The sequence below is a fragment of the Engystomops pustulosus genome, chromosome 2 (assembly GCF_040894005.1).
Source record: "Engystomops pustulosus chromosome 2, aEngPut4.maternal, whole genome shotgun sequence".
In the NCBI taxonomy this organism is placed as follows: domain Eukaryota; kingdom Metazoa; phylum Chordata; class Amphibia; order Anura; family Leptodactylidae; genus Engystomops; species Engystomops pustulosus.
The window spans coordinates 251,993,183-252,043,716 of NC_092412.1; the positions used below are offsets into that span (position 1 = coordinate 251,993,183).

Sequence of the window (50,534 nt, forward strand, 5' to 3'; positions counted from 1 at the left end):
CTGTAGCCCCCTCCTTATAGTGTCTCCTCTCTGTAGCCCCCTCCTTCTAGTGTCCCCTTTCTGTAGCCCCCTCCTTATAGTGTCCCCTCTCTGTAGCCCCCTCCTTATAGTGTCCCCTCTCTGTATCCCCCTCCTTATAGTCTCCTTTCTGTATTCCCCTCCGTATAGTGTCCCCTTTCTGTAGCCCCCTCCTTATAGTGTCCCCTCTCTGTAGCCCCCTCCTTATAGTGTTTCCTTTCTGTATCCCCCTCCTTATAGTGTCCCCTTTCTGTATCCCCCTCCTTATAGTGTCCCCTTTCTGTATCCTCCTCCTTATAGTGTCCCCTCTCTGTAGCCCCCTCCTTAAAGTCTCCCTTCTCTGTAGCCCCCTCCTTATAGTGTCCCCTCTCTGTATCCCCCTCCTTATAGTGTCCCTTCTCTGTAGCCCCCTCCTTATAGTGTCCCTTCTCTGTAGCCCCCTCCTTATAGTGTCCCCTCCCTGTAGCCCCCTCCTTATAGTGTCCCCTCTCTGTAACCCCCTCCTTATAGTGTCCCCTTTCTGTATTCCCCTCCTTATAGTGTCCCCTTTCTGTAGCCCCCTCCTTATAGTGTCCCCTTTCTGTAGCCCCCTCCTTATAGTGTCCCCTTTCTGTATTCCCTTCCTTATAGTGTCCTCTCTCTGTATCCCCCTCCTTATAGTGTCCCCTCTCTGCAGCCCCCTCCTTATAGTGTCCCCTTTCTGTAGCCCCCTCCTTATAGTGTCCCCTTTCTGTAGTCCCCTCCTTATAGTGTCCCCTTTCTGTATTCCCCTCCTTATAGTGTCCCCTCTCTGTATCCCCCTCCTTATAGTGTCCCCTCTCTGTAGCCCCCTCCTTATAGTCTCCCTTCTCTGTAGCCCACTCCTTATAGTGTCCCCTCTCTGTACCCCATTCCTTATAGTGTCCCTTCTCTGTAGCCCCCTCCTTATAGTGTCCCCTTTCTGTAGCCCCCTCCTTATAGTGTGCTCTTTCTGTATTCCCCTCCTTATAGTGTCCCCTCTCTGTAGCCCCCTCCTTATAGTGTCCCCTTTCTGTAGCCCCCTCCTTATAGTGTCCCCTCTCTGTAGCCCCCTCCTTATAGTGTCCCCTTTCTGTAGCCCCCTCCTTATAGTGTCCCCTTCCTGTAGCCCCCTCCTTATAGTGTCCCCTTTCTGTAGCCCCCTCCTTAGTGTCCCCTTTCTGTAGCCCCCTCCTTAGTGTGCCCTTTCTGTAGCCCCCTCCTTATAGTGTCCCTTCTCTGTAGCCCCCTCCTTATAGTGTCCCCTCTCTGTAGCCCCCTCCTTATAGTGTCCCCTCTCTGTAGCCCCCTCCTTATAGTGTCCCCTCTCTGTATCCCCCTCCTTATAGTCTCCTTTCTGTATTCCCCTCCGTATAGTGTCCCCTTTCTGTAGCCCCCTCCTTATAGTGTCCCCTCTCTGTAGCCCCCTCCTTATAGTGTTTCCTTTCTGTATCCCCCTCCTTATAGTGTCCCCTTTCTGTATCCCCCTCCTTATAGTGTCCCCTTTCTGTATCCTCCTCCTTATAGTGTCCCCTCTCTGTAGCCCCCTCCTTAAAGTCTCCCTTCTCTGTAGCCCCCGCCTTATAGTGTCCCCTCCCTGTAGCCCCCTACTTATAGTGTCCCCTCTCTGTAGCCCCCTCCTTATAGTGTCCCCTTTCTGTATTCCCCTCCTTATAGTGTCCCCTTTCTGTAGCCCCCTCCTTATAGTGTCCCCTTTCTGTAGCCCCCTCCTTATAGTGTCCCCTTTCTGTATTCCCCTCCTTATAGTGTCCCCTCTCTGTATCCCCCTCCTTATAGTGTCCCCTTTCTGTATCCCCCTCCTTATAGTGTCCCCTTTCTGTAGCCCCCTCCTTATAGTGTCCCCTCTCTGTATCCTCCTCCTTATAGTGTCCCCTCTCTGTAGCCCCCTCCTTATAGTGTCCCCTCTCTGTAGCCCCCTCCTTATAGTGTCCCCTTTCTGTATCCCCCTCCTTATAGTGTCCCCTTTCTGTATCCCCCTCCTTATAGTGTCCCCTTTCTGTAGCCCCCTCCTTATAGTGTCCCCTTTCTGTATTCCCTTCCTTATAGTGTCCTCTCTCTGTATCCCCCTCCTTATAGTGTCCCCTCTCTGCAGCCCCCTCCTTATAGTGTCCCCTTTCTGTAGCCCCCTCCTTATAGTGTCCCCTTTCTGTAGTCCCCTCCTTATAGTGTCCCCTTTCTGTATTCCCCTCCTTATAGTGTCCCCTCTCTGTATCCCCCTCCTTATAGTGTCCCCTCTCTGTAGCCCCCTCCTTATAGTCTCCCTTCTCTGTAGCCCCCTCCTTATAGTGTCCCCTCTCTGTACCCCATTCCTTATAGTGTCCCTTCTCTGTAGCCCCCTCCTTATAGTGTCCCCTTTCTGTAGCCCCCTGCTTATAGTGTGCTCTTTCTGTATTCCCCTCCTTATAGTGTCCCCTCTCTGTAGCCCCCTCCTTATAGTGTCCCCTTTCTGTAGCCCCCTCCTTATAGTGTCCCCTCTCTGTAGCCCCCTCCTTATAGTGTCCCCTTTCTGTATTCCCCTCCTTATAGTGTCCCCTCTCTGTAGCCCCCTCCTTATAGTGTCCCCTTTCTGTATTCCCCTCCTTATAGTGTCCCCTCTCTGTAGCCCCCTCCTTATAGTGTCCCCTTTCTGTATTCCCCTCCTTATAGTGTCCCCTCTCTGTAGCTCCCTCCTTATAGTCTCCTTTCTGTATTCCCCTCCTTATAGTGCCCCCTCTCTGTAGCCCCCTCCTTATAGTGTCCCCTCTCTGTATCCCCCTCCTTATAGTGTCCCCTCTCTGTATCCCCCTCCTTAGAGTGTTCCCTTTCTGTAGCCCCCTCCTTATAGTGTCCCCTCTCTGTAGCCCCCTCCTTATAGTGCCCCCTCTCTGTAGCCCCCTCCTTATAGTGCCCCCTCTCTGTAGCCCCCTCCTTATAGTGTCCCCTCTCTGTAGCCCCCTCCTTATAGTGTCCCCTCTCTGTATCCCCCTCCTTATAGTGTCCCCTCTCTGTATCCCCCTCCTCATAGTCTCCCTTCTCTGTAGCCCCCTCCTTATAGTGTCCCCTCTCTTTAGCCCCTACTTATAGTGTCCCCTTTCTGTATCCCCCTCCTTATAGTGTCCCCTTTCTGTATTCCCCTCCTTATATTGTCCCCTCTCTGTAGCCCCCTCTTTATAGTGTCCCCTTTCTGTATTCCCCTCCTTATATTGTCCCCTCTCTGTAGCCCCCTCTTTATAGTGTCCCCTTTCTCTAGCCCCCTCCTTATAGTCTCCTTTCTGTAGCCCCCTCCTTATAGTGTCCCCTTTCTGTAGCCCCCTCCTTATAGTCTCCTTTCTGTAGCCCCCTCCTTATAGTGTCCCCTTTCTGTAGCCCCCTCCTTATAGTCTCCTTTCTGTAGCCCCCTCCTTATAGTGTCCCCTTTCTGTAGTCCCCTCCTTATAGTGTCCCCTTTCTGTAGCCCCCTCCTTATAGTGTCCCCTTCCTGTAGCCCCCTCCTTATAGTGTCCCCTTTCTGTAGCCCCCTCCTTATAGTGTCCCCTCTCTGTAGCCCCCTCTTTATAGTGTCCCCTTTCTGTATTCCCCTCCTTATATTGTCCCCTCTCTGTAGCCCCCTCTTTATAGTGTCCCCTTTCTCTAGCCCCCTCCTTATAGTCTCCTTTCTGTAGCCCCCTCCTTATAGTGTCCCCTTTCTGTAGCCCCCTCCTTATAGTCTCCTTTCTGTAGCCCCCTCCTTATAGTGTCCCCTTTCTGTAGCCCCCTCCTTATAGTCTCCTTTCTGTAGCCCCCTCCTTATAGTGTCCCCTTTCTGTAGTCCCCTCCTTATAGTGTCCCCTTTCTGTAGCCCCCTCCTTATAGTGTCCCCTTCCTGTAGCCCCCTCCTTATAGTGTCCCCTTTCTGTAGCCCCCTCCTTATAGTGTCCCCTCTCTGTAGCCCCCTCCTTATAGTGTCCCCTTTCTGTAGCCCCCTCCTTATAGTGTCCCCTTCCTGTAGCCCCCTCCTTATAGTGTCCCCTTTCTGTAGCCCCCTCCTTAGTGTCCCCTTTCTGTAGCCCCCTCCTTAGTGTGCCCTTTCTGTAGCCCCCTCCTTATAGTGTGCCCTTTCTGTAGCCCCCTCCTTATAGTGTCCCCTCTCTGTAGCCCCCTCCTTATAGTGTCTCCTCTTTGTAGCCCCCTCCTTATAGTGTCCCCTCTCTGTATCCCCCTCCTTATAGTCTCCTTTCTGTATTCCCCTCCGTATAGTGTCCCCTTTCTGTAGCCCCCTCCTTATAGTGTCCCCTCTCTGTAGCCCCCTCCTTATAGTGTTTCCTTTCTGTATCCCCTTCCTTATAGTGTCCCCTTTCTGTATCCCCCTCCTTATAGTGTCCCCTTTCTGTATCCTCCTCCTTATAGTGTCCCCTCTCTGTAGCCCCCTCCTTAAAGTCTCCCTTCTCTGTAGCCCCCTCCTTATAGTGTCCCCTCTCTGTATCCCCCTCCTTATAGTGTCCCTTCTCTGTAGCCCCCTCCTTATAGTGTCCCTTCTCTGTAGCCCCCTCCTTATAGTGTCCCCTCTCTGTAGCCCCCTCCTTATAGTGTCCCCTCTCTGTAGCCCCCTCCTTATAGTGTCCCCTTTCTGTATTCCCCTCCTTATAGTGTCCCCTTTCTGTAGCCCCCTCCTTATAGTGTCCCCTTTCTGTAGCCCCCTCCTTATAGTGTCCCCTTTCTGTATTCCCCTCCTTATAGTGTCCCCTCTCTGTAGCCCCCTCCTTATAGTGTCCCCTCTGTATTCCCCTCCTTATAGTGTCCCCTTTCTGTAGCCCCCTCCTTATAGTGTCCCCTCTCTGTATCCTCCTCCTTATAGTGTCCCCTCTCTGTAGCCCCCTCCTTATAGTGTCCCCTCTCTGTAGCCCCCTCCTTATAGTGTCCCCTCTCTGTATTCCCCTCCTTACAGTGTTCCCTTTCTGTATTCCCCTCCTTATAGTGTGCCCTTTCTGTAGCCCCCTCCTTATATTGTCCCCTCTCTGTATCCCCCTCCTTATAGTGTCCCCTTTCTGTAGCCCCCTCCTTATAGTGTCCCCTCTCTGTAGCCCCCTCCTTATAGTGTCCCCTTTCTGTATCCCCCTCCTTATAGTGTCCCCTTTCTGTAGTCCCCTCATTATAGTGTCCCCTTTCTGTAGCCCCCTCCTTAGTGTCCCCTTTCTGTATTCCCCTCCTTATAGTGTTCCCTTTCTGTATCCCCCTCCTTATAGTGTCCCCTCTCTGTAGCCACCTCCTTATAGTGTCCCCTTTCTGTATTCCCCTCCTTACAGTGTTCCCTTCCTGTAGCCCCCTCCTTATAGTGTCCCCTCTCTGTAGCCCCCTCCTTATAGTGTCCCCTTTCTGTAGCCCCCTCCTTATAGTGTCCCCTTCCTGTAGCCCCCTCCTTATAGTGTCCCCTTTCTGTAGCCCCCTCCTTATAGTGTCCCCTCTCTGTAGCCCCCTCCTTATAGTGTCCCCTTTCTGTAGCCCCCTCCTTATAGTGTCCCCTTCCTGTAGCCCCCTCCTTATAGTGTCCCCTTTCTGTAGCCCCCTCCTTAGTGTCCCCTTTCTGTAGCCCCCTCCTTAGTGTGCCCTTTCTGTAGCCCCCTCCTTATAGTGTGCCCTTTCTGTAGCCCCCTCCTTCTAGTGTCCCCTCTCTGTAGCCCCCTCCTTATAGTGTCCCCTCTCTGTAGCCCCCTCCTTATAGTGTCCCCTCTCTGTATCCCCCTCCTTATAGTCTCCTTTCTGTATTCCCCTCCGTATAGTGTCCCCTTTCTGTAGCCCCCTCCTTATAGTGTCCCCTCTCTGTAGCCCCCTCCTTATAGTGTTTCCTTTCTGTATCCCCCTCCTTATAGTGTCCCCTTTCTGTATCCCCCTCCTTATAGTGTCCCCTTTCTGTATCCTCCTCCTTATAGTGTCCCCTCTCTGTAGCCCCCTCCTTAAAGTCTCCCTTCTCTGTAGCCCCCTCCTTATAGTGTCCCCTCTCTGTATCCCCCTCCTTATAGTGTCCCTTCTCTGTAGCCCCCTCCTTATAGTGTCCCTTCTCTGTAGCCCCCTCCTTATAGTGTCCCCTCCCTGTAGCCCCCTCCTTATAGTGTCCCCTCTCTGTAGCCCCCTCCTTATAGTGTCCCCTTTCTGTATTCCCCTCCTTATAGTGTCCCCTTTCTGTAGCCCCCTCCTTATAGTGTCCCCTTTCTGTAGCCCCCTCCTTATAGTGTCCCCTTTCTGTATTCCCCTCCTTATAGTGTCCCCTCTCTGTATCCCCCTCCTTATAGTGTCCCCTTTCTGTATCCCCCTCCTTATAGTGTCCCCTTTCTGTAGCCCCCTCCTTATAGTGTCCCCTCTCTGTATCCTCCTCCTTATAGTGTCCCCTCTCTGTAGCCCCCTCCTTATAGTGTCCCCTCTCTGTAGCCCCCTCCTTATAGTGTCCCCTTTCTGTATCCCCCTCCTTATAGTGTCCCCTTTCTGTATCCCCCTCCTTATAGTGTCCCCTTTCTGTTGCCCCCTCCTTATAGTGTCCCCTTTCTGTATTCCCTTCCTTATAGTGTCCTCTCTCTGTATCCTCCTCCTTATAGTGTCCCCTTTCTGTAGCCCCCTCCTTATAGTGTCCCCTTTCTGTAGTCCCCTCCTTATAGTGTCCCCTTTCTGTATTCCCCTCCTTATAGTGTCCCCTCTCTGTATCCCCCTCCTTATAGTGTCCCCTCTCTGTAGCCCCCTCCTTATAGTCTCCCTTCTCTGTAGCCCCCTCCTTATAGTGTCCCCTCTCTGTACCCCATTCCTTATAGTGTCCCTTCTCTGTAGCCCCCTCCTTATAGTGTCCCCTTTCTGTAGCCCCCTCCTTATAGTGTGCTCTTTCTGTATTCCCCTCCTTATAGTGTCCCCTCTCTGTAGCCCCCTCCTTATAGTGTCCCCTCTCTGTATCCCCCTCCTTATAGTGTCCCCTCTCTGTAGCCCCCTCCTTATAGTGTCCCCTCTCTGTAGCCCCCTCCTTATAGTGTCCCCTCTCTGTAGCCCCCTCTTTATAGTCGCATTTCTGTATTCCCCTCCTTATGGTGTCCCCTTTCTGTAGCCCCCTCCTTATAGTGTCCCCTTTCTGTAGCCCCCTCCTTATAGTGTCCCCTCTCTGTAGCCCCCTCCTTATAGTGTCCCCTTTCTGTATTCCCCTCCTTATAGTGTCCCCTCTCTGTAGCCCCCTCCTTATAGTGTCCCCTTTCTGTATTCCCCTCCTTATAGTGTCCCCTCTCTGTAGCCCCCTCCTTATAGTGTCCCCTTTCTGTATTCCCCTCCTTATAGTGTCCCCTCTCTGTAGCTCCCTCCTTATAGTCTCCTTTCTGTATTCCCCTCCTTATAGTGCCCCCTCTCTGTAGCCCCCTCCTTATAGTGTCCCCTCTCTGTATCCCCCTCCTTATAGTGTCCCCTCTCTGTATCCCCCTCCTTAGAGTGTTCCCTTTCTGTAGCCCCCTCCTTATAGTGTCCCCTCTCTTAGCCCCCTCCTTATAGTGCCCCCTCTCTGTAGCCCCCTCCTTATAGTGCCCCCTCTCTGTAGCCCCCTCCTTATAGTGTCCCCTCTCTGTAGCCCCCTCCTTATAGTGTCCCCTCTCTGTATCCCCCTCCTTATAGTGTCCCCTCTCTGTATCCCCCTCCTCATAGTCTCCCTTCTCTGTAGCCCCCTCCTTATAGTGTCCCCTCTCTTTAGCCCCTACTTATAGTGTCCCCTTTCTGTATCCCCCTCCTTATAGTGTCCCCTTTCTGTATTCCCCTCCTTATATTGTCCCCTCTCTGTAGCCCCCTCTTTATAGTGTCCCCTTTCTGTATTCCCCTCCTTATATTGTCCCCTCTCTGTAGCCCCCTCTTTATAGTGTCCCCTTTCTCTAGCCCCCTCCTTATAGTCTCCTTTCTGTAGCCCCCTCCTTATAGTGTCCCCTTTCTGTAGCCCCCTCCTTATAGTCTCCTTTCTGTAGCCCCCACCTTATAGTGTCCCCTTTCTGTAGCCCCCTCCTTATAGTCTCCTTTCTGTAGCCCCCTCCTTATAGTGTCCCCTTTCTGTAGCCCCCTCCTTATAGTCTCCTTTCTGTAGCCCCCTCCTTATAGTGTCCCCTTTCTGTAGCCCCCTCCTTATAGTCTCCTTTCTCTAGCCCCCTCCTTATAGTCTCCTTTCTGTAGCCCCCTCCTTATAGTGTCCCCTTTCTGTAGCCCCCTCCTTATAGTCTCCTTTCTGTAGCCCCCTCCTTATAGTGTCCCCTTTCTGTAGCCCCCTCCTTATAGTCTCCTTTCTGTAGTCCCCTCCTTATAGTCTCCTTTCTGTAGTCCCCTCCTTATAGTGTCCCCTTTCTGTAGTCCCCTCCTTATAGTCTCCTTTCTGTAGCCCCCTCCTTATAGTGTCCCCTTTCTGTAGTCCCCTCCTTATAGTCTCCTTTCTGTAGCCCCCTCCTTATAGTGTCCCCTTTCTGTAGCCCCCTCCTTATAGTGTCCCTTTTCTGTAGCCCCCTCCTTATAGTGTCCCTTTTCTGTAGCCCCCTCCTTATAGTGTCCCCTTTCTGTAGCCCCCTCCTTATAGTGTCCCCTTTCTGTAGCCCCCTCCTTATAGTGTCCCCTTTCTCTAGCCCCCTCCTTATAGTGTCCCCTCTCTTTATTCCCCTCCTTATAGTGTCCCCTTTCTATGTTTCTCACTGTAGTTAGGAGGACGGGGGATATGTGTGTTGTACCTCAGCAGCCGCAGGATATGGGGTGAGCCAAATGTTAAATGCCAATGATCAGGCTGAGAGATGGAAGGTCCCGGGGACTGATTTATGGACGCCCGGTAGCAATTCATGTGTTATTACTACAGGAGATTAACGGCCAATAACATTGTCAGGAGAAGGAAATGGAGCGAGGTCTGGCTGCGGGTATCGGGAAGTCTGGGCCCTGCTCAGGATGTCCTGTGTGGGGGCGGCTACAAAGCCATAAGGCAGATAACGACCCAACCACAACACAAGCCGCCACCGAGGACCCCACAAACCCCACAGGAAATGCTTTACTTTCTCTGCAGCTCAGAGTCTACGGGAATCAGCCGGGGATAACATGTATACAGAGGTCTGGGATATAGTCCATGGTCATCTGATACCTCTGCTCATGTGATGTCACACAGGTGCACGGCTCGTTATATCCCTGGTCATGTGATGTCACACAGGTGCATGGCTTGTTGTATCCCTGGTCATGTGCTGTCACATAGGTGCACATGGGTTGTAATAAGCCATGCACCTGTGTGACATCATATGACCAGGGATATAACGAGCTGTGTATCTGTGTGACATCACATGACCAGGGATATCATGAGCCATGCACCTGTGTGACATCACATATCCATTGATATAACGAGCCATGCACCTGTGTGACATCACATGACCGGGGATATAACGAGCTGTGCACCTGTGTGACATCACATGACCAGGGATATAATGAGCCATGCACCTGTGTGACATCACATGACCAGGGATATAACGAGCTGTGTATCTGTGTGACATCACATATCCATTGATATAAGGAGCCATGCACCTGTGTGACATCACATGACCAGGGATATAACGAGCTGTGCACCTGTGTAACATCACATGACCAGGGATATAATGAGCCATGCACCTGTGTGACATCACATGACCAGGGATATAACGAGCCGTGCACCTGTGTGACATCACATGACCAGGGATATAACGAGCCGTGCACCTGTGTGACATCACATGACCAGGGATATAATGAGCCGTGCACCTGTGTGACATCACATGACCAGGGATATAACGAGCCGTGCACCTGTGTGACATCACATGACCAGGGATATAATGAGCCATGCAATTGTTTTACATCACATGACCAGGGATATTACGATATTTAGAGAGTGTAGTGTTATTTTAGGGGGTATAGTGATATTTTAGGGGGTATAATGATATTTTAGGGGGTATAGCAGTGGTGGCGAACCTATGGCACTGGTGCCGGAGATGGCACTCGGAGACCTCTCTGTGGGCACACGGGCTGTCTCCCAGGCACAGAGTTTGCCTGACATGACACCTTCCTGCAGGCTCAGGCAGTCCAAGTAGTGACCCATCCTGTGCTGCTTGGTCCTGTCTGAAGAGTGAAGAGGTGTGGACAGGGTCGGATTGGAGCTCAAAGATTCTGGTAGCAATAAGTTTGTTACTGCCTAAATTGCCGTGTTGGCACTTTGGGAAAAGCTTGTGTGTTTTAGGTCTCATTTTGGGCACTCGCTCTCTAAAAGGTTCGCCATCACTGGGGTATAGTGTTATTTTAGGGGTTGTAGTGATATTTTAGAGGGTGTAGTGTTATTTTAGGGGTTGTAGTGTTATTTTAGGTGGTATAGTGTTATTTTATGTGGTATAGTGCTATTTTAGGGGGTATAGTGTTATTTTAGGGGGTGTAGTGTTATTTTAGGGAGTGTAGTGTTATTTTAGGGGGCATAGTGTTATTTTATGTGGTATAGTGCTATTTTAGGGGGTATAGTGATATTTTAGGGGGTATAGTGTTATTTTAGGGGGTGTAGTGTTATTTTAGGGGTTGTAGTGTAATTTTATGGGGTATAGAGTTATTTTAGGGGGTATAGTGTTAGTCCTGTGTGACTGTAGGAGGACTGCTCAGAGTCGGGTGTATATACATGTCCCTTATATAAATACTAATTTATTTTATTACATCCGGAAACAGGGAAATGTAAGATTGAATTATCTGGGATCGTCCCTTTCACTTCTCCAGTATCTCCGCGAATTATCTAGGTCTCTGTTTATGAGCAGTGTAAGTACATGGGGGGAGGAGATGCTCGTTAAGATGATGTATAATTAATTAGTAACATTTCCCAGTCTCTTCCTGTCTTCCAGATACAAGTGGAAAGTTATAACTGATCTGGAGAGGACGTCCCTCCCTTCCCACAGAAGATAACTCTGTAACTTTCACTGACGTAATCTACAGATTTTATTAACCCTTTCATTTGTAACAATTTTTTTTTTTAAGATTTATTTACTTCTCTTTACTCCTGCGGAAAAAAAAAAAAAGAATGGACAAGTTTATGGTCTAATTTTATTGTAAATTTACAAAATGACTTACAAATCAGTAAAAGTATAAAATACCACAGTGAAAGGGGGGGGGAGGGGGGACTGGAGATCGTGGCACCCACCACCCGACAACCGAACTTTATCTCCTTCCCGGACAAAGCATAAAACGTTTCAATACGTCTAATGGATTAACATGTTTAATAGTTAATCCATAATTGATAATGTTGTCAGTTATGTGCATCCTCTGATGGCTCTGGGGGGTATTAAAGGGATTTGCCCATGAAAGAAAATTCTCAAATTTGAATCCCCTAGTGATGTTTACACAATTAAGATAATTTTTAACCCCTTACTTTACAATGTTACTCAGCTGTTTTAGTCCCTATCACTCAGTGATGGTCAGTGTAAGATTCCAGAGTGTGAGCGGGGACTCTCTGAGCAGACACTTTATGATCTCTCTGTGCTGTGAGATGCTGCGTTCTGACAATTTGCTTTGGTTATCAGGGGACAAGGTTTATATACACTTTTATTTACCTTCTGAACATTTTACTAGTATCTGACACATAGAAAGAGAGAGATGAGGCAGATCAGAGATGATGAGATCCATGAGATGTATATTACACACAATGACACATTTAGCTCTATTGCATCTCTGCTGGTGCTGCTGATGTTGTTTGCCAGCAGGAAGTCAGTGTGTATCAGTGTGAGCTAGTCCTGGAATGCAGGGGGAGGGGCTGCTGCAGGGAGAGAGAAGCTCAGCTACACAGCCTAAAGGTGGTGGCAGATGTTAGCATTTTGAACCCATTTCTAAGCAGTTCATTAAAAAATGCATGCATTTCAAAAACTAATGCTTTTTCGAAAACGCGTCCGTTTTTTTCCTTTTTTGTCCCTTTTATCAATTTTGGGATAAATTGGGAAAAATTGTCAAAAAACAGACTGCTTCAAAATGGCCTAAAAACGGGTTCAAAATGCCAAGTGTGCCACCACCCTCAGGCAAGATGTCTGCCGACCCTAAAGTCAGAAGATCCAGAGTTGGAAACTGGGGGCAACTGAAATTGTGTCCAGCAGGACTGATAGAGACAGGTTGGAATTATTTCTGTGAAATACTGTATATTTGTTAATAACAGTGAATTAGAGAATGTGATATTTTCTTATCCTGAGTACATATAAGAATCTTCGTGGGAGGAATACCCCTTTAAGTGCTGTGTCTTTAAAAAAAACCTTCCCCCTAGTAAACTTTTGTCTATTCTTTGCAAAGATGGAATTCAGCAGAGATTGCAGAGTGAAAGGGGGGAGGATGAGAGGAGCCAAGTAAGTGGAGAAAGAAGTAATTTCCTCTGAAAATAAATATTACACTTGTTACATTTGTTTTGGCCGCACAGAATGAGATTTTGTTTTCTAGGTGAAAGTCCTCATGATACAGGATGAAGTGGGAAGAAAGTTCTGTGTCTGGCTCTGTGTCAGAGGATGTGGAAGGGAAAATAATTACTGGGAATGAGGAACTGGATCCTGCCGATTCACCACAACGGTCTCTATCTCTGAAACATTACATTTGTAAATCCTGTTTCGGAATTTATTTATCAGTTTGTTCATTTATTTGGTTCATGTGGGAGACTTATCATACCCCGGTTCTTCAAGTCCCCGCCCCTCAGGTTCCGGTAGGAACATCTGGAGGCTCCAGTGGCTTTGCTGCGCTGTTGCAGGCCCCAAATTATCAGAAACCACTCAGGGTTGATCGGTCTCAAGCTATAGCGAGGGATCAGGCCCAGTCCACTACCGGTTGCACTCCCGTTACACTCACTTGCTGTGTAGGTGGCGTAAAGGGCAAAATAATCACCATGCCGGGCAGTTTTCTAGACATTTTGATTATTTCGGAGCTTAAGCCCTGTCAAGGTAATGGATATAGAGGCAATGCACACAACCAAGGAGGGGCCGATGATGGATGGGTAGCCCCCAACACAACTGCTTCACCTGTTTGCTATAACATTCTTTCTCCGGGAGATGTATCAAGTGTAATATTTATTTGTAGAGGAAATTACTTCCTTCTCCACTTACTTGGCTCCTCTTTCATTTCTTTCTGAAATCTCTTGTGACTTCCATCTTTGCAATAAAATAGATAGAAGTTTACTGGGGGGGCAGATTTTCTCAAGAATTATGGCGCATGCAAATGACCGTTTTTAGTCCTGGAAACATAGTCCACACATTACCGCATTACCTGGAATGACCTCTGACCGACCAGACTAGGATTTAGTTGGGGGCATGTATCCCCCAGCGCTAGATATTTGCACCAAGACAGATTAAATTGAGCGCCATTGCTTGTCACACATCTGGCACCTCCCCATTTCCTGATTATGCCACGCCTTCTTTTAAAGTTGCAAGGGGGGAGATAAGCTTCCATTCCCACTTCCATAGTACAGAGTGAGCTCCCCCTAGGGGTGGGACAGATCTATCGGCACAGAGTGAGCTCCCCCTAGAGAGGGGGACAGATCTATCAGCACAGAGTGAGCTCCCCCTAGAGGTGGGGCAGATCTATCAGCACAGATTGAGCTCCCCCTAGGGGTAGGACGGATCTATCAACACAGAGTGATCTCTCCCTAGGGGTGGGACAGATCTATCAGCACAGAGTGAGCTCCCCCTAGAGAGGGGGACAGATCTATCAGCACAGAGTGAGCTCCCCCTAGGGGTGGGACAGATCTGTCGGCACAGAGTGAGCTCCCCCTAGGGGTGGGACAGATCTATCAGCACAGAGTGAGCTCCCCCTAGAGAGGGGGACAGATCTATCAGCACAGAGTGAGCTCCCCCTAGGGGTGGGACACATCTATCAGCACAGAGTGAGCTCCCCCTAGGGGTATGTCAGATCTATCAGCACAGAGTGAGCTCCCCCTAGAGAGGGGGACAGATCTGTCGGCACAGAGTGAGCTCCGCCTGGAGGGGGACAGATCTATCAGCACAGAGTGAGCTCCCCCTAGGGGTGGGGCAGATCTATCAGCACAGAGTGATTTCTCCCTAGGGGTGGGGCAGATCTATCAGCACAGAGTGAGCTCCCCCTAGAGGGGGACAGATCTATCAGCACAGAGTGAGCTCCGCCTGGAGGGGGACAGATCTATCAGCACAGAGTGAGCTCCCCCTAGGGGTGGGGCAGATCTATCAGCACAGAGTGAGCTCCCCCTAGAGGGGGACAGATCTATCAGCACAGAGTGAGCTCCCCCTAGAGGTGGGACAGATCTATCAGCATAGAGTGAGCTCCCCCTAGAGGTGGGACACATCTATCAGCACAGAGTGGGCTCCCCCTAGAGGGGGACAGATCTATCAGCACAGAGTGAGCTCCCCCTAGGGGTGGGACACATCTATCAGCACAGAGCAAGCTCCCCCTAGGGGTATGTCAGATCTATCAGCACAGAGTGAGCTCCCCCTAGAGAGGGGGACAGATCTGTCGGCACAGAGTGAGCTCCGCCTGGAGGGGGACAGATCTATCAGCACAGAGTGAGCTCCCCCTAGGGGTGGGGCAGATCTATCAGCACAGAGTGATCTCTCCCTAGGGGTGGGGCAGATCTATCAGCACAGAGTGAGCTCCCCCTAGAGGGGGACAGATCTATCAGCACAGAGTGAGCTCCGCCTGGAGGGGGACAGATCTATCAGCACAGAGTGAGCTCCCCCTAGGGGTGGGGCAGATCTATCAGCACAGAGTGAGCTCCCCCTAGAGGGGGACAGATCTATCAGCACAGAGTGAGCTCCCCCTAGAGGTGGGACAGATCTATCAGCACAGAGTGAGCTCCCCCTAGGGGTGGGGCAGATCTATCAGCACAGAGTGAGCTCCCCCTAGGGGTGGGGCAGATGTCGTATGACATTAATCAGCACCGATTTGTAGACATTAGTGCAGAACAGGCAGTAACTTTAATAAAGATGGAGAATATCTGTAACATCTAAACATAAATCCAACCTGGGGACAAAAAACAATAAAATAAGATACAAGGAAGAGACAAATAAATATCCGTAATATGGGAAGTCCAGTGTTTCTTGACCTTTTGTAGCAGCATCATGTAGCATTGTACATACAGCGGGGGTCAGGGATCTCGTGGGCGGGTCACACTGAGGTCACACTTATAGATCTCCCCCCATACATTCCTTCATCTATCCGTGTATATTCTTCTATCCGTCCTTCCATACAGTCACATGTCCATCGTTATTCCATCTCCCGCTCGTTATGGTGAAGCATCGTCATCGTATTGTAACTTTGTGTCCTCAGAGGAAGAACATGGTGGAGAGAAGTAACCCTATAATGACAGGACGGAGCCGGCATCGAGGACCTACACAGGAAGGAGACAGGAGATGAATCTGTCCATGGATGGAGACGTCTAAGTCATAGGATTCTAGCAGTTTATTGTAGCAGATGTGTCCATAGAATAATCAGAACTGGCGTAGACTAAGGTGAGGCTTAAAGGGAACCCGTCATCAGAAATTGACCTAATAAACCACTACCAAGTATATAGTAAAGCAGCTGAACACCTTCCAGATCACGGTTCTTTCATGGTCCAGTGTGGTTGCATCATCCAGAAAATCAACTTTGAAGTGAGATGTAAATTGGTTGTATAAAGTCACGGAGGTGGAGAGTTTAACACTGAAGTCAAGCTCTCTCTTCCTCAGAAAGCCACTTTCACTGTAACTGATGCTCCTTCATCCAGAGACATCACTAACCAGATCTCCTGAAATCCGATGAAGAATGTCAATTCAGAGCCTCAGGAGGAGGCGATCAGAGCTCCCCACCTTGACTTTAGTGTTAAACTCTCCGCCTCCTTGACTTTATAGAACCAATGTAAATCTCACTTCAATGTTGATTTTTTGGATGATGCCACCGCACTGGGCCATGAAAGAAACAATAACTAGAAGGTGTTATGCTACCTGACAATATACTAGTAGTGGTTTATTAGGCCACTTTCTGATGACAGGTTCCCTTTAAAATTCTGTAGTCCTTAAAGAAAATCTCCCATCAAAATCCATCATGATGAACCAGTTTCAGACTGTGGTAATCTTTAGATTTTTGATCCATGGTCTCCTTCCTTCTAAAATCACCTAATGTGATTGTGATGCTAATGTGCTTTGGGTGGTGTTACCAGAGCCCCTCTGTGCTATTGCTTACACTGTACTTCCACCCTTACACTGAGTGCTGAAACTACCTCTGCTGCCACAAGAATAGGCAGAGGCAAGGATTCCTGCACAGTGTAACAGGCTGCGAAGCTACAGCATGAAGGGACTCTGGTAATACCCCCCCCCCCCCCTCTGAGCATTTATGACTTAGCATAATTTTAAATATTGATTTTTAAAAGGAAGTAGTCCATGGATAACAAATATACCACAGTCCCGGTGCCTGGATCTATGAGTAATGTCCCTGGTTAATCAGGATGGATTTTAATGCTAGATTTCCCTTAACTTACCCCTTGCCTTGTGTTGCTGTACTGTCGATCGCTATCAGAGGAGACTCTCCGACATTAAGCATTTGTCTAACTTTTAATAAATGTAACACTCCTCACAAAATGGATAAAGTGGAGAAATAAATGGTAACCTTATTCACCCACATTCTGTTACTCCCTACTGTACATCTACTGATCCCTTAGCAGGGAGAGAGTAAAGGTCTTGTGTATCTACACAGATGCGTCCTGCTCTATCTTAGCTCTAAGTTTGTTATAGACTCCAATTTCTGACTAAATCATTTAAAAACTATATAATGACAGGTTTAGGCTTCATTCATTTTTTTTACATTCATGGCAGAAAAGCTCCGAGTACATATGCTGAACGTGTCCATAGACTTATACTGGGAGGTAGGGGCATCATTTTTGGCTATTTTCTCAGGTTACATTGGGTCCATCGGGAAAAAGTATAAAAAAAGCACAATACACTACACTATATCACCGGCTTCCTGCATCAAAAATCAGTCTAACCTCATCTATGGGGATGGATACCACTAAATGACATCCATCTCCGGCCTCAGCTGAGCTTACACTGTGGGTTTATCTCCATTGATAATCCAAATATTTACTCATCAGACAACCTGATCCTTAGCAGAAGCTCGCTCCTCCTCCTGCTTTCAGGGGAAGAAATGGATCTAGGACGTATCCCATAGAATGAGCATACAATGGGATACTTTGCTGCCTGGCATCAATCCCCAGGCTCAGCTGAGCTTACACTGTGGGTTTATCTCCATTGATAATCCAAATATTTACTCATCAGACAACTTGATCCTTAGCAGAAGCTCGCTCCTCCTCCTGCTTTCAGGGGAAGAGATGGAACTAGGATGTCTCCCATAGAATGAGCATACAATGGGATACTTTGCTGCCTGGCATCCATCCCCGGCCTCAGCTGAGCTTACACTGTGGGTTTATCTCCATTGATAGTCCAAATATCCACTCATCAGACAACCTGAATCTTAGCAGATGCTCCCTCCTCCCCCTGCTTTCACGAGAAGAGATGGAACTAGGACGTATCCCATAGAATGAGCATACAATGGGATACTTTGCTGCCTTCCGTTGTAAGGATACGTCGGAGATCCTCCTAATGTATCCTAATAACAAAGGGAATTAACAATATATGAACGCAGCCTAACTAATAATTATACAACCAATACGTGGCCACATGAGGTCAGCTGCATCACCATTAAGCAGATGTGAAGACAAGACGAAAGGTAAGGAAGACTCAAACCAGGAGCGGGAAAGGAGTAAGTTCAGATTTTTTCTACCTACCGTCCCCTATAAATAAATATACATTGTATCAATCTTTATTTTCTCAGCTCTAGGGGTTAAATCCCCCATAATTCACTATGTGCCATCCACTTGATTGTCCAAGGTGAAGCAAGGGCTTCCCAGTACTGGTGTCTTCTCGTCTTCCACCTTCAGAAGATGTAGTGTAGGGGCTGTTTGGGTTACACGTCACTTACCTGCCGACACGGTATATAAAGATTCTTCCCCGCGGTAAATAACTTTGCATTTCGGCATCTTCTTTTGGTTGCTTATCAATATCCAACTTGAAACCGTGAGGAATCCGTCATAGCTGGAACCATTGAAGGATCCTTCACCGACGTCCAACCAAGAAACCATGGAGCGCGGCCAGCTCCTCGCCACACACGTGACCCTGAGGCACCCGGCCATGTCGTCCTTCAACACGGTGACATTCAACGGCTCTGGAAGATGAAACAGGAGGTTCTGTAATGCGGTCATGTGACTGTAGACCGGTTAGTATTGAAAACTAAAACCAAGTTGACTGGAAGAAACTGAAACTGAAGGTTATTTTGGTCTCGTCCGGCCGTGAGGACCAGGTGCACCTCCTGCCTCTACAAACCTTGTAGCTTCACCTCACACTAAACACTGAAACCCAACGAACTACTGACCACATCCTGTCCATTTCTGGTGCATCAAATAAATTTGTCACATAAAAGATTTTTTTGGTGAGGACAAAAATCCTCGAAATTTCAATGAAAACACAATGTGAGAATTTCCTCCCTGTAGGGGACAGAAATATAATATAATATTCCCCCAAAACTTCCCAAAACTCATCAGGCCGAATTTATCGAGGGTTTTAGACATTTTCATACTTGAACTGATGTGACAGGTCCAAGGCCAAATTTATATGGCTGTATCAGGGATCGGTGAGCCGGCCGCATATTTTGTGGCCACATGGTGGCCCCCATTAAAGGCCAAGGGCAACCGGTCACCTTTCGGTGATCACTCGATGTCTGAACTAGGCGGCCCCATCACAAGGTAAAGAACCTATATTTTGGCAGATTTATGTCACAACCACTCGTCTTTTAGTGGAGAGGGGAGGGGTGAAGAGTGCTCATCCCTCCGGTACCGCTCCTCACCCCTCCCCTCTCCATTAAAAGCTGGGTGGCCCCTGCCATGTTCCGGAAAAAATATAGGACAGGAGGCATATTTTGCATGGCCTAGCTTTGTCACTGTGAGGTGAGACACTTTGTGGTGAGACCGGGTGCCATGGACCTCTCTGGGGGCCTTGATCTGGCCACAAATTTTGAGGCTGGGTGAAAGCCCTCATAACGGTTGTGTGCATGAGACCTTACTTTGTAATGCTGAATTTACACGAGCTTATGCCCACTGGGCCATAGCCAGTTGGGTGCATGTTTTGCGCCATGGAGAAGAGGAGGGTGTCCATCTATGGGGTCCGTGCATACGCCCCCCTCATACGTTTGTGTGAATATAGCCTAAAAGTTAGCGTGCTTATGTAGAGTAACTGTGGGGTATGAAATATTTTACATTTATAGTAGCTCCATTTATGTGTCCACGTACCGTAGACTTGTAGGGTGGTCTCTCCAGTAGTGGATCCTCCAGGAAAGCTGTTGAACAGACACGAGTACTTCCCCTCATCGCTTACATTGACCCTAAATAGCGTTAGTGAAGACGCGTCCCTGTCCTCCTTAGTCACCTCCTTAGTCACATTCATGGCTCCGACATATTTCGGCACAATGTATTCTTCTTTATCATACGTTGCCACGTTCTCTCCATTGTGCTGCCACGAGATCTGTACCACGTCAGATTTTGTCTTCTTGATGCACTTCAGGGTCACAGGATGGAAGAGTCTTACCACGTGATATTGTTCCACCAGCACCTCAGCTGCCAATACAATAACGAGGGTAAAGGTCATGTAAAAAAAAAGGGTTAATGAGATTCTCTCAAGAAAACCTAAAAACTCTTAATATCGTTTGCGATGTGATCAGCTCTTGGCCATGGGTCTGTATCGGGCCCATTTTATGCAACTTGCTTGGAGGCAACGATGACACAGACAAAGACTGAAAGTCACCATCATTGTAACGTCAGCATTGTAACATTATCCAGCACCTAAAGGAGGCCTCCCATCACAATCCATCCTGATAAACCAGGGACATTACTCATAGATCCCGGCACCGGGACTGTGGTATCTTCTTATATTTGTTATCCATGGCCTCCTTCCTTCTAAAATCAACTTAAAATTATACTTATAAGCCTGAAGGGCTCTGGGGGTGTTACCTGAGCACCCATGGGCTGTATCTTGGCAAGCTGTTTAACTATTTTGTCCTCCCCCTGCTACCTCAAAACTTCCCCCCTCCCTCTGGCGGATGTAATCTCACACAGTTGGAGGTAGTGATTGCTGCTGCGCAAGTTACAGCAGGGAGGGGCTGTGGTAACACCCCTTCAGGCTCATTATCATAATTTTAAAAGTAGACTTTTTGGAAGGGGGCTGTGGAGAACAAATATTAGAAGATTACCAAAGTCCCAGTGCCTGGATCTATGAGTAAGTGCCCCTGGTTCATCATGATGGATTTTGATTTCCTTTAAAGGGGTTGCCCACACCTGCCCCAGACCTTTTGGAATTTTTCCAGAATTCCTAAAAAAACATCATACAATAAGGTGAAACTCTTACCAGGAATTGTAAAACACAACTTTTTGGAGCCAGTTGTGAGAGAATGAAAGGTACACGTGTAGCATCCTTCATCCCGAATGTCGGTTTTGTAGAAGGTGATGGCCGTCTCGTTCAGACCCGATGTGCTGATCCATAGACGATCCTCGTAATCTTTAGTGACCTCGGCTCTGGAGCCCGGAGTATAACTGGCTACGGTGGTGTCTCTGTCACCCTGGACCCTTGTCCATGTCACTTGTGTAGGGGTGTAGGGTGTTAGCAGGACACACCGTAGGGTCAGACTTCCTCCGTACACAACCGGGCCGACTTCACTTCTCACATCTACACAATGGACAAAAACAGATCCACTGACACTTGTTTTTAAAGGGAACCTGTCATCAATAATCTACTACTAGATTGTTGTGAATCAGATTAGGAACCTTCGAGATGATATTCTTTTCACGACCCAGAAAAATCAACTTTGATGTGAGATATAAATTGCTCGTATAAAGTCAAGGAGGCGGAGCGTTCAGCACTGAAGTCAAGCTCTCCTGTCTCAGGATACCCCATCTACCGTAACTGACATCATGCACCAGACTTCAGGAGAGCCAGTTGCTGACGTCCCTGGACACAGAACTGTGTCCTATGGTTATTCATAGGCGAGGAGAACTTGACTTCAGTACTGAGTTCTCCTCCCCCATGACTTTATACAACCATTTTAGACATCTCACTTCAAAGTTGATTTTCTGGAAGATGCCATCACACTGAGCCATAAAAAAACACATGATCGGGAAGTTTTTAACCTGCTTCACAACGATCTGGTTGTGGTGTATTAGGTCAAGCTCTGCTGACAGGTTCCCTTTAAGTTAGTTGAAAACTTTTTGTATCACATGTTTAAATCAGGCCTGGAGGATTGGGACCCCCGAACGCCAGCAGGTTGTATTACGGGTTGTCTCAGATAAGGAGGAAATCGATAATACAGTGTTTATACATTTTACATTTTTTGAAAAAAAAAAATTAAAATATTGGCTCAAAATTAGATTTAATTAAACAAATAAAAAAGATTGAGTGACTAAATTATTATAGAGACCGAGTCGTGTATAGATGTCTAAGGTCATGTCATTGCTCCATGTAGAAAACTAGAGCAGGAAAAGGAAAATTTCAGGAAACTTTAAAGGAAAATTACCCCCAGGATCAGGGACCGTAAACCAAACACACTAACATACTGGTGTGCGCCCCCTCTGGCAGGATCTGCCCTTCTTTTGCCCTTGGTTTTACAAAAAAAAGGCTTAAAATTATGCGAATGAACCTGAGAGGCTCCAGGCTCAAATAACGTCTATGGAGCCCAGAGCCCCTCAAGCTAATTTACATAAATTGTACTATAGGGGGCGCACACCAGAAAGTCAGTGTGCTTGGTTTACAATCCTTCATCCTGGTGGTTGATTCCCTTTAAAGGGAATCCATCCTGATAAAGCAGGGACATTACTCCTAGATCCAGGCACCGAGACTGTGGTATCTTCTTATACGTGTTATCCATCCCCTCCTTCCTTCTATAATGAACTTTTATAATTATACTATGTAGCATTACCATAGCCCCTCTATGCTGTAGCTTTACAGGCTGTCACAGAAGCACTTCCCCCTCCCACTGTATGAGATTACAGCTGGTAGAAGGAGAATGAAGCAATCAGGGGGCGGAGGAGACAGTGTAACAGTCTGTGAAGCTGCACCCTTCTGGCTAATTAGCATAATATTAAAAGTTGGTTTTAGAAGGGCGGAGGCCATGGATAACAAATATAAGAAGATATCACAGTCCTGGTCCCTGGATCTATGAGTAATGTCCCTGGTTTATCAGGATGGATTGTGATGGGAGAAGTCTAATACTGAAGTGACTTACCTGAACCATGAACCACACATAAGACGTAGAGTAACCCGACAAGAAAGATGTACATTCTCTGAAATAAAAAAATAAATAACATAACTAATAACTAACAATATAGTCTGACAGGGTGGAGGTATCTGGAATTTGTGCAGTTTGCATCAAAAAACGTAATTACCGTATATACTCGAGTATAAGCCGCCCCGAGAATAAGCCGAGGCCCCTAATTTTACCACAAAAACCTGGCAAAACCTATATTTTATTACTCGAGTATAAGCCGAGTTTGGGGTTTCAGCCCATTTTTTGTGCTGAAAAACTAGGCTTATACTCGAGTATATATGGTCATTTACGTTTTAGTCAACCATTTGTCACCAGTTTTAGGTTTTTTAAACAAACTATTTTCCTCTCCTTCTCTGCTTTGCTAGTAATCCCACGATGCCTCATCATCTGTCCAGCCAGATTCCAACCATAACTGCTTCATGATTTTACTCTCCATCTATATTTGCCCTACCCAGGGCCGGTTTTAGACACACTGGGGCCCCTAGTCTACCCTAAGACTAGAAGAAGGGGCCCCTAATACTGGAAAACTTACAAATCAGTCACATTCAGCTAATTCACACAGCAGAGGTAGGAGCGCTGAAGGACTTCCCCATCCAAACACAATAAACATATCTATATGGTTATGAATTTTTTCCACTTCATAGTGACGGAATAGTATGTCACAGGGTTGTTAAAGGGAATTTTTCAGTGATGACAGGTTTTGAAAGTGCCTTCCATGCTCTATATAAATCACGTTTTATTTAGTCCTTACATCATTTTACTTCTTTACAATCCTTTAGTTTATCTTACCTGGCTCCCTGCTAGAATCCAGTGCTGAGTCCTGGGGGAGGACTTCAAGTCTAAACAGTCATCAATCGCATTCCTCCTCCCTTTAGCGTCAGTCCTCACTCCTCTTCAAACCAAACCCTCCAACATCTCTCTCTCCTCCGCCCTCCCACTGCAGACAACCAATTAGATATGAAGTGCTCCTCCCCCAGAGCTCAGTGCAAGGATTCTGGCAGGGAGCCTAGTAATATCAACTTAAGGTTTGTAAAGAAAATTAAAATCATTTAAGGACCAAAACATGATTTATATTGTGCATTACTTGCCCATTTGAAACCTGTCATCCCTGAAAAATGCCCTTTGTGATGACAGGTTCCCTTTAATGATGTATGAAAAATCCTCTCCATACATACCGGGGGAATCCTGCCTTATGAAACTCCCTGTATACTGTGATACAGTAATATTGCAGTATATGGTAGGAGTGATCAGACCCCCTATGGTTAAAGTACCCTAGTGGTGCTGCAAATACAGTAAAATATAGTAAAAAAAAAATAAAAATTATTAAAAAATGACAAAAACCTAAAATTTTCCTTTCCCTAGAACTGATCTAACAAGCAAATATAATCATAAACATCTTATCTACTGTTGCATCCTTAAATGTCTGATGTCTTCTAGCCAAATACTGGAATATTCCCGTAATAGTGCCCAAAAATGTTGCTTGTTTGGTATTTTTCAAAACATAAAAATTTGAATTAAAAAAAAAAGTGCTTGTACGGCGCCCAAAATGGTAACTGCGCAAGTACAATGCGTTTTTCACGAATCACTTGCCATAGAAATGATAGGTCCACAGCCTTAGGCTACATTCACACTACCGTATGGAGGACGTATATACGGCCAATATACGTCCTCCATAGACAGCAATGGGCGCACGGCGCCCTACGGGAGCGGTACGATGCACACATGCGGCACCGTACCGCTCCGTACCCCAGAAAAAGATAGGACCTGTCCTATCTTTTCCCGTATTACGGCGCCGTGCGCCATGTATCTCTATGGAGAGGGGCGGGGGTGAGCTGCACTCACCTCCTCCTCCTCTCCCCGTGCACTGCCGTTGCCCGCTATGGTACGGTACGGGCGGGCAACGGCAGTGTGAATGTAGCCTTAGTCTTTTTCACATGCATTGCCTGCACAGGAAAAACGCATTAAAAACACCAAAAAACACCTACACCAACTAATATTCCGGGGAATGTACGGGAAAGCTGGCAAAAAAATCCTAATGCAGCAGAAATCACAAGAAACGCAGCTGCTCCGTGTAGCGATCACTGCGCGGCCCCGATGACTCCTCCGCTTTATTCTTTGGATTATATCTTTGTTATATTTTTATACCTTTAAATACAAAATTAACATTTTTTGGAAAAAAATAAAAAAGTTTGCCGTATCGGACGTCTTTTCTGATCTTTTTGTACTCTGTATACAGACATTTGTGTGTGGGACGCGGTGACATTTTATCGCTCTCATTCTGGCGACTGTTCGACCTTTTCATGACGAAAAGTGGCAATTCGGGCGTTTTTTCTGTTACAATGTTTTCCGTATGGGATAATTATTTTAAAGATCTGCCGCTGGGGAACGGGGAAAACTCACACGCTTTTTAGGGGAACACCTATAGTATAGTGACACAAGGGAATACATTTATGTGTAACCTCAATTCTGCTACATATGCCCCCCTGTGATACCCCCCTCACAATCTCCCCCGCCTCACCCAGTTACCCCACCCATGTGCCCCACTCATTCAGTTACCCCACCCATGTGCCCCCCTCATTCAGTTACCCCACCCATGTGCCCCCCTCATTCAGTTACCCCACCCATGTGCCCCCCTCATTCAGTTACCCCACCCATGTGCCCCCCTCATTCAGTTACCCCACCCATGTGCCCCACTCATTCAGTTACCCTCCTCATGTTTCCCCCACACCTCACTGTCAGCAGCCCTGTGCACTGCCTTCTCCTGCAGGTCATGTGATCATGACATCATGCAAGGTCCTGCAGCCTCCAGAAAGTGATTAGTGATTGGTATTGAATTCCCGGCTCTTCTTAGTGAGCTGGCTAATAAGCAGCCGCAGGCCAGTCAGTCACCCCTACACCTCACCACTTTTAACCCCATTGTCCCGGGTTCAAGTCCCACCCAGGTCAACATCTGTAAAGAGTTTGTATTTTCTCTCTGTGTTTGTGTGGGTTTCATCCGGGTGCTCCGGTTTCCTCCCACACTCCAAACACATACTGGTAGGTTGATTAGATTGTGAGCCCCATTGGGGACAGGGACTGATGTGACGACCTCTGCGCTGCGTAATCTGTGTGCGATATATAAGGAATCATTATTATTATTAGAAACTGAATTAAATGGCATGGGGTCAGGTCACGGCCAATCATAGATCAGACATTACAAGACACCGGGTGCTGGTAGCCGATCACATGCGTTTGCATAGAAACATGTCATCGCTCGTGTGACGGCACATACATTATTATACACTTTTTTAAAAAGTTACATTTTTTTCTAGATCTCTGCTTGCTGTCAATCTTACTTCCAGTGGATAGAAATCAGTCTCTGGTCATGTGATGTCACACAGGTGCAGGGTCCGTTACATCACAGGTGCTGGTCACACAGGTGCAGGGTGCATCACAGGACTCTGATTACATGACCTTCCACTGATTTTTATGAGAGCGACACATGCAGGAAATCGGGCGCACAATCTTAGTGAATCGCAGCACAACGCATTATACACGGACAATTAACTTTCTATGAGCTCCTCCAAACGGGTAAGAAAATGTGCCCCCTTGTCACACCACTGGACATGCACACTCAGCTCTCTAGCAGTCACGCTGTTACACCACTAGACATGCACACTCAGCTCTCTAGCAGTCACCTTGTCACACCACTGGACATGCACACTCAGCTCTCTAGCAGTCACCTTGTCACACCACTAGACATGCACGCTCAGCACTCTAGCAGTCACCTTGTCACACCACTAGACATGCACACTCAGCTCTCTAGCAGACACCTTGTCACACCACTAGACATGCACACTCAGCTCTCTAGCAGTCACCTTGTCACACCACTATACATGCACACTCAGCTCTCTAGCAGTCACCTTGTCACACCACTGGACATGCACGATCAGCTCTATAGCAGTCACCTTGTCACACCACTGGACATGCACACTCAGCTCTCTAGCAGTCACCTTGTCACACCACTGGACATGCACACTCAGCTCTCTAGCAGTCACCTTGTTACACCACTAGACATGCACACTCAGCTCTCTAGCAGTCACCTTGTCACACCACTGGACATGCACACTCAGCTCTCTAGCAGTCACGCTGTTACACCACTAGACATGCACACTCAGCTCTCTAGCAGTCACCTTGTCACACCACTGGACATGCACACTCAGCTCTCTAGCAGACACCTTGTCACACCACTAGACATGCACACTCAGCTCTCTAGCAGTCACCTTGTCACACCACTGGACATGCACGATCAGCTCTATAGCAGTCACCTTGTCACACCACTGGACATGCACACTCAGCTATCTAGCAGTCACCTTGTCACACCACTGGACATGCACACTCAGCTCTCTAGCAGACACCTTGTCACACCACTAAACATGCACACTCAGCTCTCTAGCAGACACCTTGTCACACCACTAGACATGCACACTCAGCTCTCTAGCAGTCACCTTGTCACACCACTGGACATGCACGATCAGCTCTATAGCAGTCACCTTGTCACACCACTGGACATGCACACTCAGCTCTCTAGCAGTCACCTTGTCACACCACTAGACATGCACACTCAGCTCTCTAGCAGTCACCTTGTTACACCACTAGACATGCACACTCAGCTCTCTAGCAGTCACCTTGTCACACCACTGGACATGCACACTCAGCTCTCTAGCAGACACCTTGTTACACCACTGGACATGCACACTCAGCTCTCTAGCAGTCACGCTGTTACACCAATAGACATGCACACTCAGCTCTCTAGCAGTCACCTTGTCACACCACTGGACATGCACACTCAGCTCTCTAGCAGTCACCTTGTCACACCACTAGACATGCACGCTCAGCTCTCTAGCAGACACCTTGTTACACCACAGGACATGCACACTCAGATCTCTAGGAGTCACACAGCTAACCACACTTTCCAAAGCTATGAGTTCGCAGAGCACACAGGGACCAAAATTAAAGTGAAAAGCTTTAATTACAAAAGTTATTCAGTGCTTCCAAAAAGATGTTTAAACAAAAGAACTACAAACAAAAATGTCACACAACACAGCAAAACAGTTATAAAATAAAAACGGAGAAGATAACAGAAACTTACAAATTAACCCGGTTTCCTGGTGCATGGAGAGGTCTCGCGGGCTGAGCCCTCTCATATTGCAGCAGAGGCTTACCGGTAGCACCCGCGATGGGCGCCGTCATCTTGTCGCGGATTATCGGTCCCTGTGACATCATCGGGGAGCAGCGATCTGTCGCCATGGTAGCCTTGGGTCTCCCGAAGACCCGAGGCTACTTCGGGTTAACCCGATAGCACATTGTAAAATCCCCATATACTGCCATAATGTAGTATGGCAGTATATGATAGGATCGTACAGACAACCTAGGGTTAAAGTACCCTAGGGAGTCTGAAAAATAGTAAAAATAAAAAAAAGTTAAAAAAAAAAAAAATTAAAATAAAAAAACCTAAAAATTCAAATCACCCCCCTTTCCCTAGAACTGATATAAATATAAATAAACGGTTAAAATCATAAACACATTAGGTATCGCTGCATCCAGAAATGCCCGATCTATCAAAATATATTAACAGTTTTTCACTGCGTTTAACCCCGTAGCAGAAAATAGCGCCCAAAGTCGAAAATGGCACTTTTTTGCCATTTTGAAAAATATAAAAAAAATCAATAAAAAGTGATCAAAAGGTCGCACAGTCCTAAAATTTATAGCAATGAAAAAAATTACACCACCCACAGCTCCGTACACCAAAGTATGAAAAAGTTATTAGCGCCAGAACATGGAAAAATTGAAAAAAAAAATTTGTACAGGAGGTTTTAATTTTTTTAAATGTAAGAAAACATTATAAAACCTATACAAATTTAGTATCTACGTAATCGTACCGACCCAAAGAATAAAGTAGACCTGTCATTTAGGGCGCACGGTGAAAGCTGTAAAATCCAAGCCCACAAGAAAGCGTTGCAAATGCAAATGTTCTCTGTTTGGTTCAGGTTTCAGAGATTCCTATTGATTAATTAGTCCACAGGGTCTTTTAGGATTTGGCGAAGTGTTAATGAGGGGGAGAGTCCAGGAATATTTAAACAGTTTCTTTGCTTCCAACTCCAGATGCGGGGTGAGGGGAACCATGTGTCCTTTGGGGTCTGCAGAGACCAGTCATCAGGTCAGAGTTTATCAAGGTGTAAAAACTCTAGGATTTCCCCAGGAGTCCCAGGGGTTGGGCTTTGGTTTGCATGAATTTCAAAAAACAATATGTAACTTGTCTGTGATGCTCACTCTTCAGCCCCCATCTTTGTGCTCTTGTACAGTAGTGATGGGAATTCCGGCTCTTCTTACTGACCTGGCTCATTAGGCTCTGCTTACTAAGAAGAGCCAGCTCTTTGGGCTCCTGAACGGCTCCCTATTTAATATATACTGTAATAGGGATGTGTCGGGTTAAAGGGGGCGTGGTGAAACGGTTAGGGGCAGGGTTAAGTGAGCCATCGGCTCACTAAGGTGAGACGGCTCCCATCGTTTACGAACAAGAGCCAACTCTCACATCACTCCTGTACAACTCTCCCTCCCCCACTGATGTCAGTTCACCACAGCGTGAGCTCTGTTCCTGTGTGAGTGAAGGAGCACAAAGGTGGGGGCAGAGAGCTGAGGAGTGAGCAGCACAGACAAGTCACATGTTGTTTTTTGATATGCATCAAAACCAAAGCCCAACCCCTGGGACTACACAGAGAATTCTGTCATGAAGAACACATAATTATATTGTAATGCAAAGGCTTAGAAAAGGCGGAAAGACTTTTTGTGATGCAGGTGTCATGGGCTTCTGCAACCTATCTGCAGTGAAAATGAGGTCCCTGGTGACAGGTTCCCCTTCCCTCCTGATGAAGCATTGTGCGAAACGCGCTTGGGGGTGTAGCATTTGGCCTCCCTTTGATTGCCCCTTGTCCGCCTGTTATCATGCTTTCGGGTAAGTGTGCTATAGGGACATGATATTGTTTATACCGGACGGTACCTCCAGTTTATTTTACTATTGTGAGGATTGTTTTCTTCGCATCAAATTCTACTTCCTGGTGACGGTATTTAACCCCTTAATGACCGTCGTATTGTCATATTTTTACGGAGGCCATTACGAGTACTTCTTCTGACGTGCCACCTTTCGGTGCATCAGAAGAAGATTGCGGGACATCGGGTGCTGTAAGTGTCGTCACAGCCCAGACCCGACACTAACACCCGGGATCAGAAAAACTCAGATCCTGGATGTTTAACACTTTGCACGCCATGGTCGAGCATGTGAAAGGAGTGTCCCCCAGTGGATCGGATCCCCCATTGAGCTTACTGGCGGATCCGATCTCTCCTGCTGCAGCCCCGGGGTCCGGCGTGTGCTCCAAGGCTGCCGGCTCCTCTTCATGCCGTATTCCACCTCCTGGTAGGACCCGGCTGTAACTACATGAGCATGTAGGATATCGGATGAACGCTTGCTTAAGCCCAAGTCTGGAAAAATTAAAAAATGTAATAGAAAAAAAAACATTTTATAATAATAATAATTAAATAAATAAAATTAAAGTCCCCTTTACATATAAAATCCAAATAAAGTATATAAAACACAAAAAGATACATATTTGGTATCACCGCGTCCGTATCAATCTATACAATAAATCTAAACTATATAATAACGACATAATAAAAAAACACCAAAAACTTCCCGTAATATACAATTTTTCATCAAATACCCCTCACAAAAAAAGTTCTAAAAAGGGATCAAAAAAAGTTACGCGCCCTAATATGATACGACTGAAAATAACAAGTCTTATCGCCAAAAATAAGCCCTCAACCAGATCTGACAACAGAAAAATACAGAAGTTATGGCCCTGAAAAGTTGTCGATAGTAAAAAAAAAATGTGATTTTCTCCAATATAGGCAGTCCTCTACTTAAGAACACTCGACTTACATACGACCCCTAGTTACAAACGGACCTCTGGATATTGGTAATTTCATGTACTTTATCCTTAGGCTACAATAATCAGCTGTAACAGTTATCACAGGCGTCTGTAATGAAGCTTTAGTGTTACTCTTGGTTCTTATGACAACCCAATATTTGTAAAATCCAATCGTCATAGAGACCAAAAAAAGTTCTGGCTGGGATTACAATGATAAAATATACAGTTCCGACTTACATACAAATTCAACTTAAGAACAAAATCTACAGACCCTATCATGTACAGGCAGTCCCCGGGTTACATACAAGATAGGGTCTGGAGGTTTGTTCTTAAGTTGAATTTGTATGTAAGTCGAAACTGTATATTTTATAATGGAAGTTCTAGGCCATTTTTTTTCTTTTGCCCCAGTGACAATTGGAGTTTCAAAATTTTTGGTGTAATTGGACCAAGAATTATCAATAAAGCTTCATTACAGACACCTTACAGCTGATCATTGCAGTCTGGGACTATAGTAAAGCATTCAGAGAGGTCACCAGAGGTCACAGTGGGCAGAGGGGTCCGTCTGTAACTATGGGTTGTCTGTAAGTCGGGTGTCCTTAAGTAGGGGACCGCCTGTATGTAACCCGGGGACTGCCTGTATTGGTTTTGATCAGTAAAAATGAGCAAAAATAAGAAAAACTATATAAATGATGAATCACCGTAATTGTAGTGAACCAGAGAATAAGGATAAAATATTATTTTTACGTTACGATGAGCAGGAAAAAAGTGCTAAGAATCCAAATTAAAAATTGATGATTTTGTTTGTATCCCCCTTAAAGTATATATTAGTATATACTCCATATATACTCGAGTACAAGCCTAGTTTTTCAGCACAAAAAATTGTGCTGAAAACCCAAACTCAGCTTATACTCGAGTAAAAGAAAATATACCAAAACTCACCTTTCCGGCTTCCCCCGCTGCTGGCTATATACTGGGGCAGGGGGCTGGCTATATACTGGGGCAGGGGTCTGGCTACATACTTGGGCAGGGGTCTGGCTACATACTTGGGCAGGGGGCTGGCTGCATACTTGGGCAGGGGGCTGGCTATATACTGGGGCAGGGGGCTGGCTATATACTGGGGCAGGGGTCTGGCTACATACTTGGGCAGGGGGCTGGCTACATACTTGGGCAAGGGGCTGGCTATATACTGGGGCAGGGGGCTGGCTATATACTGGGGCAGGGGGCTGGCTATATACTGGGGCAGGGGGCTGGCTATATACTGGGGGATTTGGGCTGGCTATATACTGGGGGGCAGGTGCTGGCTATATACTATGGGCCAGGGTCCGGCAGGCTATATACTGGGGAAGCTGTGACCAATGCATTTCCCACCCTCTGTTTATACTCTAGTCAATAGGTTTTCCCGGGTTTTTGTGTTAAAATTAGGGACCTTGGCTTATACTTGGGTCAGCTTATACTCGAGTATATACGGTAGTTAATATAATCTCATGAATAAGCTTAAGACCCCCCCAAAAATGAATTATCTATACATTGTATCTCGTCCTGTACATAATAAGCCCTCATATTTTCACATTAACAAAAAAATTCAAATTTTATAGCAAGTACCATGTGACATAGCAAATCTGCTCTGGATGGCTCCTCCTTCCCTTCTATGCCCGGCCGTGCGCCCGTACAGCAGTCACCACCACATATGGGGGATCGGTTATCGGGAGAGATTTGTCATCAAACTCTGCAGAGCGTTTCATCATATTATTCATTATGAAAGTGTCATTTTTGGCCTAAATTAATGTATTTTCCAAAAGTAGTTCTAAAGTTTCTAAATCGCACTTCTATTTTGTAGAGGGGGGGAGTTTTTATAGTGGGGTAATTTATGGGGTTTTACTATTACAGGCAGTCCCCGGGTTACGTACAGGATAGGTTCTGTAGGTTTGTTCTTAAGTTGAGTTTGTATGTAAGTCGGAACTGTATATTTTATAATTGTAACCCCATCCAAAATTTTTGGGAAATGCATTGGTCACAGCCTCCCCAGTATATAGCCTGTGGATCCTGCCACATAGTATATAGCCAGCACCTGCCCCCCACTATATAGCCTGCCAGCCCATATCCCCCAGTATATAGCCTGCCAGCCCATATCCCCCAGTATATAGCCTGCCAGCCCATATCCCCCAGTATATAGCCAGCCAGCCCATATCCACCAGTATATAGCCTACCAGCCCATATCCCCCAGTATATAGTCTGCCAGCCCATATCCCCCAGTATATAGCCAGCCCCCTGCCCCAGTATATAGCCCGCTGGACCCTGCCCCATAGTATATAGCCAGTACCTGCCCCCCACTATATAGCCTGCCAGCCCATACCCCCCAGTATATATCCTGCCAGCCCATGCCCCCAGTATATAGCCTGCCAGCCCATGCCTCCAGTATATAGCCTGCCAGCCCATATCCCCCAGTATATAGCCAGCCCCCTGCCCCAGTATATAGCCAGCCCCCTGCCCCAGTATATAGCCAGCACCGGGGGAAGCCAGAAAGGTGAGTTTTGATATATATATATATATTTTTTTGTGCTGAAAAACTAGGCTTATACTCGAGTATATATGGTGACAAATGTCAAATGTTAAAAATTGAGTCCGGTCATTAAACTGAAAATAAGCGTCAGTGATAAGGGGTTAATACATCTATCTTTATTTTGACCTGTTTCTTTTGCCCCTCCTTTTGCTGTTTTTTATATCTTTTAGGACTGTTTGGGGCACATGTATCAAACTTTTGGCTTGCCTTTTCTTTAAGCTTTTAGACTTTTCATGGGCCTTGTGCTCATTCGTGACTGGTTTCCCTTCAAAGTTCACAAATTGTCTAGTTTTCTGCAGTGTTTGCTGAGTCATCGCCTGAATCCTGATGTGAAAGTTGCAACTTTTTTTTAAAAAGTCGCAAAAAAGTGCCAACTTTTGGCGCAAATCGGCGTCTGCCCTCAACCAGGTGTAGTAGATAGTAGGACTGAGTGTCACCCTGAGTTTCTGCAGCACAGGAGACTCTAAGATTATAGGGCCTGACACTGCTGCTCCCCAGAGCAACTGTCAGGGCCCCCTGGTAGCTTGAAGCCCTGGGTAATTGGCCAGTTTACCCCCCCCCCCCTTCCCAATGCCAGCCCTGGCCCTTCAATACATATAGAGTCAGGAGGGCTGATTTTTAACTGTGTGGCTAATACGTATGAATAATACGAGTAATAGGAGACTGTGTGGTACAGTCCATCATACAGGAACATATAGACCCCCATAGACTCATAGTAACACTGGAGTCACACTGCTGCAATCTCGTCTATAGAGAGACAAACAGAAGAGACAGACACACGGAATAACATGGGAAACAGCAGAGGTTTATCTGGAAACGCTACACGAGGCCGATGTTACCGGTGGGGGGTTTGGGAGCCGGTAGACCCCCTCCATTGTTCCTGTGATTACACATCCAGAGATGGGTTTTTGAGCATAACAATCTTTTAAGTTTCAGTTTTGTGAAATTGTGGAGGCTACAGCAGAGAAACTAGAAGAATACACAGACTGTCCGGAAGATTGTATCAGCCATGAATAGTCTATGGAAGACAAGAGGCTTGTGTGCTCGCCCTCCACCACCTCCGGGATATTAGCAGAGCCACCATTGTGTCCGGCTATTCATGAGACATTTAGTAATAACTTCCTTATCCCCAGTTATATCGCATTTGAGATAAAATATAGTTTTTCATCTTTATGCAAATTAGCTTTTCGGTGCACTAGGGGCGGGGCTATGTCTCCTTCCATACTACAAAAAAAAAGTGGAAATGACCTTTCCCCCCATCTCCAAGGGACGCTCCAGCCAAAAAAATAAGTTTCAAAAATTGCATATTCTGGTCAACCCATCATACATCAGACACTGGACTTTGGCTTATTATCTTCTTTCATAGTTACTAATGATGGTCAGACAGGTTATATATAAGGAGCCTCCCTGACTGTATACTTATGGTATAGAGAATGTAAATGAGGTAGATGTGCCCCCGGCTAGCACAGATGGTTCTATCTCTAGATGGGCATGTGATGCAGAGCTGGGACATTAGGGGATATGGAAAAACCAGAGATGGGGAAATGCATGAGTTGGGGGTTGACCAATGTGGACTGCAGGGGTGCAGAGATTTGGCAGAGGGATGGGGCATGCAGTCAATACTATCATAACCTCTCTGATATGGGAGTTGTCCTGAGTCATTCTTTGGGTTATTAACCCCTATCGCAGTTGCTAATAATGGTCAGACAGGTTATATATAAGGAGCCTCCCTGACTGTATACTTATGGTATAGAGAATGTAAATGAGGTAGATGTGCCCCCGGGTAGAACAGATGGTTCTACCTCTAGATGAGCATGTGATGTAGAACTGGGACATCAGGGGATATGGAAAAACCAGACATGAGGAAATGCATGAGTTGGGGGTTGACCAATGTGGACTGCAGGGGTGCAGGGATTTGGCTTCCGGCAGAGGTATGGGGCATGCAGTCAATACTATCATAATCTCTCCCATAGCAGTGGTTCAAGGGGCAGTTGTCCTGAGTCCTTCAGCTGAACTTTAACAAAGTAAGTATAATGTGGGTGACCCTATTAGAGTCTTATACTTACCCGGTTAAAGTTTGGGATTAGTGGCCAACCCCACTGTCATATACCCTTGCACATGTGTGTGATGTAATCATTGCGTGTGCAGGATCGGCAGTGACCGGTATCCTGTGCCGGAGCGGGATGTGTGCACGGCTATTGTTTTGTATCTACATTTTCCTATTTTATTTTTGACTTTATAATAATTCCTTTATTTATATAGCGCACACAGATTACGCAGCGCTGCACAGAGCTTGCTAAATCCATCCCTGTCCCCAATGGGGCTCACAATCCAATCAACCTACCAGTATGTTTTGGAGTGTGTGGGAGGAAACTGGAGGACCCGGAGGAAACCCACGCAAACACGGAGAGAACATACAAACTCTTTGCAGATGTTGATCTGGGTGGGACTTGAACCTGGGACCCCAGCGCTGCAAGGCTGTAGTGCTAACCACCGAGCCACCGTGAGTTTTTTACTAGTTTCTGTAAACTTTCTTGAAATCTCAGACAACCCCCTTTGACGAGAAGTGCACTATCTATTCTTGTTTTATGTAAATGTGTATATATATATTTAGTAAAACTGAATAATCCTTTACAAAGAAAGAAAGTGACACTTCCTGTTTAGAGATGAGCGAGTATACTCGTCCGAGCTTGATGCTCGTTCGAGTATTAAGGTACTCGAAACGGCTCGTTGCTCGGACGAGTATTTCCCCTGCTCGAGATCGAGCATTTAATTAAACAAACACAGTGAAGAACAATGAAGAATAGAATAAAAACAGTGAACACAGTGAACACAGGATCATTTAAGTGAAGAACTCAGTGAAGAATAGATTACAGATGTTCTGCACATCTGCTTACTTGTCGGAAGATACACGCGGAACGGCAGCAGGGAGACATCGCACAGCAGGGAGACATCTGGCGCAGCAGGGAGACATCGCGCGCAGCAGGGAGACATCGCGCGCAGCAGGCAGACATCGGGCACCAGGGAGACATCGGGCAGCAGGGAGACATCGGGGAGACTTCAGTGGAAGAAGAGGAGCGGATCCCGGGACAGCGTATCTCCCGACAAGTAAGCAGATGTGCCGAACATCTGCAATCTATTCTTCACTGTGTTCTTCACTGTGTTTTTCACTTAAATGATCCTGTGTTCACTGTTTTTATTCTATTCTTCACTGTTCTTCACATCTGATAACTTGTCGGGAGATAATATACGCGCGGAACAGTGAAGAATAGATTGCAGATGTTTGCATACATCTGATCACTTATCAGAAGACATTCTTTTTCAATTAAATAACACATTTTATTCCCGAACCATGGTCCCTTTGAAAAATGCTCGAGTCTCCCATTGACTTCAATGGGGCTCGTTATTCGAGACGAGCACTCGAGCATCTGGAAAAGTTCGTCTCGAATAACGAGCACCCGAGCATTTTAGTGCTCGCTCATCTCTATTCCTGTTGTATTTATCCTGAAGTCTATGCCAGGAAATGTGTCAGGAAGTGTTCTCCATAAATAGTCCAGTGTTTACAACCTTTATCATCGCTGGGTCCGGCAACAGCGAGGGGGAAGCTGCTCAAGGCAGGGTCCAGATTTTAGAATCTACTAGTGGAACTCCAGAGGTTTTTTTTTTTTTTTTAATATGATTATATTTTTATTATTTTATAATATTTTATTACTTTTTTTATTTTTTATAATATTTTTAGAATTTTTATCATTGCCATATTATGAATATAAAAAAAAAATAAAATAATGGACAACAGAGATTTGGTAAATTCTCCGCTTTGGGTTTGTTTACTCTTCTTGCATTGGTGACGCATCATCCAACCATGTGATCTCTGCAGCCAATCCCTGGCTGAGGTTGTAATGCCTGCTGACACATCACATGACTACCAAGGGCAGTGATTGGCTGCCATGGTCACAGAGATTTACAATACATCTTAAAAAAATAGTCAACAAAAATCAGTATGGACCATGAGAAACGTTGAGTTGGAGCCGAGTGGGGTTTATTTTTAGCATTTTTTCCTGCTGTTTAATATAATTTTTAATAAACTTCTTATCTGAAATAATCCAGGTACTCGAATATTGGGGGTCATTTACTAAGGACCCAATTCACAATATTTCTGATTTGCGCTGATTTTCCCTGAATTGGCCCGGGATTTTGGCGCACGCGATTGGATTGTGGCGCATCGGTGCTGGCATGCAGGCGACGGAAATCAGGGGGCGTGGCCGAACGAAAACCTGATTCAGAAAAACCGCCGCATTTAAAAAAAAAAAAAGTGTCACAAAACTTGCACTTACCTTCACTAGGAATAGGCCGGTGAACTTGAGTGCATTCCGGTGGGCCTCAGGGAACTTCAGAGCAGCAGCGACACCTGGTGGACGTCGGAGGAACTGCCTTAGTGAATCCCGGCCGGACCCGAATCCACCGCAGAGAACGCGCCGCTGGATCGCGAATGGAGATCAAGGAAATTCCTTCTCGACTCTAAACAATCCCTAAAATCGGAACAATCCCTAGATCATCGTTTCCTATAGATTGGCACAAAGGCGGCAAACACACGGCATGTGACCATTGTTCAAATATGAGTCCTCTCTCAACAGCTGCCATATTTACAGCCGGTCCCCTACTTAAGAACACCCGACTTACAGATGACCTCTAGTTAAAGACATGACCTCCAGCTCTCTGGATGCTTTACTTTAGTCCCAGACTGCAATGATGACTACAATTGAAACTACAAATGAAACTCCAATTGTCACTGGAGCAAAAAAAAATAAAAAATTTTGTCTGGATCTAACATTATAAAATATGCAGTTTTGACTTACATAAAAATTCAAAATAAGAACAAACCTATGGAACCTATCTTATACGTAACCCGGGGTTACATATCTACCTCTTGGGATGGAACATTTCATAATTGAATTGCTCTAATTGTGGAGAAGCTTTTCCTATGTAAGTGTCCAAGCCGACTTTCCTCAATCTGCAATATATGTCCAAGGGAAACCTGGGTCAGGAAGTAAAAGTCCTGCTTACAGAAATTGCCCATTAAGGCCACCGTGTAGGTGTGTGGAGTCTTACAGCCATTGATGATCTACTAGGGGGATTCTGGGAAAATGTGCAAAGTTTTCCAGGATGGGATAAGCCACGCCTCTTTCAGCTACTTGTAAGGAAGCCCGTTGACATCAAGCATGACCTTCAGGAAGCCTAATGACATGATGCGGGATCAAAACCAAACCAGTAAATCTATTTTAGAAGAAACAGACTCCCAGCTGTAGACAGTGCTATACAATGTTTCCACCTGGTTGAGTCTCATCAGTACAATGGAGGGAACTGGTTTGGCTGAGTGAGAGGCTTGTGACTAGGGTCAGGAAGTAAGAGTTCTCCTTATGGCGGCTGCCAATTAAGGCCACAGTGTAGGCGTGTGGAGTCTTATAGCCATGAATAGTCCCTAGGGGGATTCTGGGAAAATATGCAAAGTTTTTGAGGATGGGATAAGGAAATCCACGCCTCTTTTAGCTCCTTGTTAGGAAGCCCGATGACATCAAGCATGACCTACAGGAAGCCTAATGACATGATGTGCGATTAAAACCAAACCAGTAGATCTATTCCAGAAGGAACAGACTCCTAACTGTAGACAGCGCTGTGCAATGTTTCGACCTGGCTGGGTCTCATCAGTACAGTGTAGGAACTGGTTTGGCAGAGTTTGTTTTTTAAAGGGAAACCTGAACAACCCCTGTAATAATAATGAGAAATATCGATATCACCCGAGACAACAATAAAGCCGGTTAGGTTTACTTTACAATCGAAGCAAAAATAAACAGTTGGAAAACCACTTTATGAGGACGAAGAATCACGGTGATTATATTAATTGTAATGCTGCTGCTAATCTTATTACTAGTATGATTGAAGTCAGGCTGGATTCACACTAATTTTTATGCACTTTTCTCATACTAATGTTTTGTGTGTGTGTATGTGGGAGGGCGGGGTTCTCTTTTTTTGCCCAAAAGAATGTGGATCAAAATGCAACAGTTCACCAATTGTGAATTCTCTAAAATTAACTGCACTTTTATGGTGTTTTTTTATTTGTCCCTATTGATAGTTACTAGAATTAAAGGGGTTGTGTGTTATTATACACAAATCTAGAGGTGGTCGGGGGAAGGCTATAGAAAAAATAAACCGATACTTACCTTTTCCAGTGCTCCCGATATCCTGCGCCGCTGTCCCTCGGTGCTGTGCTCCTGTTTGTTTACAGGGGACCGGCGCCTCTGCGCTGATAACTTCCAGGCACCTGACATGCCCACCTGTCCCAGCACCTTATACAGCACAGGGACATAGGTGCGGGGAGGTGTGCCAGGTGACGGGAAGTTGTTGATGCCAAGGTGCCTGTCCCCTGTAAACCAACAGGAGCACAGCACCAAGGAACGGCGGCGCAGGACATCGGGAGTTTAGTGATTTTTTACGGATACCTTACTGAGCCATTGGGGCACATTTATGTACCCGGACCCGCGGAGTTCACAGAAAGTGCATTGTCTGTGTATAATGCGCTGTACGGGAAGTCACTAAGATTGTGCGCCCGATATCCTGCATGTGTCGCTTCCCCGCTCAGGTCCCCAGAGTTCACCTTCTTCTTCCTGGTGCATGTAAGTGCATTGTCCGTGTATAATGCGCTGTGCGGGGAGTCACTAAGATCGTGCGCCCGATATCCTGCATGTGTCTCTTCCCCGCTCAGGTCCCTGGAGTTCACCTTCTTCTTCCTGGTGCATGTAAGTGCATTGTCCGTGTATAATGCGCTGTGCGGGGAGTCACTAAGATCGTGCGCCCGATATCCTGCATGTGTCGCTTCCCCACTCAGGTCCCCGGAGTTCACCTTCTTCTTCCTGGTGCATGTAAGTGCATTGTCTTGTGACACAATTTAAATCTTAAATCCCACGCTCAGTCCGAATCAGTCTTATCATCCGACGGCACGCCCCCGGATTTATGTCGCATGGAAGCAGCGCAGCTCCGCCATAATCCGATGGCGTGCGACACAATCACAGCACAAATCCTTGTTAAATGGCTGTCAAAGCCGCGCAAATCCCGAAAACTGTGAACAGTCCGACGAAAGTGCGATCCGCAAGCCTTAGTAAATAAGCCCCATTGTTTCAGTGGGTGTTTTCATGTTGGCTTTTTTTTTTTTTCAAGGATCGGTTGTCAACCCGTCCATTGTTTTTTTACTGGAGCTGATCATGGGAAGCAATAGAAGTCTATGGATCACCAAAAAAATAATGACAGGTCCGTTTTTTTTTCACCAATGAGGCTGGGAAACGAGGTGTTATGCTTTCTAACTAATGCTAAACCTCCATGTACTTTTTATGTACACAGTTCAAAAATGGAAGCAAAAATGGGGCACATTTACTAAGGGTCCGCGCACTGCATTTCCGTCGAGTTTCCCGACTATTTCCGATTTGTGGTGCATTTAACACGGGTTTTTGGCGCACGATTGGAATTTTGCCGCAATCGTGCCGACTTTCATGTGACACAAATCAGGTGGCATGCCGGTGGAACAACCCGACTGCTTAGGACTGAGAGCGGGATTTAAAATTCAAATTGTGTTGCACTTACATGCACCGGGAAGAAGAAGGTGAACTCCGGGGACCTGAGCAGGGAAGCGACACATGCAGGATATCGGGCGCACGATCTTAGTGACTCCCCGCACAGCACATTATACACAGACAATGCACTTACATGCACCAGGAAGAAGAAGGTGAACTCCGGGGACCTGAGCAGGGAAGCGACACATGCAGGATATCGGGGGCACGATCTTAGTGACTCCCCGCACAGCGCATTATACACGGACAATGCACTTACATGCACCAGGAAGAAGAAGGTGAACTCCAGGGACCTGAGCAGGGAAGCGACACATGCAGGATATCGGGTGCAGGATCTTAGTGACTCCCCGCACGGCGCATTATACACGGACAATGCACTTACATGCACCAGGAAGAAGAAGGTGAACTCCGGGGACCTGAGCGGGGAAGCGACACATGCAGGATATTGGGCGCACGATCTTAGTGACTCCCCGCACAGCACATTATACACGGACAATGCACTTACATGCACCAGGAAGAAAAGGTGAACTCTGAGACCTGAGCGGGGAAGTGACACATGCAGGATATCGGGGCACAATCTTAGTGAATCATGGCACAGTGCATTATACACGGACAATGCACTTACATGCACCAGGAAGAAGAAGGTGAACTCCGGGGACCTGAGCGGGGAAGCGACACATGCAGGATATCGGGTGCACAATCTTAGTGACTCCCCGCACAGCGCATTATACACGAACAATGCACTTACATGCACCAGGAAGAAGAAGGTGAACTCCAGGGACCTGAGCGGGGAAGTGACACATGCAAGATATCGGGCGCACAATCTTAGTGACTCCCCGCACAGCACATTATACACGGACAATGCACTTACATGCACCAGGAAGAAGAAGGTGAACTCCGGGGACCTGAGCGGGGAAGCTACACATGCAGGATATCGGGCGCAAGATCTTAGTGAATCGCGCCGGATTTCATCTTCGTCAGACAATGCACCTTGGGGATCGCGACAGGAACGGGTAAGTAAATGTGCCCCAATAATGGGGCAAATTTACTTACCCGGCCCATTCGCGATCCAGCGGCGCGTTCTCTGCTCTGGATTCGGGTCCGGCCGGGATTCATGAAGGCAGTTCCTCCGCCGTCCACCAGGTGGCGCTGCTGTGCTGAAAGTCATCTCTACGCGCCGGAATGCACCACCTCGGACCAGGTGAAGGTAAGCGGTCCCCAAGCGACACTTTTTCGGTTTTTAAATGCGGCGGTTTTTCCGAATACGTCGGGTTTTCGTTCGGCCACGCCCCCCGATTTCCGTCGCGCGCATGCCGACGCCGATGCGCCACAATCCGATCGCATGCGACACAATCCCAGGGCAATTCAGGTACAATCGGCGCAAATCGGAAATATTCGGGTAACACGTCGGGAAAACGCGATTCGGGCCCTTAGTAAATGACCCCCAATGTGTTAAGGAACAGAAATTTGGGAACATTTGGCAAATTGCAAATCAGTGGAAAAATTTTTTTTTTTAAATTTGAAAGTAAAATAAAAGGAAGACGACAATCAAACAAGAAAAAAAGTACAGAACTAACAGAGATAAAAATAAGATAAAGAAAGTATAAAGTGTCCGCTGGCAGCTGAGTCTCCTGTTCTATACTGAGGACAGGGGATTCCTGTAGTGTATGAGGTACCAGGGATGTAACATGGGGATGTCCAGGGGGAGCCGCTTCATGGACCACCCGGTCAGGACATGTGGTACCCAGCCCCCCCTCCATATACATAGGTGGTACTGGGCATTGGTGCATTACACTAATATAGGTGCCTAGTAATATAACGCCCGTGCTGATTGGTTGCTAATAAAAATTATATAGAAACCCCCTATAGGATCAGTTTAACCAAACATAACCCCCCCCCCTCATGTCTCCAGTGGAGGTTCTCAGTCTCGGTGCTGTGTCCTTCACTTTACCACTGAGCCGACCTCAGGTTTTTACCTTCACATCTCGATTTACTCTCTTTGACCACTGAGGCAGGGAATGTAATAGTCACAACTTCTGCTCCGACAGGACTGAGAGCCACAGCTGGAGTCCTGGGGGGTCTTAAGGAGTTAAAAGTGTGAAGATTTTCTTATTTTATAGGAAACCTGCCCCCCCTTTAGAGGTTTTTGAAGAATTGGAAAACCTCTTTAATGGTTCAAAACCGAAGACCAGAGGCTTCACACAACAGATAGTGGGATGTGCGTGCACACTGCGTCATGGCACGGCTCCATCATGTACAATAGTCACATCCATTCATCTTCCATAGACAGATACATGTTACATGCAGAGAACAATCGCATTCAGTAACAAAGTAGCATAATAATTATTACATCACCGCGTTCCGTCCTGCTTCAGGGGGGGGCAGCTTTTCCAGCGTCCTCACTGATAAGTGCACGTGCAGATTACTGAGGGGTCGGAGGGAACACGTGCTCTCTACAGGTTTCGGAGGCGGCACCTTCTTTCTATGGTAACCCACATGTTTTTTGTCTATGAACTTTTCATTGGCTTTGCACTATATATAGGCTTTATATATTTATAAAATGCAGTACAGTCGGTCCCCTACTTAAGAACACCTGACTTACAGACAACCCTTAGTTACAAACGGACCTCTGGATGTTGGTAATTTCCTGTACTTTACTCTTAGGCTACAATAATCAGCTGTAACAGTTATCACAGATAAGATTTATTGTTATTCCTGGTTCTTATGACAATCCAACATTTTTAAAATCCAATTGTCATAGAGACCCCCAAAAAAATTTGGCCAGGGGTTACAGTTCTAAAATATACAGATGCGACTTACATACAAATTCAATTTAAGATCAAAACTACAGAACCCATCTTGTACGTAACCCAGGGGACTGCCCGTATTTATAAAATGCACTACAGGTGGTCCCCTACTTAAGAACACCCGATTTACAGACGACCCCTAGTTACAAACAGACCTCTGGATATTGGTAATTACTGTACTTTACCCCTAGACTACAATAATCAGCTATAACAGTTATCACCGGTGTCTGTAATGAAGCTTTATTGTTACTCCTGGTTCTTATGACAATCCAACATTTTTAAAATCCAATTGTCACAGAGACCAAAAATAATTGGGCTGCGGTTACAATTACAAAATATACAGTTCCGACTTACATACAAATTCAACTTAAGAACAAAACTACCTATCTTGTACGTTACCCGGGGACTGTCTGTATATGAAAGCAGAGAACTCTAAGATACGGGAGATATACAAATGAGTGAAACATGTATAATAAAGGTAAAAAGATGGAAAAAGTAGAGATATATAATCTCATATACTCTCATATAATCTCATATACTCTCATTTAATCTCATATAATCTGATATAATCTCATATGGAGCTCGCAGTCTGGTTCAGCACGTGCTCTGCTAATCTATTCATAATCTATGTGGAAATCACCTACATAAAAGCACATTGTATGATATAACACGAGCTGTGGCTACAATCCCCGTCAGTTACAGTCATAGAATGGGGGCGACTAAAGAGCAACAATAGACAAAAATTCCCTGACTATGATTCACAAACATTTAGGGAAAAGTGTAATTTAGTGATCTTTTACATGAACAGTTTAAAGTTCTAGACGCAGGGGATATAATTATATATACATTATTGATTATTATATATTATTACATTATTAATTATTGAAAACAAAATCCTTTCAATTTTAAAAAAAAATTGATTTTGATAAAGAATCTTTAAAAAGAAGAAGAAACAAAATATAATATTATTAAAAGATAAGAAGATGATGAATACAGGCGGTCCCCTACTTAAGAATACCCGACTTACATACGACCCCTAGTTACAAACAGACCTCTGGTAATTGGTAATTTATTGTACTTTAGTCCTAGGCTACAATAATCAGCTGTAACAGTTATCAGAGGCGTCTGTAATCTAAGATTTAGTGTTACTCCTGGTTCTTATGACAACCCAACATTTTTAAAATCCAATTGTCACAGAGACCAAAAAAAAATGTTTGACTGGGGTTACAATGATAAAATATACAGTTCTGACTTACATACAAATTCAACTTAAGAACAAACCTACAGAACCTATACTGTACGTAATCGGGGGACTGCCTGTACATGATGTAATAATAATAATAATAATATTAAATAATAATTAATAAGATCAATATTTATAAAGAAGACACAAAATACTAATAATATAATAATAATAATAATAATAATAATAATATAATAATAATTAAAAATAATCATTATCTTAATTATATTTTGCATGAAATCAAAACTAAAGCAAAATGACCGATCAGTTCTCTGGGATGTATTGATCTGATTCTATCACTGAGCTCATGTACATTCCCTACACACCTCACCCTCCATCCCCAGCAGCTTCATTAGCTCAAAAAACACTAATAGGAAATAATTATATACAAAAGACGCAAAATAAATGCAAAATAAGATCTTCTAGATCCCGGCAGCAGAAATCTTACCGTCCTCTCCATGGTCAGTCTCATGTGGAACTGATCGTCCTGTACAGGAAATTACAGCCCAATGTTATGGATGGACAATGGAGAGGACGTGCTGCCATCTCATGGACAGAAGACGCAACTCCAGGGCCCCCCCAACCTACCAGGGACCATATATAAAATCCTGTCCATCATACAGGGGGGAGACATAAAACATACGACTGTAGAATATACGGGGAAGTCGAGAATCACAAACCCCGCGCAGTCTGTTTGTTCCAATAGAACAGAGAACATCGGGCAGTAATAACATTAATGGGGCTCATTTACAAAGGGTCCTGCGGATGCGATTCCATCGGGTTTTCCTGAATAGTTCCGATTTGCGCCATTTTGCGCCGAATTCCCCCCCCGCGATCGGATTGTGGCGCATGGTGACAGAAATCGGGGGCGTGGCTGTCAGACAACCCGACGGATTCGGAAAAAACGCAGAATTTATAAAACGATTTGTGTCGCAAGACCAGCACTCACATGCACCGGGAAGAAGAAGGTCAACTCCGGTGCCCTATGGGGCTCATTTACTTACCCGGTCCAGTCGCGATCCCATGGCACGTTGTCCAACGAAGATTCGGGTCTGCCGAGATTCACTAAGGTCCGTGCGCCCGATATCCAGCAGGAGTTCACCTTCTTCTTCCCGGTGCATGTGAGTGCGTGTCTTGCGACACAAATCGTTTTTTAAATTCTGCGTTTTTTCCGAATCCGTCGGGTTGTCTGGCGGCCACGCCCCCTGATTTCTGTCACGTGAAAGCCCACGCTGATTTGCCAAAATCCGATCGTGTGCGCCAAAAACCCGGGGCAATTCGGTGCAAAATGGCACAAATCAGAAATATTCGGGAAAACCCGACGGAGTCACAGCCGCAGGTCCCTTAGTAAATGAGCCCCTATGTCTCTAAGTTCCTTATCGGGATATTGTAAATATTGGATACGGGTCTGGATTCCCCCTGTTATACTTTCTTCCCCAGCTGAGCATAATCCTGGGGTGTAAGGATTAATTAGATCTATTCTAATAATCTTAAGTGTTTGCCTATTACCTTCTCCTTCTTCTGATAACCTCATCTATGGTCAATGTTAATTTTTGGAAACAATTTTTACCTTTTAGATGCTCTGTGCAGGGGTGTACATAGAAATGATGGATCCCCAAAGGAAAAGCCAGGATTGAGAACTTTAAAATGCCTTCTGGCTGTGATTTATTGCTGCATAATTCACCCCCAGATGTGTTTAGTTTTTGTTGCACATTCTCCACACTGCGCTCCTAAAATTACCAGATTTGCTAACAGTTACATTCTGGATGACTAAGTGAAACCATTTAGTGACATGTATGTTTGGCAGCAGATTATTATATGGATGGTTTAATCGGCTGTCCAAGATCCAAGGCTCCTAGTGGCCTATGGCCACTCAACCCAACCATCAAGATTGATATGGCTCTATATGTATCATAAAGAGAGTGTGCCTCCTCCAGACCTACATACATCTAGGATCTTTGAAGGTCCTCCTCAGTTCCTATAACTTGTAGAACTACATTTAGACAGAAGAGACCCCTCTATTCTCAAGAGGTTTGGTTCTGGTACAATTAGTACAGAAGTGCAGACATTGACTCCAGTTCTGGAGCTGTATTTCATGTACTGTGCTCAGTTATGAGGATGTATTTCTGTAGTGACTCCAGTTCTTGTGCTGTATTTCTGTAGTGACTCCAGTTCTTGTGCTGTATTTCTGTACTGAGCTCAGTTCTGGTGCTGTATTTCTGTACTGAGCTCAGTTCTAGTGCTGTATTTCTGTAGTGACTCCAGTTCTAGTGCTGTATTTCTGTACTGAGGTCAGTTCTGGTGCTGTATTTCTGTACTGAGCTCAGTTCTGGTGCTGTATTTCTGTACTGATCTCAGTTCTGGTGCTGTATTTCTGTACTGATCTCAGTTCTGGTGCTGTATTTCTGTGCTGAGCTCAGTTCTGAGGATGTATTTCTGTAGTGACTCCAGGTCTAGTGCTGTATTTCTGTACTGAGCTCAGTTCTAGTGCTGTATTTTGTACTGAGCTCAGTTCTGGTGCTGTATTTCTGTGCTGAGCTCAGTTCTGAGGATGTATTTCTGTAGTGACTCCAGGTCTAGTGCTGTATTTCTGTACTGAGCTCAGTTCTGGTGCTGTATTTCTATAGTGACTCCAGTTCTGGTGCTGTATTTCTGTACTGAGCTCAGTTCTGGTGCTGTATTTCTATAGTGACTCCAGTTCTGGTGCTGTATTTCTGTACTGAGCTCAGTTCTGGTGCTGTATTTCTATAGTGACTCCAGTTCTGGTGCTGTATTTCTATACTGATCTCAGTTCTGGTGCTGTATTTCTGTACTGAGCTCAGTTCTTGTGCTGTATTTCTATAGTGACTCCACTTCTGTTGCTGTATTTCTTTACACTAATCTAGTGCTATGTTCCTATACTAAACTTAGTTCTGGTACTGTATTTCTGCATTGAGCTATTATAATAGGTTGGGCACTATAATATAATTTGAGGGGATGTTGTACATATTTTATTTTAAGGGACAGTCACTGTTAGTGATGAGGAGACCCGTTAAAATTCGGGTTCAGGTTACCAAAAACCCAAATTTTAAAAACGTATTCCCCCCAGTAACAACCGGGTTTTAGCTATTTCAATGCTGCAGTTGAAATTACATCAACATGCGGTGGAGGGAAGCATTTAAACTAACTGGGGGGAATCAGTATAATAAATTTGGGGGGGGGGGGGGGTTATGTCATAAAGCATTTGGGGGAAATTTTTTAAAATGACTTCCAGGGTAAATGACCATATTTCCTTTGGAGAAGTAGCAGATTTTCAGCACCGGCAATGCTTAGCATATTTTCTGCAGCAAAGTAGCACAGCCAGGCAGTTACTCACAGCCATTATGTGCAATTGTAGGACAATTTTCCGAAGTTTAGAGCTTGTCATATTTTATGTGTCAGGGAGGCTGGAACCAGGAATTTCTACCACCATTATGTTTTTGTTCAAAAAAGACTGTCTACAATTTTTGTGGTGAAACAGCTAGACTCGCCCTAGATACCTACAGTGTTGGACTGGCATATGTTGGGCCTACCAGAAGTGGTGATCTTGAGGGCCCACTCTATAACCATAAAATACCATTAAAAAATTATATGACGTAGGATGTTTCATCAAAAAGACCTTCCGTATTTTTCGGACTATAAGGCGCACAAAAAATTCTTTGATTTTGTCAGAAATTAAAGGTGCGCCTTATAGTCCAGTGCGCCTTATATATGAACCGTTCTTACAGACAACAACTGCCTTGTACTGTGCACAGGTCTGCCACCTGCTGGTCATTCATCCTTATAATCAGGTGCACCTTATATATGAACCTTACTTACAGACAACAGCTGCCTTGTACTGTGCACAGGTCTGCCACCTGCTGGTCATTCATCCTTATAATCAGGTGCACCTTATATATGAACCTTACTTACAGACAACAGCTGCCTTGTACTGTGCACAGGTCTGCTACCTGCTGGTCATTCATCCTTATAATCAGGTGCACCTTATATATGAACCTTACTTACAGACAACAGCTGCCTTGTACTGTGCACAGGTCTGCCACCTGCTGGTCATTCATCCTTATAATCAGGTGCACCTTATATATGAACCTTACTTACAGACAACAGCTGCCTTGTACTGTGCACAGGTCTGCCACCTGCTGGTAATTCATCCTTATAATCAGGTGCACCTTATATATGAACCTTACTTACAGACAACAGCTGCCTTGTACTGTGCACAGGTCTGCCACCTGCTGGTCATTCATCCTTGTAATCAGGTGTGCCTTATAATCCGGTGCGCCTTATATATGAACCGAGACGTTTTAGCAGACATTTATTGATGGTGCGCCTTATACTCCGGTGCGCCTTATAGTCCGAAAAATACTGTAATAATCTATAATATCGGAATCATCCAATATGAAGTAGATGATGATATCCAATGATTACTCCATTAACTTCCAAATGAAGATCTTTGAGGCCAATTATAAAGTGTTAGAACCGGGGGCCCACCGGAGGATCCTCTGATGCTCCGGTGGGCCAGTCCGACGCTGGACACCTATGTATTGCCGTCCCGTAGATTTGCATAAAACATTGCCAAAGATTAGTATTTAGCATATTTTCTGTGAACTTTCAGGCAGCTATTGACGGCTGTCACTATAAATAACCTTGTGTTGAAGTAAGAAAACCACCAATGGCCACTAAAGTTACCCGAAACTAACAAAATTAAATTAATTTTAATGCATTTAAATTGAATGAGAATATTCCAGTACAAATCAGACTTGGCTTCAGAATTGTGAATCGACAGAAAATCTAAAAATAAAATGATGATAACCTTAAAGTAAATCTACCGTCTGATTCCACTTTGAGCCCGGATGCAGGATCTGGCCTTGTAGTTTTTTTTTGGTTTTCTCAAAAAAATGATGTTTTGAAAATATGGTAATATGCGGTAAGGGCTCCAGGGGGGCGTCACCAGAGCCCCTCCAGGCAACTACACAACAAATGCCCCGCCCCCTGGAGCACGTGCAGATCAGTATATGTTTAAAACGTAATTTTTTTTTTAAAAAAGAAAATCTAAAATACCAGGACAAAGCCAGATCCGGCATCACATGATCAGACTGTAGATTCATTGTATAGAGGCAAACACTAGAAACAATCGCTGTAACTCTCCATTAACTCCTGGTGAGCTGACTGCTCCAGCGGTCTCAGGTGTGGTGGGGGTCTTCTCCTGGTGAACGTCTCAGCTCCTTCCGCAGATGAGGGGTCATTGGAGGTCACTTCAGGAGGGTCCATTACTTCCCCTGTCTTACATGTGTTAGCAATTATGTATAGACATTAATAGCAGTGTATACTGGACATGTCATGTTGGGGGTTGTAGTGCTCTATGTATAGAGTATAATAGATTGTATTCTGGTCCAGTGTCAGGTCATGTTGGGGGTTGTAGTGCTCTATGTATAGAGTATAATAGATTGTATTCTGGTCATGTCCAGTGTCAGGTCATGTTGGGGGTTGTAGTGCTCTATGTATAGAGTATAATAGATTGTATTCTGGTCATGTCCAGTGTCAGGTCATGTTGGGGGTTGTAGTGCTCTATGTATAGAGTATAATAGATTGTATTCTGGTCATGTCCAGTGTCAGGTCATGTTGGGGGTTGTAGTGCTCTATGTATAGAATATAATAGGTTGTATTCTGGTCATGTCCAGTGTCAGGTCATGTTGGGGGTTGTAGTTCTCTATGTATAGAATATAATAGGTTGTATTCTGGTCATATCCAGTGTCAGGTCATGTTGGGGGTTGTAGTGCTCTATGTATAGAGTATAATAGATTGTGTTCTGGTCCGGTGTCAGGTCATGTTGGGGGTTGTAGTGCTCTATGTATAGAGTATAATAGATTGTATTCTGGTCATGTCCAGTGTCAGGTCATGTTGGGGGTTGTAGTGCTCTATGTATAGAGTATAATAGATTGTATTCTGGTCATGTCCAGTGTCAGGTCATGTTGGGGG

The 50,534-nt window shown here is 45.7% G+C and overlaps 1 protein-coding gene across 1 annotated transcript; it reads right to left on the bottom strand.

Annotated features, from left to right (window-relative positions):
* Positions 1-14,763: 14,763 nt before the first annotated feature.
* Positions 14,764-45,022, bottom strand: LOC140119627 (OX-2 membrane glycoprotein-like). The gene is made up of 6 exons (XM_072138861.1): positions 44,989-45,022; positions 22,306-22,363; positions 20,436-20,753; positions 19,325-19,648; positions 17,962-18,204; positions 14,764-15,340 (listed from the first exon to the last, which is right to left on the bottom strand). Exons 1-6 carry the CDS (start codon positions 45,010-45,012, stop codon positions 15,276-15,278), a joined length of 1,032 nt encoding a protein of 343 aa, XP_071994962.1. The 5' UTR covers positions 45,013-45,022; the 3' UTR covers positions 14,764-15,275.
* Between the last annotated feature and the right edge of the window lie 5,512 nt (positions 45,023-50,534).

Excerpts from the sequence above, each read along its gene's own strand:
- LOC140119627 (XM_072138861.1), bottom strand. The coding sequence starts at position 45,012 with ATGAGACTGACCATGGAGAGGACG. Across the intron at positions 22,364-44,988 it reads GACTGACCATGGAGAGGACG|AGAATGTACATCTTTCTTGT; the intron begins GTAAGATTTCTG and ends TTTTTATTTCAG. Across the intron at positions 15,341-17,961 it reads TTTATATACCGTGTCGGCAG|GTCCTCGATGCCGGCTCCGT; the intron begins GTAAGTGACGTG and ends CTTCCTGTGTAG.